This window comes from Primulina eburnea, chromosome 10 (assembly GCF_022965805.1).
Source record: "Primulina eburnea isolate SZY01 chromosome 10, ASM2296580v1, whole genome shotgun sequence".
Taxonomy (NCBI): Eukaryota; Viridiplantae; Streptophyta; class Magnoliopsida; order Lamiales; family Gesneriaceae; genus Primulina; species Primulina eburnea.
Genome location: NC_133110.1, coordinates 9,643,657 through 9,715,745, shown reverse-complemented (window position 1 = coordinate 9,715,745; position 72,089 = coordinate 9,643,657). Strand labels below are relative to the sequence as shown.

General features: G+C 35.8%; 2 protein-coding genes across 2 annotated transcripts; one reads left to right on the top strand and one right to left on the bottom strand.

Moving 5' to 3' along the window:
- Positions 1–13,695: 13,695 nt before the first annotated feature.
- Positions 13,696–15,817, top strand: LOC140803069 (uncharacterized). Its single transcript, XM_073158763.1, has 5 exons — positions 13,696–13,899; positions 13,996–14,231; positions 14,854–15,148; positions 15,235–15,312; positions 15,422–15,817. The coding sequence occupies exons 2-5, from the start codon at positions 13,999–14,001 to the stop codon at positions 15,470–15,472; spliced, it is 657 nt and encodes a 218-aa protein (XP_073014864.1). The 5' UTR covers positions 13,696–13,899; positions 13,996–13,998; the 3' UTR covers positions 15,473–15,817.
- Positions 15,818–16,032: 215 nt separating this feature from the next.
- LOC140803068 (calpain-type cysteine protease DEK1) lies at positions 16,033–31,364 on the bottom strand. Its single transcript, XM_073158762.1, has 32 exons — positions 31,052–31,364; positions 30,766–30,897; positions 28,740–28,990; positions 27,997–28,179; positions 27,756–27,891; positions 27,400–27,530; positions 27,180–27,294; positions 26,115–27,093; positions 25,886–25,996; positions 25,117–25,175; positions 24,877–25,039; positions 24,219–24,492; positions 23,950–24,100; positions 23,722–23,833; positions 23,468–23,633; positions 23,249–23,319; positions 23,031–23,122; positions 22,727–22,889; positions 22,566–22,637; positions 21,329–21,706; positions 21,126–21,241; positions 20,744–21,041; positions 20,143–20,462; positions 19,687–20,038; positions 19,239–19,559; positions 18,703–18,807; positions 18,415–18,543; positions 17,660–18,040; positions 17,442–17,579; positions 17,034–17,270; positions 16,512–16,934; positions 16,033–16,440 (listed from the first exon to the last, which is right to left on the bottom strand). Exons 2-31 carry the CDS (start codon positions 30,885–30,887, stop codon positions 16,629–16,631), a joined length of 6,432 nt encoding a protein of 2,143 aa, XP_073014863.1. The 5' UTR covers positions 30,888–30,897; positions 31,052–31,364; the 3' UTR covers positions 16,033–16,440; positions 16,512–16,628.
- Positions 31,365–72,089: the final 40,725 nt, after the last annotated feature.

Here is a 72,089-nt window from a genome sequence, read left to right as displayed (position 1 = left end):
GACATCAGCTTTTCTCATCACAAAGTCTCCTACTTGGAAGGATCTTGGATTTACTCGGTCATTATAAACCTTATCCATGCGTTCCCTGTACCTTTTTGTGTGGACGGATGATTATTCTCGCAATTCGTCGATTTAATCCAAGGAGGCTCGAAGGGACTGATCGTTCTCAAGCTGCTTATACTGTTTCACCCTCAATGAAGTTTCTCCTATCTCATCGGGGGCTACAGCTTCAACACCATAAGCTAAATTGAAAGGTGATTCCTCTGTTGATGTGCGTGGTGTAGTTCGGTACGCCCACAATGCGCTCGGCAATTCGTCCACCCAGCTTTCTTTAGTGTTGCCGAGACGGGTCTTCAGATGCTGCAAGATAGTTCGGTTAGTTACCTCTGTTTGCCCATTGGCTTGTGGGTTGCCGACCGACGTAAATAGTTGTTTGATAAAGAGACCCTGACACCATTCCTTTAGTCTTGCTCCAGAGAACTGAGTGTCGTTATCCGAGATCAGAGCTCGGGGAATCCCAAACCTGCACACTATGTTTTTCTACAGAAAACATATGACGTCTTTCTCCGAAATTTTCGCCAATGGCTCTGCCTCGACCCACTTCGTGAAATAATATACGACAACTATGAGAAATTTTCTCTGCCCCGTAGCTGGGGGAAAGGGTCCTACCAAGTCTATTCCCCACTGGACAAAGGGTATGGGGCTTCCAAGTGGTTGTAACACCGTCGTGGGTTGGTGATGGATATTGGCGTGCTCTTGGCAAGATCGACACCGCTTAACCAACTCCATGGCATATTTCCTTATGGTTGGCCAAAAGTAACCTTGTCGTAAGGTTTTGGCAGCCAATGCTTTCCCTCCCAAGTGGTTTCCACTTATTCCTTCGTGGATCTCACGAAGAACGTAGTTTGCCTTGCTAGGAGTGAGACACTTCAGGAATGGCTGAGAGTAACCTCGTTTATAAAGCTCACCATCTATAATTGTTAATCGCGCAACTCTTATCCTTAGCTTACGTGCAGCGACGGGATCTCAAGGGAGATCGTCACGCATTAAATAGTTAACAATCTATTTTTTCCAGCTTGGTTCTTCTCCTTCAACGCAAAAGATGTTGCAGCTGGCCTTCTCCGCCTCCTCTTTACTGATTGTCAAGAAAGTTATCGTTCTGTTGTCTATGTTAGTCCAGGAACTGTCTATCTTGGCCAGACGGTCTGCCACTTCATGATTCTCCCTGGGCACCTGTTTTATCTCATAGCTCTCCAGTAGAGCGAGTAATTCGTTAACTCGGGTCACATATTGGTTCATTTTTTCCTCTTTGGATTCGTAAGTTTCATTGAGTTGGTTAACGACTAGCTAGGAATCACTGTGCACCGCCAGACTTCTTGCTCCTGCCGACAGAGCCAACTTAATTCCTGCTACGAATGCTTCATATTCGGCCTCATTATTTGATGTGGGGAATTTAAATTTGATGGAATACATCAATTTATCACCTTGAGGGCTTTCTAGCAACACGCTGGCTCCGCTCCCGTGCGAATTTGGGGATCCATCGACATGGACCACCCAAGTCTGGACGGAGCATTCTGCCTCATTAGTGGTCATTTCAACAAGAAAATCTGCAATAACTTGTGCTTTAATGGCTGGGCTAGGTTTAAACTCAAGTCCGAATTTGCTCAGCTCAACGGCCCACTTAACCATTCGACCCGACGCCTCTGGACTAGATAGCACTTGCTCTAGAGGGTGATTGGTGAGCACCACCATTTGGTGACATAGCAAATATGGGCGTAATTTTCTTCCGGCAACTACTAAGGCAAGCGCTAATTTCTCGATGTTGGTATATCGGAGCTCGGCTCCATGTAAGGTCCGAATTATATAATACACATGTTTATGCTCTCTTTCTTCATTCACCACGAGCACAGCGCTAACTGCTTCAGGTGAGACTGCCAAATAAAGAATCAATGCGTCCCCAAATCGAGGTTTTGATAAGAGTGGCGGTGTGGACAAATACTTCTTTAACTTTTCGAATGCTTGCTGACATTCTTTCGTCCACTTGAATCCCTTTCCTTGCCTTAGAACTTTGAAGAATGGCAGGGCTTTGTCTGCAGATCTAGAGATGAAACGGTTCAAAGCAAGAATGAAAAGTCAAAAAATACAAAAGTAATAAAGAGATAGAGAAGATAATGCGTACTCAAACTTTGATATCCAATTGATGTTTTAATTGGCCAAAACTTCTAGTAGGATTCTACCTCATCCATGATATCTGTAAATACACTTTCACATGTCAAACTTTGATGCTAGAAAATTTCTCTCTCATCTACATCGAATTTCGTCCACCTCTTTTTCTTGTAAATAATTTTTCAGCTACCACCCTCTCACAACCACCGCATCGCCATCGTGACACTTGTGGTGGGCTTTAATGACTCTAACGCAAAAACGATCTTTATTTTAATAATATTTTACGGTTTTATCTAATTTTGGTATTTACTTTATCTATATATCCATGCAAACTGTATAAATAAAATCATTGAATATATAATAGGTACCATGAGTTCTGCCTCTCAATGAGATCATGAAACTCATTAGAAAGTTTACCATATATCTAAACAGGTTCCTTGTTGAATCAGCCACTTAAAATAAGGATAAAAAGTCGCTTGAACTTGAGACTAGCATATGTAATGTAAACGTCATGTTTCATTGGTAAGGACATTAAAATATCCATTCATATAAATGGATGATCATTGATGATTCACTAAACAACCCTCCCTCAGACTTTCCAAGTGGTTATCATTTATCGAGTGAATAGTTTGTGTTTATGGTTGTACACCATTAGTCATTTGACTTGGGACAATGTAAAGGCTCTACGTACTAGCATGCACTTTGATTTTTTTTTACCGACTCCATTGAGGTCATCAAGTAGCGAGGTTGGGTGTAGTTTCAAAATACATAGGAGCAATGTATTGTAGTCGGGGATTCACCGCTTGCCTATGAGTAAAGATATCTTATTTGATCTGGTGAGCTAATAGTGCGATGAATCTTTGGCCAGAGTAAGATATGTGAATTTTGGAAATGTTTCCTTAATTGCACATACCATATTGGTATATCGAGAGTTGCATATGATTCAATAACGATGTGATTTATCAAAGATTGATAACAAAATATGTTATCAAAGGTTGATAACAAAATATAACAGAACGCAAGACAAAATTCCTCTCTCCTCCCACTCAATATTTCGGCCATCACATATTTTTCAAGGAAAAATTTTGACCTACAGTGTTTCCTCCGCCACCGCTCGTTTTCGCCGCATTGACTCCGGATTTCTAAAATTTAGGTGTCCTAGTATCAACGTAGAAATTTTTTGAGATCTCTACTGCGTTCCCAACAAAGAACATAGTTTATGATCGTTGACTTAATTTGACGATCAAAATGAGAAAGATCTATTCGAAGAGATTTACAAGAACGACTATCTCTGCTTAAAAACTATAATAGGTTGGAGCTTGCATTATATACACAAAAATTTTAAACTTTCTCTGCGCCTTGGCTGTGAAAAACCGATACTCCAACATCGTGAAATTGATTCGGAGATTAAAGAAAGACAATTCAAATAAATTGTTCGTATAGACTCACAAAAAAAAACTATCTTCACTAATCTCGTAATAGTTAAAACCAAGTTTTTAGACACTGAAGGTATATAAATCGATAAATACATTATTTTTGGATTGAGAACTATATGACAGGCAAACAATTTTTAGTTTTCAAAAATTAAATTTTAGACTTTTGTTGCATCTTGGGTGCGAGAGAATAATACATTATCAGCTCATTCATCGACCTCTCGGCCGATAACTCTCACATGACCGCACCAACGTAGCGCAGCCACCGTAATGCCCTTTTGATCTCAATGTTTAAATCTTCTAGTTTCTCTAGTGAGGTCTAGAAGAGGAACAAAATAATCAATTGCATACTAGACTTGACGATTGAAGAAAGAAGATTACCTCAATTGATTGCTTGTAGGGATTGACAACAAGAGATATCTCCGTCAATTTCGAAATAGTTGGTGTCAATGTATCTATTGACTAAAGGTAAACAAACAATAAGCCCCTTATTATTGGTTTAAAATCATATAAGTACTCAAACATTATTTTGCATGTTGAAATAAAATTTTAAATTTTCATTGTACATTGAGTACGAAAACATGATACTCCAACAATATATGTAAGAAATATGACACTAAATAATAGATAATCAAACATATCATAAGTCAGATCCCATTTATTCCTTCTATAATTTCATTATCTTGGTATAATATTAGTTCGATTCTTTCTAAATTGCTAATGTGTATTTAATTAATTTATAGTGTGTGTAGTAATATATTTAAAATTTGTTAATAAATAAATTTATAAGCGTAGCCTATATATTCTTTCTATAATTTCGGGTGGGTTTAAATATAAAATTGTAGCTTAAGAAAAGTACTTGGATAAGTCTGTTGAAAAATAATATTTAAAATGTGTGTATTGAATATTTGAATGTTGAAAATAAGAGTTGTAAATATTGAAAATTAGTGTGTGATGATGTAGGTAATGATGTATTTTATTTTTGGATTATTTGTAAAGATTTCCTATAAATAGATCTCTCATTTGTGAAGAAAATCACAATTGAGTAGAGAGAAAAATATTATAAAGTGTGTAGTTTGGTAAATTTTGAGAGTTTGAGATTTTTATTTTTTACCATAAATTTTTACTTTTTCACAACATGTTATCAGCACGAAGCTCTAAAAGTCCTCCATACTTTTCCAAGCTCCAAACAGAAGAAAAAGGTAACAAAAGTAATAATATTTATTTTACTGTTATTTATTTATTGTGTATATATTTAATATATAATATAATGTTATTATTAGAAATAATAAAAATAAAATTTTCAAAAACTTGTTATAAATCCTGGGAGGATGTTAAGACGACATCCCACACTCCCGGTAAGGGATACGACAAGTATAAAAGCCTATAAGGTATTTAAACAAAATAAATTATGACACCTCGTTATAATAATATGATATGATATACATAATTATTTAAACATGTCCAATATTATATACATCATATTATTACCATAAAATTATACAAATACATACATTTATTTTTTGTATACCAACGGTCATAAACGGTAACAAAACGGCTAGTTTTTGCCCTATAAATATGACCTCACAAACACATTCAATCACTACAACTTTTTCTTCTTCTCTAAAAGTTATTCATCAAATTTTTCGAAGAAAAAAAAGAAGATGACTTTCTCAAGGTTATTTTTAATTATTTTGGTTATCATACTCACGAGTCTTTTATTTATCAGAGAATATCCTCCTCGTGTGTTTTCTTTATTTTTACAAATGCTTGTACTTGTTGTTTATCCATTACTTTGTATTGCAATATTCATTAACTAATAAAATGCATCGTAATTTTTTTAGTACCACCATGTCAAACTTGGCAAAGCTCGAATTTATTGCTCTTGATATCACGGGAAAAAATTATATGCCATGGACTCTCGACGTAGAAATGCATCTTGAGTCATTGGGTCTAAATGAGACCATAAAAGAAAATGGCATATCGACATCCGAAGAAAAGGCAAAAACCATGATATTTTTGCGTCGACATCTCGATGAGGGATTGAAATGTGAATATCTAATTGAAAAAGATCTCATGGCTTTGTGGAAGGGATTAAAAGAAAGATTTGAACATATAAGAGAAGTTATACTTCCGACCGCCCGGGATGAATGGAATACGTTGAGATTCCAAGACTTTTAAAAAGTCAGTGATTACAACTCGGCGCTGTATAGAATAATCTTGCAATTGAAATTCTGTGGGCACGAGATTACTGAATTGGAAATGCTTGAAAAAACATTTTCCACTTTTCACGCATCGAATATAACTCTACAACAATAATATAGAGTACGTGCATTTGCGAGATATTCTGAACTCATCGTCTGTCTTCTTGTGGCGGAAAAGAACAACGATCTATTAATGAGAAATCATCAGTCCCGACCCACTGGATCAACAGCATTTTCAGAAGTAAATGTTGTAAGTAAAAATGAATCTAAACCTCGAAACCAAAATCAAATTCAAAGACAAGATTTTGGTCGAGGTCGAGGTCGTGGACGTGGACGTGGAATTGGCCGTGGCCGTGGTCGAGGCCGTGGTTTTGAAAAAAAATAGAGATAGTTATTTTTATAACTCATCTCAAAAGAGCGTCCCAAACCATCCACTGAAAAGGCATCATGAGAATGCAAGTATTAAAGAGAATCACTCAAAAAGATATGTAAGTTCTTGTTTCAGATGTGGTACTCCAGGACATTGGTCCCGTATTTGTCGAGCCCCTGAGCATTTTTGAAAACTTTATAAAGAATCATTAAAGGGGAAAGAAAAGGAGACCAACTTCAGTGAACGCAGTGACCGTTTGAGTGATTCAACTCATTTTGATGCTTGTGATTTTATGAATGATTTCTCTGGAAATGATCAATATGTTGGTGGGATAGAAATGAACAATATTGATGCTGCAGATTTTCTCAATGATTTCTCTGAAAATGAATAATATAGTGGTAAAATATAAATGTACAATAATTTATTTTTCATGTATTCATATAATAAAGTTTTATTGTATAATTATGATATGTGTTATATTTAAATATATATAGCCAGTGATTTTATTTCATTGCATATTTTTTTGAAGTTCAAAAAATGGAAAATGCTATGAGCAAAGCTGAAGTTTTCATACCCGATAGTGTACAACGCACACTATCCTCCGAGATAAAAGATATTTCTTGGAACTAAAACCAACAAAAACAACGGTGAATACAATATCAGGTCCTGTAGACTTGATTAAAGGATGTGGTAAAACACAATTTTTGTTACCTAATGGTACAAATTTTTTTATAAATGATGCTTTATATTCACCACAATCGAAAAGAAATTTGTTGAGTTTTAATGATATATATTCCCATGGGTATGATACTCAAACAATGAATGAAGGGAATGAGAAATATATGTGTCTTATCACATATAAATCAAGAAAGAAATATGTTATTGAAAAACTATCAATGCTCCCTACTGGATTGCATTATACACATATAAGTCTCATTGAATCAAACATAACAGTTGATAATTCTTCAATATTAGCAAATTGGCATGACCGATTGGGACATCCTGGTTCAACAATGATGCGAAGAATCATAGAAAATAGACATGGTCATCCACTGAAAGCCAGAAGATCTTTCAGAATAATAAGTCTCAATGTAAAGCATGTTCTCTTGGAAAACTTATTATAAGACCATCACCAGTTAAATCCCAAAATGAATCACCAATGTTTCTTGAACGTATTCAGGGTGATATTTGTGGACCAATTCATCCACCATGTGGACCATTCAGATACTTTATGGTATTGATTGATGCTTCCAGCAGATGGTCACATGTATGTTTATTGTCAACTCGAAATGTTGCATTTGCAAGATTACTTACTCAAATAATAAAATTGAGGAATCAATTTCCCGATTATACAATCAAGAAAATTAGACTTGATAATGCTGCTGAATTTACTTCCCAGACTTTCAATGATTATTGTATGTCTATGGGAATCATTGTTGAGCATCATGTTGCTCATGTACATACACAGAATGGATTGGCTGAATCATTGATTAAACGTCTGTAAATGATTGCTAGACCAATGATTATGAAAACAAAGCTCCCTATTTCTATATGGGGACATGCAATTTTACATGCTGCTTCATTAATTCGCATCAGACCAAGTGCATATCATAAATACTTCCCATTGCAGCTTGCATTTGGTAAAGAACCAGACATTTCTCATCTGAGAATTTTTGGATGTATGGTGTATGTGCCTATTGCACCACAGCAACGAAAGAAAATGGGACCTCAAAGAAAGGTTGGAATTTATATCGGTTATGATAGTCCATCAATCATTCGATATCTTGAACCTCAGACAGGCGACGTGTTCACAACACGTTTTGCTGATTGTCATTTTAATGAGGAAATCTTCCCAATGTTAGGGGGAGAACAGAAACATACCGAAAAAGAAATTACATGGTATGTATCATCATTGTTACATCTGGATCCAAAAACAAAACAATGTGAAAAAGATGTACAACAAATTGTACACTTGCAAAGAATAGCAAATCAAATACCAGATGCATTTGCAGACACAAAAGGGGTAACTAAATCATATATACATGCTACAAATGCTCCTGCTCGAATTGAAATTCCAAAGAAACAAATTGAAGATACTCATGATGTCATTAAACGCCTGAAGCGTGGAAGGCCAGTAGGTTCCAAGGATAAAAATCTTCGAAAAAGAAAATTCATAGAGAAACGCGATGACCACAAAATAAAGAATGATGTTCCTGAAGAAACATATGATGATCACAAAATAGAGAATGATGTTCCTGAAGAAACACATGATGATGAAAATGTTCTGTCAGAACCACAAACTAACGAGAATCATGAAATCTCTATCAATTACATTAATACTGGAAAAATATGGAACCGAAAAGATATAGAAGAAATTGATGATATATTTTCTTATAATGTGGCAATCGACATCATAAATGATAATGAAGATCATGAACCAAAATCTTTTGGTGAATGTAAAAATCGGCAGGATTGGATAAAATGGAAAGAAGCTATCCAGGTTGAATTGGATTCGCTAAATAAACGTAATGTTTTTGGATCTATAGTCCTTACACCTGAAGGTGTAAAACCTGTTGGATACAAATGGGTTTTTATTCGAAAGCGAAATGAGAAAAATGAAATAGTAAGATATAAAGCTCGACTTGTTGCACAAGGTTTTTCTAAAAGCCCTGAAATTGATTATGAAGAAACGTATTCTCCCGTGATGGATGCAATTATGTTTCGGTATTTGATTAGCTTGGCATTATCTGAAAATTTAGAAATGCGTCTTATGGATGTTGTTACAGCTTACTTATATGGATCACTTGATACTAATATATATATATGAAAATCCCTGAAGGATTTAAGATTCCTGAAGCACAAAGTTCAAAACCCAGAGAATGTTATTCTGTGAAATTACAAAGATCATTATATGGGTTGAAGCAATCCGGTCGAATGTGGTATAATCGACTAAGTGATCACTTGATGAAAAAGGGATATGTAAATAATTCAATATGCCCTTGTGTTTTCATTAAGAAAACAACATCCGGATGCGTAATTATTGTTGTATATGTTGATGATTTAAACATCATTGGAACGAATAAAGAAATTCAAGAAGTTGTGTCATACTTGAAGGAAGAATTTGAAATGAAGGATCTTGGAAAAACCAAGTATTGTCTGGGTTTACAAATTGAACAAAAAGAATGCGAAATGTTTCTTCACCAGACAAATTATACAGAAAATATCCTTAAACGTTTTAATATGGATAAATCATATCCTTTAAGTACTCCAATGGTTTTTAGATCATTAAACATAGAAAAAGATCCATTCCGTCTATGTGAAGATGATGAAGATATTCTTGGTCCAGAAGTACCATATCTAATTGCTATCGGTGCCCTTATGTATCTTACAAATTGTACAAGGCCTGATATATCTTTTGCCATAAATTTGTTCGCAAGATTTAGCACATATCCAACTAAGAGACACTGGAACAGAATTAAACATATATTCCGTTATCTACGAGGAACGACAGACTTGGGACTTTTGTATTCAAAAGATGCTAATCCAAATATAATTGGTTATGCCGATGCTAGATACTTATCTGATCCACACAAGGCACGTTCCCAAACTGGATATGTATTTACTTGTGGAGGCACTGCAATTTCTTGGCGTTCACAGAAACAAACGCTCGTAACAACTTCATCAAATCATGCCGAGATTATTGCACTACATGAAGCAAGTCGTGAATGTGTGTGGTTAAAATCAATGACCCAACATATCCAAATCTCATGCAGATCATCATTCGACGAGAAGCATGTGATACTATATGAAGATAATGCTGCATGTGTTGCTCAAATGAAAGAAGGATATATAAAAAGTGACAGAACTAAACATATTCCTCCTAAGTTCTTCGCATTCACCAAGGAGCTTGAGAAGAATAAATGTATTGATGTTCGTCACATTCAATCAAGTGAAAACTCATCAGATTACTTCACAAAGGCACTTTCTATGACAATATTCAGAAAGCACATATATAATATTGGGATGCGCAATCTACGAAATTTGTGAAGAATTGTTCGTGTCAACATGAGGGGGAGTTTACGTGACTGCACTCTTTTTCCCTTACTATGGTTTTTATCCCAATGGGTTTTTCCTAATAAGATTTTTAACGAGGCAGTATAAAAACACGTAATGAAGACAATAATTATGATCATCATCACAAGGAGGAGTGTTGAAAAATAATATTTAAAATGTGTGTATTGAATATTTGATTGTTGAAAATAAGAGTTGTAAATATTGAAAATTAGTGTGTGATGATGTAGATAATGATGAATTTTATTTTTGGATTATTTGTAAAGATTTCCTATAAATAGATCTCTCATTTGTGAAGAAAATCACAATTGAGTAGAGATAAAAATATTATAAAGTGTGTAGTTTGGTAAATTTTGAGAGTTTGAGATTTTTACTTTTTACCATAAATTTTTACTTTTTCACAACAAAGTCCATATTTTTAAAAATAAAAATCGATTGTGTCATTTGGATAAATGTTGAAAATTGTCTTTGGTTAAACAACAGTAGAATCAGAAGACCTGAATTTGATTTGTATTCGAAATTATTGAATTCGAAGTGAACTCTAACATGTATGAATTTTTTTCCGAGCCGAATTCAAGTCCATTTTTTTCTCGGTGCTTTGCTAACTTTAATATTTTATTAAAATAATATAGTTATCTATTAAATAACTGTATTTTGAGCATTTATTTTTTAGTAACTAACAAATATGTTCGAATATTTCAAGTCGAACTCGAATCTTGATTCAAACAGAATTTAAGCCAATAATATTAAATTTTCGAGATTCTAATTGAAGTCGAATGTAACTAATTCAAGTCAAATTCAGTCTTTAAATTTCTTTTATATTCGGCTAGATTCAGTTCGTTTATGTTGAGTAATCACTTTTCTCGTGTCTAAATCGCAGCGGAAGTTTAAAAATTTTAGTTTTCAAAATAATATTTGGACACTTGTCTGGTTTAAATAAAAAGAACATACATAGGGCGTTTGTAATATACTTTTAGTGAATTATCAATTGGCACCAACTACTCTGATATTAGCGGATGTAGCTCATGATGCATTTCCCTACAAAATTTCTTCAAAATATCCTTTATTCGAATCTCTTAATCTGGTCTACGACTAGAATATTTGTTCATCTTCAAAATTGCACTAGAAATTTTGAAGAGCTTTTAACGTACGAGAACAAAAATCAAAAGAAGGCTCAAGAACTTGTTGTCTTGGAGTTGGCCGAATTTTTGAGAGAAAATTAGAGAGGATTTTCGAAAATTTGAGAAGCTATGGCCTCATTCCTTAATACAAAAACCCTTTACCTTGTTTCCATAATTTTGGATTTAGGTTCTTTAATTAAATTTAATGGGCTTTGTTAATTAATTAAACTAGTCCAACTAATTTAATTAATTATATTAAAGTCCATTAAGAACTTTAATTATTTAGTATGTCGGACTTGTACTCCTACAAATCCATTAAACATATTACGTACTACATTTATTTTAATATTTAATAAACTCAAACCTTTGAGTTTAATAATTTAAATTCTCTAATTTTATAAATTAAACTCCTTGAATTTATTCTCTCCAAATTTTAATTATCATAAATTCAAGGATTGAATTTATTATATCATACATTTATATAAATCCAACTTCTTGAATTTATTCTCTAATAATGTATATAAAGTCAACTCATTTAATTTAATATCTCAACGGAAACAAACGATTCAGTTCTTGTGTGACCCTCAATGGTTCAAGGATACTCCTAGCCGTGAGTTTGCAACTCATTGTGATCCATGATATTTTCCTTTATTCGAGCTTAGGATCCTAATTTGTCATATTCCATGCACCAACATTTTATCATGATAATTTTAGAAATCATTTTCTGATTAAACCCATCGAATCATGGTAAGAGCATATAGTAGCATCGCCCCATGATTCCTTAGGTATCACTGATAGTGCCTGCAAGAACCAGTCGTATGATTAACGTACAGTACGGTCCCTTCATCTCATATATCCCGATCGAATTTGCAAACATTGGTTTATCGAGGGTTGCATATCAAATTCGATAACTATGTGACACAATCATGAAATATTCATAGTGTCATGGCATGCACAAATAGAGAACTTTTTCCCTAATGTACATCTCACACTCTGGCCATATATTTCATAAAATATTATTTCATTAGATCACATATGATATTCACACCCGTAGGTGAGTGGTGAATTCTCGACTACAATGCACTGGCTCCTACACATTTCGCAGTTGCACCCGACCTCTCCACCTTGTGACCCTCTCGGAGTCGGTAAACAAGTCAAAGTACAATCCTTGTATGTAGAGCCTAAGTGTTGTCCCGAGTCGTGAGGAATAATCATGTACAATCACAACCATGAACTTTTCCTCTCGATGAATAAGAACCACTTAGAAAGTCCGAGGGTGGGTTGTTTGGTACAATCATCGTATGATCGCACATCTCTATGCCCTTACCATGAAACATGATACACAATATCACAGATGTTAGTCTCAAACTCAAGCTGTCTTTATCTTTATTTTAGGCGGCTGAATCGACTAGGAACGAATTTAGAATATACAATGTTTATAAATGAGTTTCAATATCGAATAACGATTCATTTGTATTAAAGCATAATCAAGTACTTTATTTATGTTGATTGCATGTGTATACAGATAAAGTAAAATGAAACCCCGAAAAGTTAAATTGTATTAAAATAAAGATTGTTTATTATATTTGATTCAATAAATTCTCTAGCCAACTGTTGGCTTACATGATATTTACTCTAACAGTTTACACCCTTTAGTCTTTTTTTTTGTCTCCGTTGGGTAGTGCAATATCTACACCCCTAGTTATTTGCGTGCATAAACTATTTCTAAAAAGACCAAAATCTTCATAGGAAATATCTGTAAAAAAAATATGTTACTAAATAATGGATAATCAAGTACATCATAAGTCGGATACCATATATTCCTTCTATAATTTGATTATTTTGGTATAATATTAGTCTGACTTTTTTTTAATACTAGTGTGTATTTAACTAAGTTATAGTATATATTAAAAAAAACTAAGTTATAGTATGTGAAGTAATATATTTAATTAAAAAATAAAATTTTTCGTGGGTGGCAGATCCCGGCGCATGTATAAATCTGGATCGGGTATTACAAACCTGAATTTTAAAATTAACCCGACTTATCAGGTATCGGATACCCATCCCTGCCCACTTGAATGAATTTTGGGCTTTAGTTAGGCCCAAGAAGTTTTCATAGGAAGAGCACGAGAGTCACGTGACTCATATCTCCTCCGGACGTCGGAGAGAAATCCATCTCATCTCATCTCCTTACATTCAAAGAGATTAACGGTCCAGATTCTCCGTTGTAATTATCGGCTAACGATCCCAAAAACTCACAAAAGAAATAACATTTTTAAAAAAATAAAAATAAAAATAAATTGTATATTCTATCTGTGTGGAATGAAATTACATAAAGTTGAATGACAGTTTACATTACATCCATTTTTTTTTTTCAAGCATAGCAACTGAGAAAATCTCATCTTGTGGTTTGCGCAGCAGATTTTTCTGCAGCAATTTCTCTGTGCATATTCTCTTCTTCTGTGCATTTTTCTTACGTTTTTTGGTTTGGGTTGACGGAGGGTACTCCATTATCATCTGCTACAGATCTTGAGGTGTGTTTGGTTTTTCTTCTTGTTTCTACTGAATTTTATATATTATGTGAGTGCGAGGATCTGAACTGGTTGCTTGGTATTTTACTGATGCTACAGATAATGGATAAGTTGCAGTGGGGGAATAGAAAGAGACTAAGGTGTGTAAAAGTGAAAGATCCGGATTTAAATGGGAAAACAGATGGAAGCGGCGGCGGCGGCGGCGGCGGCGGTGTTATGAAGAAGAAAATAACTTCAAGGGTTGTTGAAAACAACCACCATAATAATAATATCAACAACGGCAGTAAAGATGGGCTTGGTCTACCTCCAGTTCCATCTCCTCATCGTCCGAACAGGTAACAGAAGATTGAGAATTTCAAGGAAAGATCTCATCTTTCTTGGTTTTTTGAGTTTCCCACTTCCATACTGACTAGATTTGCTTTTTCTTCTTTCTTTTTTTCTTCTCTTTTCAATTATGTTTTTGGTGGTACTACAATTGGAAGAAAGGATCCTTCTGGGTTTTTTTTTAAAAAATATATATTTCTTTTTATTCCAAGTTTTTTGTTTGAAGAGGGTGCTTCTGGATTTCTTCGTTTTTCCTTCCTTTTTTTTTTTTCAATTGACGTGGCTCTGGAGTCTTAAGTTTTCGATTTGGTTTCTTTATCTTAAACTGAGCAGGGTTTTGTCTATCTTTAATCAGAAAGATTAAATAGGAGTTGAGCATCTGGTACAAGAAAATTTGTACGACGGGTGAAACTCGAACATTCTTGTGGAGGTTTTGGTAGCGGTTGTTGGATCCAAGTATATGCTATTAATTCGCATTATTGTGGTTGGTTAATGCTTACATATCCATTCAGATTCTCATCTACCTAAATTGTTTTCTACAACAAAACAGAGAATGGATTGTGTGTAAGAAAGAGATGTATGCAAATAGATGAGTTTTTCAAACTGGTAATGGGCGCATGATATTCACTACAGGGAATTGGGGATGAGTAGATCTGGTGCAAATGATAACCGTAAAGCATCAGCATCTTCATCTCCTGAGAAGGAAGACAGATATTACACGACGAGGGGATCCAGTGGTGGATTCGAAGATGGCAACAAGTTGCTATTTGCAAATCCTGCCAAGGAGGAAAATAAAAAAATGGTTTGGCCAAAGTTGCTAATTTCTTTATCTAATAAAGAAAAAGAGGAAGATTTTATGTTGATGAAAGGATGTAAACCACCCCAAAGGCCAAAGAAAAGAGCCAAGTTGGTTCAAAGAACCATATTGGTGAGTTAATTCGGTTTGACGAAAAAGTTGTGTAAATCTAAATGATGCATTGAGAGATATAATGACATTGTTTTATTTATTTGTAGTTGGTGAGTCCCGGTGCGTGGCTATCAGACTTGTGCCAAGAAAGGTATGAAGTGAGGGAGAAGAAGACCTCTAAGAAGGTACTCAAGATTTTTCTTTCGGCCTTCACTCTTCTGTTTGTTTTTACTTCAGATGCCTGATTCCGATCGCGGAGTTTTGATGTCATTTCTTATTTTTATTTTTTGGCAGAAACCAAGAGGATTGAAGGCTATGGGAACCATGGAAAGTGATTCGGAATGATCGACTTTGCTGCGAGAAATTTAGTGGCAGAGAATTATTTTTTCAACCTTATACATGCAGAGAGGATTTCAATTTGAGATGTTGCCCGCACTTTGATTTGAATTCTTGAAGTGGTATTCTTTAGCACAGCTTATTCTGAGTTCTGCCTGATATATCGTAGTGACATTTTGCTAACACGCAGATCACGAGTTATTTGTACCACTTCACAGATAATTTCAATGGGGCTTCCTCTTCATTTTTATACTGTATCTTATCCTAGGGATTTAGAAGACTGAGTCTGGGTTATAAATTATTATTCTTGCTTGGAGAAACACAGTAAAGAATATATGTTATTGTTCCCATGTATTCAGAAGTAGACAGTGAAGGGCAAGTTGTCCCCTACCTGACCATTTTTATGAACTATTCTGCTGGACATCACTTTTATTATAATACAAGGGTGCAACTCATTTGCTATAATTTAGTAGCTCATACAAAAAATTGGATGTAAACAAATGTAAAAAAGTCTTGAATTCGTCCTGTTTCCCTTCTACTAAATCATGAAGATTGACGCTAGTATCAAATAGATTAAAGAAGAGGTTGGATTACGGTTAAAAAAAATTAAATGTTTTTACAAAGAGCTTCGGTCACCTATCTAGAGCTTCAAAATTGTAGCTGATGGATGATTCAGCCACCCACGTTTGGTATTTTTTGTAAACCTATAAATAACTAACAGGAACAAGTGTTACCCTACTCTCCATGCTGCTCATTTACAATTATAATGCTACTACCTCCTATACTTTGCCTTTGTATGCACAATTTTACCCTTGGTGGTGAAGGCAGGTCAGATTAGATCGCCTAAAATAACCACGAACTGATGCCGCTGTTCACAGATCCCAACAGATGATAGCAATTCCACAACAAAATAATGTGATTGCATGTAGCTTGGCCGAAAGATCGAGGGTTCATTTGCCTGGTGTCAATTTTCAGTACTGGAATAACAGAAAGGATAATGACAAACCATGAAACTAGTATGATTAGTTCAACTTGAGAAAATTCTTACCATGAAACTCTGCTGCCCATTTTTGCTCGTGTCTGATTGGGGATGCATATGAATGGCCACGACATAGCCAAGCAAGGCAGACTCCTTCTGCAGATACTGAACCCAATGGACTGCAAGCTACAAGGCTTCGAGTGCTACCGAGGATTTAGTAAATACAGATAAAACAAAGGGTGCCTCTTCTCCAGGGTGTATTGTTGTGGGTACTATCGTGTACCCCTTTGGATCAGGATCCAGGACCATTTCACATGATATTTCCCGAGAATTAACATAATCAGTTCCTCCAACTGATTCATGCATATAAATATTGTAGGCAGCACGGCGGCCTCGTGTCTTAAGAATCCTCATGCCAATATAGAACATCATGGAATCATGGCTCGATTGGTAATTCCTGAAACCTGCTGTTGTTCTCGAGAAACTCACCCCCTAGCAATTTGGGTCAAGGCCATGTTAGTATGGCATTAAACAAATGGAATGAAAGATCTCAATGTCTAAAGTCCAAGTACTGTACATAGGAGGCTGCACCTGAGTCAAGGTAATGAAAACGTGTATAGGCAACGATACATCAGGTCCAGTTGCCCTCAACCGGAATTGTGGATTTTGATGCCACGTATCATAGTCTTGGCAGCCTCCAGCGCTGTAGCCACGCCACTGACTGTGGAGTGAATAAGTCATCTCAGATGGGTAGACGCGGCATACATATATTGACCTGAAATGAATTTGAAAATCTTGCCACGACATCCAAAATATACCATCTTGTGCCTGTTTCAAATTCACATCATCAGATGTAGCAAAATGAAATACATAAAAAGTTTTTGAATGTCAAGTTCATGCAAGTAAAGATAGCATAGGATCCTATTTTCAGAGGATGACATCCTTTGTAAAACCGCACAATAATTAAAGACCAATTAAAGAGAGCAGAAATTCAATAACCTGCTGTACATGCTTAAGCTTGTGCTTCATCCTATCAGTCCATTCAGGGGATGCATCAGACCAAGGGCCATTCCACTCAACCTCGTTTGCCCAAGGATTTCTGATCTGAACAAGTTTGTGGCCGTCCACTTCGCGTACCTGAACAATTAGGATACACAAGAAGTGATTTTAGTGTTCAAAGTTATGAGACATCACAGATACACTGTGGATCAACATACTTGCAATATTGAGTATGCATGTCCTTGCACGATTCCACAAGAAGAAACATGCACATCTGACCCTGAAGGGCTACCAGCACCAAGCAGAAATCCCTCTTGTTTAAAGCGCAAAAGTTGAGACCACAGTCTTCCACTTGCAAGATCAATCTGTGATTGAGAACATCTCATATCGATCTCCTCCCCAGCACCTCCAGTAAGGTCTACTAGAGCATCTTGGACAAGACCACCTTCTAACGCTTCATATGAACCATGGAGCTTAGCATATGCCTTTTCCAGTACAGAGACCCACAACTCATTCACCTTCCGGCTGGTTGCAAATGCTGGTTTGCCTGGTGATTCGCAAGGAATCCAGTCATCTACAACAACAGGAACCCATTCCCCCTGACATTAAGTAAAGTAAGCGTTATTTCCAAAATAAATCAGACAAACACAGTGACAATTTACCCTGGCCTTCAGTTAAAAAACAACAAAAAAACCCAAGAACTAGCAGAGTCTCAGTATCATTACTACTATGAACAATTGGCATAGCTTCCAATTCTGCAGCAGAACAAGCAGCAAAAGCACTGAAATGAAACTCCACATATGAAAACATAAAAAAATGTATCAAGAGAGGTCCTTTACTGCTTATATATAATTTAAAACACCTTTAAGTGTGGCTCCCAAATTCTTACGAGCAAAAATTAAACAATTTCAGGTTTCTAGCAAAAGAAAGATAACAATTTAACAAAACAAACGTGACTAAGAAACTAAACCACCTGAATACAAAAACGAACTGTATATATTCCTTCTTCATTGTAGTCTGGAGTGATAATGACTTCTGATATGCGTTTAACCTCAGCCAGAACAGCAACAGCACTCAAAAACCAACAATCGCCCAATCGACCCTATTCAAGGTAGATTTCAAGAAAAAAATTAAGAACTAAACAAGAATGAGATGGCACAGAGGCAATGCCCCCTCAACCTGTAAGAGGACCATACACATTAACATACACGACGGGGGAAATGGAAATAGGGGAGGAAGGGAGAACATGCAAGTGAAAGACCTGACAAACATCAGAAGGATTTGCTGTTCCCGAAAATAATCGTGGAATAGAATCCAGATGCTTCTCTTTGACTATTTCAGTAGGTCTCATCCATTGAGACACAACCTACGAGAAAGATCCAGCAATGTTAAGAAGCAAAGACAGTAGAGCGGAATAGCAGTGACAGGTTTAAATAAGCATCCGTTACAGGAAAAATCTAACTATTTAATTAAACTCGAGGTCCCTGTACTAACTTTAATTTGGTGAAATATCTTAGTAAAAATTACAATTATACTATTATTATATGACTTTATTAATGATTCCCCCCCTGAAATAGTCTTTCTTTTAAAATTTTCAATGTCTTCTTTATCTATATTTTAAACTTCAATCCTATCATAATCTATATTTTTAAATGTTTAGATAGTCTCTCTCTCTTAATAAAAAATATAAAAAAATCATTAATTTGAAAATACCAAAATTTATCATCTTAAATAAATATTTCTAAGTGTATAAGCACGTAATGCATGCAAAGAACACTAGCTGATGGAATAAGTTACCTGCAACTTCAACGGGGGATTTCCTGGATCCACAAACAATGATCGATCATTTGGGGGAAACTCTTGATCAGTAAACTGTGATTCTCCTCTTGCCAAGAGAGCTTCTTTAACAGCCAATTCGACAGAGTGCATACGTAGATTGATTTCCTCCTGAGTCTCTATCCTGGGTTTCCTCAACCTTCTGGCAAAAGAATCAACATCTACAACAATCCCTTCCCGATCCACCCTCCTCTTCCTCCCACTTGAATATTGCCCATCCCAGTCTACCTCATCTCTATCATAGAGATCAACCTCAGCAGGATCACTCTCCCAGTCCTCAACCTAATATAAAATGGCACGAAAGACCAATCAGAAAACAGGTTAAAAGCACCAAGGTGTATTACAAACTCATATGGAGTTCAAATCAAGTAAAAATTGTAAAAACAGAGAAGCAAACTTAAGCACAAACCCTAGGAGGCGAATCTGCCCACTGGCAGTTATCGTCTAGGTAATCAGTAAAGTTGTAATCTCCAGAACCCATGGCAGTTGGCAGAGCAGCAATCTCATCTTCATTCAAGCACCTTCCCCAAAGGAAAACATCCATCAAATGCATCTTGGATTCAGTTCCCTCGCTGTCAGACCTCCCAAATGCATCCATATCTATGGGTGGTCTAACACCAATCCAAACATCTGTTCCTTGTTCCCACACACCATTACCGATGTGGAGTGGCAGCCCAGTCTGATATCCATCATAACCACCATCAATGAAGCAAGTTGCCTCACCTAAATCAGCATCGATTGTCATTGTGACAATATGCCACCTGCAAGAGAGTGAATCTAAGACAACGCATGAAGACACATGAAACCCATTGAAGTGCTGACACTCGATGAGTCTATTGATGGTGGCAAGAAAATAGGTCATTACCTTCCATCTGCAATACTGGACGAACTTATACTCCATTCCTTGGAAACAAATGTCTGTCTATCACCTTTTGTAATCAAGCGAAGGCCAACTTGTCCAGCTTCAATTCCTTGTTCAGAACCAGCCACAAGAATTTCCCAACATATATTGCTCTGAAATTCAGTGCCCAACAGACAAACTGGCCCAGACTCAGGCTGAACCATCACCGCAATTGAGAAGCTAACTTTCTGGCTCTGACATAAACTAAGATCGATCTGACCATAGTGCCTGCCACTTGTTGTGGGCTCATCATCAAGCACACATACAGCTCCAGCAAGTCCAGTCTGCAATAAAAAATTAGACAAAGGAACACTGTCATCAGCAATTTATTCCTTCACTGCAAAGCTTCAAACCTAGTCAAATTGCCTAGATCAACCCAACCAATCAATCCAGACTCATGCCTCACTCCCCGTCCACCCAAAAAAATATAACAGAAAGATAATCATGCGTAGTCAAATATGACTGCAACAATAACTTACCTGATAGGCAAAATGCTAAAATCTCAAACATACAGAGTTTGGCATGCCAGTTACTGAAGCAAAGTAAATTATAACATAATAGTCACCTGAAGTGCACGTTGAGATAACTGAGTTGATCGTATCCTACGAGCAATGTTTGAGACCCGCTCTCGCGCAAAGGAATCATCAAGCACTGAATCACCACCTACAGCACGAACGGCAGCTGCCATGGCCACTGCTTCTCTACTGCCAGCATTTGGAATGCTTGATATGAGAGAAGCTTCTATCTCCTTCCATTTGCGTTCCTCTTTCTCAAGAAGAGCCTTTCTCCTTTCTTTACCTCTTCCTTCCTCTTCGCGCCTCTGCATCAAAACTTCCTCCTCTATCTCCTTCTCTCTTAAATAACTACAGGAACCAATAAAGAAAAATAAGGATGGCCAGGAAAAAGTAATGAAAGCCCACAGGATTTATACATAGGAACTTTTCAACCTCTCCTGTATAATCTCAAATTGTCTACGGTCTTCAGGCATCCACTCCTTAATTTTTTTAGCACTTAAATCCGAAAATCCTATGCTATCCAGAAACAGTCTCAGGCGAACCTCATCCTGGTAAGTACAAAAACAAAGAATAAAATCATCAGCAGACAAAACAAGAATATTCACCCATGGACAGCAGAATATAGCCATGATTACCTGCACCCTTTCTGCCTTGGCAGTCAAACCAAGCAGAAGAAGCAGATAACCACCAAACTTATCCCACATATAAACCCACTCAGTATCAATAGCTTCTTCAAGAGCGAGAATTCTAGCATGGGCACACATTTCTCTCCTGTGATCGAGGTCACTGGTGGCTTCATGACGTAAAATGTTGCAACATCTCAGTCTGGAGAAGAATGACCCTATAGCCAGTTCTTCATTTCTCAAACGATCTCTTAATTTCATGACATCAGCCCTGGGAAGCACGAAGTTTCCTGCCCTATCCCGTGCAATAGTAGGGTCTCCAACCAAAAGTGCAGCTGAACTAGCTGACCTCTGAGGAGCGGAGTAAGTTCCAGATAATGCATTTCTAGTCTGCAAGGAATAACTGAATTTAAAATCCAAGCAAGACTGCAGTCATTCAGAGTTCAGACAACCAAAAGTTCCAGATTTCAGCATGATTAGCAGAACAGCAACTTTTGGAATGGAATGGCCTTTAAGAAATCAAAATCACCTTCCATTGACAAAATCACCTCTTTGCTTTTATTTTCATAAGTTTTTAGTACTTGCTTCACCCACGTGTGGCACTGAATACTAATTTCAAGAGATATAACCACAACATCAAGAAATTCAAAAGCTACAGACACGTGTATCGACTTGTATACGACACCATGGACAAAAGAGATAGTAATTCTTGGAAGTTTGAAGAGATGGCAAGGAATCATCACAGGTATACGCATGCACGCAATCACACACACATTCAATGTAAAATACATCACAATTCAATCAATTATGCAAACACTAAACATAAAACATATAATTAGTTAATCACACTCAAATTAGAATACATGCAAACAACAAAGTACATAATCGTCCAAGGCTTCAAGCTTCCGGCATTCGAACTTGTAAAGGTTTTTTCGAACCTCAAAAGCCTTTGAAATACAAAAGTAAGCCTCATTATATCTAGAAACAACTTGGACAGGTTCCTGAGCATGTTAATGTGCCAGGTCCCACATTTCAATTTTGTGTTTTGCTTCATTAAGCACACCATATACAGAGTGGAATCCATGTACTTTTTAGCATGAATCTGAAAATGCTCGACCTTTTTACCCACATTTTAAATTGTTCTTATTGAGAAGACATATTTAAGATATGACAAACTTCTCTTCAGAGAATTGAGAATAGCAAATTTTACTTTCACTCATTTCTTCTTTTAAATTAAACAAGAACGCACCTTGGTGGCAGATCTCGCAATTGCCTGGATTAGAGTTTCCTTATTAAGGAAGTGAACCGCATCCTCCAACATCTACAAAATTATACAATAGAGCGAGTTGTGACTACTCCAGAGTTATAAATGCTAAATTGTGTAGATAAGTGCCAGGTAGACTGCAAAACCTCAAGTGTTAAGCATGATCTTGAGACAGCAAAGCCAAAAGCCACAACAAGTGTAATTGCTGATACAGCAGCACCCGCAAAAGGTGGGTAAATTTTCAAGCTGGCAACAACACCCCAACCTTCAGTAGCCAGTGCAATCCCGTAAAGCACAAGAAAAGCAGCACTGGAAACAGAAGAAAGATTGAACACAAATAAAATGTTATGCAGAAACTAGCTGAGTCATTCATATTAAAAAAATACCTAAGAAGTTACATATGATGGAAGAAAGAAACTAATATGATGTTAACGAAGGGATGTCACAAACCTGACATTTTTTCCACAATCTGCATGAGCATCATAAACATATACAGGTAACACTCTAGGAGAATAAACAACAACAGGAGGTGAAAGAAGAACCTGCAATTTAGCACAGTGATAAATGTAGATACACCAAAAATCAAGTTGAATACAATTGTCCCAAAGACTAGCTAAATTAAAGTGGCATATTGCTGTTGAACTGTTTTACGGCAAGATGTTACTCACAGTCAATGCCCTTCCAGCCAAAAGGAAAAGAAATGAGAAGTAACCAACGGACGCCCCAACAAAAGCCTTATCTGGGGAAAAAAATTAGAATGTTATTTAATACAAAAGAATTCTTTGAAGATACATATTTATGAAATTCAATAAAGTAGATGAGACAAGTAAACAATGCAGCTTATTCTATCAGTGGTTTCCACATAGGATTTTTTAAAAAGCTTTCACCTTGAAACCAGCCAACAAGGAATGCCGCCAAAGCCAAAAGAAATGCAAGAAAACACACGCATAACATTTGAAACCGTGTCAAGTAAAAGTTGTTTGAAGCCCAGTAATGAATAACACCGATGGCCAGAACCAAAAGGAGCACCACTAAAAGGAATGATACACCAATCTGTAGGCAATAGAGCAAAACATCATGTAAGGTGCAGCTGAAATGAAATTTAATTTAGCATACAAACTCAGTGAAAATGCTTGCTCACCGTCCATGGATGAATCGTAACAATAATTGCTGAAATGGCAGAAAGCAACAAAACAAGACCGATCATAATAAATATATAAGCACCACGAGAAAGTTTCCAGTTGTCATCTTTCCTGCAATAATATATTGAGGATGTTACGCCTTTGAATCACTCTTATACATACCGTTAACTGAAATCAATTCTGAAGGGGAAAAAAATCAAGGAAGACAGTACATCTGCTTCACATACCATTTGAGCAAACCGGAACATAGTGATAATATCGCAGGCATGCAAGTTAATGGAAGCAAAGCAGCGAGAAAGTCAGCCTTTGTTGGAACCTGGTCATTTCTTGAATTCACAACTTTCACATATGATGCACCACAAAACGACACAAGGATAGCTACAAAAAACAAGATTTTAGTATTGTAAAGCTATATAATGCCCATAAACGGAATCAAGTAAAAAGACGATGCTTCAGAGATTTGGGCACAAGATCTAAACAGTAAATCATACTTCACCTGCAAACAATCCAATGCAACAAGCAGATGACAGGGAAAATCGGTAAGTCGAAAACCACGACACAATCGGCAGCACACCAGTCACTATTAAGGCGATTATCGAAGCCATTGCCCAGCCAATATACACCGATGATGTATACGGGGAAGAAACATGATTCTGGTATCCAGTCCACCCCTTGTAGCTTAAATCATCTAAAGGCTTAGCAGATATGATTCCACCAAGAGCCAGTACAGATCCAGCAAACAAGGACATGCAAATGAAAAGAACGATTCTCTGCCATTAAATTACAGTAATGTCGTTAATACCAAATGAAAGAAAGTAGAAAGGAAGTCATTAATTCCGCAACCATAAAAAACAAAAATATGCACATATCGTTAACAATAATCAATTACACAACTGAAATCTTGTGCCAGAAAGCACCCATGGCCAAATAATGCAAAAACAAGCAACATAACACAAAAAGTTCACAACCTCCGGGTGGTTTCTACAAAATGCTAAAATGATTTATCTTTAATAACAGTGTCGTGAAATAAACATATGGAGGATTTTTTCCTTTCAGGAAAAACAAGTAAAGCAGTAGAATTTAATCGTGTTGCAACAAATCTCCAGAAGCCAGCTCGAGTTTTGACAAATTACAAGAAAAGTAAAATGTTATACCTCCATCTTCCCAATAATTGCACGATTCTGTATGTTGTCTTCACTACCACCTCCCGAAGCCCAAAACTGGTGACCATTGCGTATCCATATGGGAATGCCAACAGAAAGGCATGCCACCATAAGAGGAACCGTCAAAGATAATCCCAGAAGAACTGACGACTTGCTGCAAAAGATTGACAATCAGGATTGCATTCAAGTCAGCAACTAAAAAAACAAACACGTGGAATCAAAAGGTCATACCTCAAGAAGGAGAGCAGCAATCCTACTGAGGTGCTCACCAGCCAAGCCACAAAGCCATACTGCATAAGATGAAAGATAACAGAAAATACGTAAACATAAAGGCTAGCAGAGATCCTGATAGGTGGTGAGGAATTACATAACATGAAATTATGCTTGAGCATTAGAACATTTGAAATTCTAATAATAAAAAAAATGCAACACCTAAAAGTGGAATGTTTGCAGGAACAACAAGGAAATATATGAGGTGCTATTGACAAACAGATTGTATATAAACAACACATCCTGATGTTATTTACAGTTAGAACTTAGATTAACATTATCCTTTCAAAGCTTCATTCCACACAAGCCAAAAAGATAATTTGACAACCAAGAACATATACTCAACAATTTGTGGATTGAACTATTTAAGAGCAATTCTTAAGCAACATATGTAGAAAGGAGATGGGGGCCTATGATATGGTACTCAAACACCGTTTGGTGCACGGAATGAGGCATTAATTGATTATATACATCTTTGTACCACGAAAACATCTAACATTTGACTCAAGTTCTACAAACATAAAGTCATAAATTATTTCGTTATCCATATTATCATCCCTATAACACACATCATTCATCATCCAATCACATGAACCAAACAGTGCCTTATACAACCCTATCCAAATAAGTTGAGAATGTTTAAATTAATGCTGCAAACAATGGTCCATCGAATTAGACAATATCAAGCCATGAAAAGAAAAGAAAACTTTAACAACATAATCACCATTACCTTCCGAGGTTTTGAAGTCATGGACAATTCTTCATATTGCAGTGACCTAAGGAAAGCCATAATTGACCAGACAACAGGAGACAACAAGAGCACGGCAATGCCAAATTCAAACTGTAACAGAAGCATGTGAAGCTTGTAAATGAGAAAGTGGAGAATAAGCACATGCAAGTTTCTTAATGGCATTGTCATAAATACTTTAGGGCATACTTGGCATAGCCATGCCGGTTACCTGTTGATGTGTAGCATTTATCAATTTTATGGTGTTCGGGCGGTAAATAGCTACCATGGTTGTTTCCATGCTAAAGACAAAACTAAAGAGAAGCCATGCCCGTTCTGGGGTACCAGCTATGTAGTGCAGAACTAGTCTACAAAGCTGGAGCCACTTCTCCAATCCATGGAGCCTAAGTTCTTCTGAGAATGAAATTTGATTAGGTGCAATATTGTCAACAATGTTTGAGTCAAGCACAGTCGTGTTATTATTGTCAAGGTGATCTCTATCCGCATCCAAACTACTTCTTTGCAGTAATGCAAGTATCATCGGATCCAATCCATTCTCCTTCAGCATCACAGCGAAATTAGGGTCTAGACCTTTATCTTGTAATAAACTGGTAAGTTCAAGCTCTCCATGTGCTGCTCTTCTTTTCAAAATAGAAGTAATTCTCGGATCATTCAGCTTCTCTTGGAATGCAAGGGCTAAATTCAAATCTAACGCCTGATTAAGAGAATTAGATGCACTGGACTCACATCCCTGGCTTTCAAGGCCACTACTAGAACAAACTACCAAAGAGCTATTCTGATCAACATTTTTATCAATAGATGATGGCCCAACTTCAGTTTCTTGAAATACAGAACGACAAGAACTACTACGTATAGCAAAACTCGGCCTCCCACTATCCATGCTGTTTTCACTATGAATTCCATCAACATTATTCCAACAATTAATATCTCCAGTACAAGTTGTTGCATTATTACCAAGTTGGCCTGCTTCTGCACTACTATTACGTTTTACACTCGAACCACAGCCTTCCGATGAGCTGGATGAACAGTTTTGCTCTTTTCTTCGGAATCCTTCCCTAAGACGAGTTACGGTGCTCTCTAACGCATCTCTTCTCGCAGCTGACAGATTAGTAACTGATAGATGACGAGAAACCGCAGCACCTAGCAGCACAGATGCCACAACAGCATAACTAATACAGTGTCCAAGATACCTGTAATAAGATTGAGGTGGAAGTCATGATTAACTAGGTCAAGTAAATTGAAAGTTTCAATATCTAGTCACAAGGATGGAACAAACCAATAATGAACTCCAAAACATATCAAGAAGACACGAGATGCCCCAGCGACAAAAAGTGCAACAACACGACTTTTGAGAAGCTTGAACCCATACAGGCATGTTCCCACATTCCAATCTACCATAGAAAGAAAATTAGGATGATATAATCTGTCAAGAGAACAACAAAACTCCATAATTTAGAAATGAAAATAACAAACTCTATTGTTTCCAATGGATATACCAAGAATAATAACTGCTGCTGATGTAATTGCTCCAAGCCAATGTGATTCTTTGGATGTCAGGCCATACAAGATAGAATATACAAGCAGAACTACAAGAGAACCAAAATAGAGAAGCCCAAGGTGCAAAACCCTGTAGAAAATCAAATGAGAAAAAACAAACAATTGAAAACATAAAAGATTAACAATAAACATAAAACGAAATGGGTGTATAAACAAGATGATGGAATTCAATTGATATAAAGTTGAACCATACATAAAAGTAACCAACAAGCAGTTGCACGAGTAAATGTTTTTATAGCAAAGGCATAATGAAATAGAGTGTCTGAAGAAAAATCCAACGAGATATAGAACTTGCCTTCTAGACTGCCGAGGATATAATTCATTAGGATTTGGCGGTTCGTGTAAGCAAGCAACGGGGCCCACTTCAATACAATCTGAATAAGCAAACTTATATGCTCTTCTGACATATTCATCGATGTCTAAACCATTTCCTGAATAAGTCATGCAAGAGGATTGCCAAAAACACAAATATCAAATTAAAAGACAATACCGAATGAGAAGCAGTTTTGATGCCCATAACCAAAATGATGACTTACCATTGAAAACCATTCTGCAAATGAAAAGCATGTTGATTGCAAGGGCGATTGCAGACACACCAAAGAAAAAGCCTGAAGATGAATACTGGTCAGATGCTTTTGCACCTGCCGTAACATACACGGCACAAAGCTCATATGCACAAAGCAATCCAACAGCCAGAAGCAGAAGAGCAGCAACAGCCCCTGTTCAAGTTTTTCATGCAGGTTATTCATTTTTGGTTGAATATAAGTATAAAACCCATACGCGTCATGCAGAGGTCAGTTCCATGTGTATTAAGGGCATTGGAGAGGATGGTTGAGCAAAATCAGAGTAATCCTTTATAGCAAATCCATAAATGACAGAAATTTTAACCGAGTCAAAGCTTAAAGGGGAGGACAGAGGGTCACAAACTAAAAGAACCATGTTTAGTACAGATGCAATGGGTAAAGATGAAACATTTAGACCAATAGAACACATAGACTAATCGCAGCCAGACGAACAACAGGGCTTGCGGGCTTGCGGAAAGAGCAACAGAAGCGGAGGATGCCTAAACTTCTTCCTGATTCAATTATACACAGTCCCTCCATCTGTTAAGACTCATATTAAAGGGGTTTTCATATCAATTAGCTGCTAAAAATGGACTCGATGAAATTGTGTAAAATTTCATGGGTCCTCCAAAGGACAAATTAAAATTCTTACCCAGAAACTTTGTTTTCATGTCAAAAAGTTCCAAAACAATGAACCAAAAATAAGAGATACATACTTGAGCTTTGCCATTGGGTTCTCCACCATAGCATTACAGAATAGAATGCCAAAAGTAGAGCAACTCCAGCCATTATAACAGCAAGACCAATTAAGTCTCGCCCTAATATCACTATCAACCAGCAACCCCATACAATCACCACAACTACAGGTGAAATGACAATTATCCAAGCACCAAAGGAAAAAAGTCCACATAATACTCCCAGCTGCGGTCCTTGAACAAAATCTGGCCATTTTCGAGCAAAGATCCAACTGAAACACAACGACGAAGAAGATTCAGTTAAAGTTCTACATGCACCCAACGAGGTATGCCTTATCATCAAGTGGAATGATGGTAAACCAAGGATCTGATTTTTTGTGCACAAAGTAAATACCGGAAGAAAATATAAATAAGAATTTTTTTTTCCATCCTTAAAAGGCTTTTCTACATCAATTTGGGAAAAAACACATATATAATCAAGCATATAAAATGATACAAAGTAGTCAAGAAAAGTGAAACGAAAGGAAAACTAAATAATCACAAAACAAATCAAGGTAGACTATCATAGGTACCATTATCAAACAGTACAGTGTCTTCAGAAACCCTATCTCATATGTAGAACCCAATTGTTGATTTTTCTGTTTATGCTAATAATTACGTGAACAAATCCCAAAACACTACATTTAGCAACTAAAACAGCACTTAACATTCTTATCCCATAAGATTTTTTCAGTCAAGCAGTGTGAAGGTCAACACCAGAATAAGAAAACTGAAGAAGAAAAGGAAAACCTGAATATTAGTGTAGAAAAATAACTTACACATTATTTCAAATGAATAATTTTGAGGGGAAACAGGAAGCAAAATCAGAAATATATGGTGAACGAAAAATTATTCGTATCTCAATAAAACATCAGGTGCTTCTTTTGCACTTACCCTGTAAAACCAAAAATAAATAAAAAGGAGCCACGGAAAAGGCACAACAATTGACATATCCATTCTCCTAAGATCCTAGAAACTGTAAGAGCGTTTTCACTTTACAACAGTTATGAGACGAACTAAAATACAACAAAATATTGCACACCAGTTCAACTCCATTGACTCGCCAAGAGACATACTTGAACAATTAGTTACTAAAAGACAACTAGAACAGAATATTCCACGGAATTTCAAACCAGTTCAATTCCAATGGCTTGCCAAGCGACATACTTGACCAATTAGACAACTAGAATGTTTGGTTTTCGAAGTTATATTTCTCATTATCTATGATAAAATGGCAGGAACGTGACAATTAGATATACATGCCAAACATTTCAAAAACAGGCACCATAAATGGCAAGCAGTAACTATGAGGTGGATTCGGAATCCAGTGTTATAGATACTATTGTATTACTTCTGCTTGCTATAAATAGATTGGTCAATCTTAAAAAATAATGGTTCGAGGAAAGTCTAGTGAGATTTATTGAAGCATTACCCTCATGCAGATATCAAGAGAAAGAAGCGCCTTACAAGAATTTCAAATCCGAAAATGTTTTTCATAAGAACCTTCCTTATTTGAATAGACCAACTGCTTTATTTAATAAGAAACAAATTTGAATAATCGCTGTTCAAACAAATCCTAGATTCACAACCCACATTTAGAAACTAGGCAACATGGCATACTCTTGCATTTCTGAATCGAGTTTAAACTGGAGAAATCCTCCAGTCTAATGAATATTTTCAGATAAACAGTTACTGATCTGAAGAAAAAAGTAACTCGTTTTGAAAAATGATTCACCAAGCCCAATTTTACCAGCTTTATTTCAACCAATTCAACTATTGTAAAATGGGCATTTCAAAATCTAAATGAGACAAAAAACCATTTTCAATATACACAAGGATAACCATAATCTATCATTCTGTGTAATCATCCACTGACACTGATGGAGCTCTCTATCATAATAATCGACCAGATTAGTAAAATACAATTGTTTTTTGGTACCGGAGCAAGCTTTAGTTATCCAAAAACAGAAAAGGTAATAGGTATAAAAAGGAGCTAAAACCATGTTACCTATAGATGCGCCAAGGTCTCCAATTCACCAACCAGAGTATAACAAAAGAAGCTGCACCTAGAACAGAAAAGAGAGTCCCTGAAATTGCACATGCCAGGATAAACGCATGCTCATCTTCCATTTCTTTCACCTATAGTCGCCGCAAAACACCAATCACATACTAACAATTAAAAAAACTTGTGCGAAACATAACGGTCTAAGAACCGAAAAAAACCAGAAAATTGCAGAAACCCTCAACTTGGAGGAGCGCCGAAGCAGATTTTTCCAGAAAAATATACACCTTACCTATATCAGTGAAATCGGGGCATTTCCCCGAAACTTCAGCTCGGAAAGCTAGAATCTTCCAGCATAATGCACAGCCCCACCATAATCAACTGCCAGAAAGTTAAGGTTTTGCCCTAATTTAGTAGCATCAGCACATCCCAAAAATGAGTGAGATTTTATGTTTGATTGGGAGCGGCTAAGGTAAAGAGAGTCAACAATTCTTGCATTTGAAAAAGAAAATACACACTTTTTGACAAAAATTGAGAGAGATTGGAGGGCTTTAGGTTTTGTGAGAGAGAGAGAGAGAGAGAGAGAGAGAGCAAAGGGGTGCGGTTTTTCTGTTCTTTTTTTAAAAATAAAATAAAAATAATAAACACGAACTTTGTTTATATGTGGAGGTTGTGGTTGTAAATATAAAAGTAACAGCTGGGAATTTTGTCCGAGTGGGGATTTAAGGTGATGGAGCGTAGCTGACACGCACCAATGGGATCTCTTGTCACGTTGTAGGGTGTCGTTTTGTGTATGTGAAATATGCTGCTCACCTTCCTTTGTAATCATAATTATTATAGAGAAACATTCTTCATAATTAAAGTACTAACTGATTACATTTTTTTTTTTTGTCGAAAGCTCATAATATTATTGTAAATAATCGTCAATTACAAGCTTAAACAACCAGAAAAAAAATTCATCATTCATCCAAACAAAAAATGAAAGGGAGGAACAAAGGAAAACGAGCAATATGATGTGGTACTTTATTAGCTGATCTGCGTTCATGAATAATCTCAGAAACCATAGGTGCTTTCATGTTTTCTATTATTTCTGCCGTGCAGAATCCAATATAGCCAAGATACTCCTGTTTGTCGGTGACTACGTGCATCGGCAAAAGAGAATCTGATGCAACTTGACCATCTTGAAAACATTTCTCATAAAGAGTTCAATGTCTTCTAGGATTGCCAGGAGTTTACCATGAGCTACAAAAATCGGTTGATTAATTTGTTTCCTGAATGCCAAAATTAGCCAGCCTTGAGTGTCTCGAACTACTCCACCAACGCTATATTGATTCCGATCCTCATTCACGGCTGCATCTACATTAAGTTTGAGAGTGGATGACCTTGGTGGCTTCCTCGCTCAAATGGGCAGGCAATTTTCTCCATCATTCATACCTTTTGAAATTCAGATAGCATTCAAGAGCTCCATGAGATATTTTCGATCATCGGTTTACTCTTATCTCCATGAAGAAATTTTTATTTTCTCTCCAAAATGCCCATGTATGTAATGCTAGATATTAGAACTCATCTTTGGGCATTTGGTCTTTGAGCCATAGACATATCTCGCTAGTTGTGGTTCGGGAAGCTTCTCTTTAGACATGCTGGAACAGTGTATTCTTCCATGGGACTTTAAGAGCGGGGAAGAAGAATAGAGCATGACATGAAGAATCAATGGGAAAATTACACATCGCACAAGATTCACTGACTGGAACATGTCGACGATTTAGATTAAGATTATTGGGGATACGAACATGAGAAATACTCCATCAGAATAACCGAACCTTAGGTGGAACAGAGAGGCTCTAGATAAAGGACCACCAATCTTCAAATGGGTGAGTTGACTTATGTGATGGCGGATCAAACAGACCAAGTTGCAGACGGCATCCATCTCGCACCAAATATTTTCCCTTCACATCAAAGCGCCAATACAGAGCATCATACTTTCCTGATGTAGATAGTGGTATCTTGAGGATTTCTCCAGCTACATATGGGTTGAAGCCGGAGTAGAGTAGATCGGCATCCCAAGCTCCATATTTTATTAAATTATGTACAGTGACGTCGTTCTCCCAAGGAACCATCGTCTCGCTGATTTTGGATTGCATGGTTGGGATCCAGTGCTCCTCAAATATGTTTGTTGCCTTGCCATCACCAACCCTCCATAATAATCCACGCATTAGAATTTCTTTACTCTAGAGGGTCGATCTCCATATGTAGGAAGGATTACTCTCCAATCTCACTTTTAACACCGACTCATGTCGAAAGTATCTTTCCTTTAGCACTTTAGCAAATAAAGAGTCAAGGAAACGAATGAGGCGCCATAGCTGTTTTGCAAGTAAGGCTCGATTAAATTCAGACACTTTTTTGAACCCCAGACCACCCCGGATCTTCAGTTGACACAGAAAGTCCCAGGATTTCCAGTGCATTTTTCGCTTGCCATTATCTAAACCACACCAGAAGTTCGCACATTCCTTTTCAATATCCTCACATACCATAGAAGGTAATTTAAAGGAATACATAGTGTATGTAGGAATTGCTTGTAAAACTGACCTGATCATCACTTATTTTCCTCCTGCTGAGAAGCACTTATTACTCCACCCATGTATTTGTTTCACCACTCTTTCGTCGGGTATTGAAATTGAAGTCTATTACTTTTCAGAGACACTGTAGGAAAGCCCGTGTATAACTCATGTTGATGGACAATAGGAATAGTCAATATGTTCTTAATCGTGTCCACCAGCAATGGATTAGTATTGGTACTAAAGGAGATGGCTGACTTATCATAGTTAATGAGTTGCCCATATGCTCTCTCATAAAGAGACAAAAATTCTTTGACACGTGCTCCTTCTTCCATAGTTGCTCTGAAGAAGACCAGACTATCATCTGCAAAGAACAAGTGAGACACTGATGGACTGGCAGACGCAACTTTGACCCCTTTAAATAACCCCTTAACTTCAAATGCATCAACGAGAGTAGATAAGCCGTGTTCACATAAGACAAACAAGTAAGGTAAGAGAGGATCCCCCTGCCGCAAACCTCGACCTAGCTTAATAAGTCCAGCTATTTCCTGATTTACTCGAAAGAAATATGAGAAAGATGTAACACAATTGTAATGCCCGAGAATTTGATTACTGTAATCTGAAATGATTTGAGTATAATTACTGTAATCAGACGTTGATTAATTGCCAGAATTGTGATTAGCAAATATCACAGGAACCAAATAAGACATGAGAGGTGAAGCCGGGCGTCGGTACATTATAAGCTAAGATGTTGGACAGAACATCTGGCGCTCGGGCGGTAGAAAAGAATCGCCCGAGCGCCAATGCACCATAATTATAGAATTTGGGCAGAATGTATGGCGCCCGAGCGGTAAAGAATTACCGCCCGAGCGCCAATGAATAACAAGCGTGGTCTCAGAACAGAAGGCTCCGCGCTCGAGCGGTATATTTTAACCGCCCGAGCGCGAGTCATGCAAAATGTAAAGAAGCCACGTTTGTATACATGCGTGAGATGTATATATATATATATATATATATATATATATATATATATATATATACACACACACAAACGTTGATAGAGTCATTCGGAAGAAATTGAGAAAAGCTTCTGTATATGTGTTGAAAATCCTTACGCCTTTTGTGAGAAATCCAACCGTCTGATTTTGAATCCGACTTCAGTACTGTGTTCCTATCAACGTAGGCTACAACTGAACGTAAGTTTTGCTACGTTTTGACATGTTCTAGAATTATGATATTGTCAGAATTGACTATGATTCATATATGATGTTCTTGTCATGTTAGACATCATAGAATCGAAGTCAGGTTGAAGAACAGATTGATTATGTAATTGTTATGATTTTGGAGTCGATTTGACTGAGAATTCATATCAGATATGTATGGTTATTGAGATTATGACTAGTATCGATATTGATTATGAGTTCTGGTATTATATCTGTGATGTTTGGACTGACGGGGTTATCGAGACTGTATGGTTATACCGTCGAAACATCAGTTAATTGATATTGATCAGATTCAATAGTGATTTCGATTATATCGTGATATCGTCGATATGGATTAGATTGTATCTCAATTGACATTGATCAGAGTATGTGTTTTGATTTGAGTATTAATCAGAACGGGTATTGAATTGAGTTGTGTATTGATATTATACCTATTCAATTGTCATTATCAGATTGAGAATGGACCGAGATAGAGTCGGGACTTCTTCTTCTTCGGAGCGAGAAGATAAAGGTATAAATTAATGTTGAGTTGGGATTGCACAACTCGAGTGAGGTTTGACTCGAGTTTCCCTAAATCACATACTGTACTTATTGCATTGATATTTGCATTGAGTTGATTGATATACTTGTTCTCTTGAATTATAGATAACAGGTGTTAGACGAGTAATCTTGTGACAGAAGTGCCTGATAGTGGTAGGATTACCACGGGCACATTGCACGATGTCATGAGATATTGTATTGGCGGAAGTGCCATAGTCTGTCAATGGATAATTGGCTATCGATGTGGATAGAATTATAGCTCATTCTATTACTGGTGATCAGTATTGTATCGATGTGGATATAATTATAACTTCTTCTATTACTGTTGATCGATGTTATATCGATGTGGATAGAATTGGAGTTTCTTCTATTACTGGTGATCGATACTATACTGATGTGGATAGAAACAGAGCTTCTTCTATTACTGGTGATCGATGCTATATCGACGTGGATAGAACTGGAGTCTTTTCTATTACTGTTGGTCGATATGGAATGCCAATGTCTGGAAACCGGGATCCCTAGGCTAGGATTGAGTCTAGTCTAAAACGTGGAGTCACGAGTTCGAGTGACAGTTGTATTGATTTGTATTGATGGATGTTGAATGATGTTCCTGATATTGGTACATGCTTAGAATAAAATTTATTCTTGATATTGAATTATGTTCCTGATTAGGGTACATGTTTAGAATATGATTTAATCTTGTTATTGATTCATATCATGATTTTGATATATGATAGGATTTTCTGTTATATGCTTTTATATTGTTTATATGAGTGCATGTATACATGATTTATACTGGGATATTTATATCTCACCGGAGTTATCCGGCTGTTGTCTTGTTTGTATGTGTGCATGACAACAGGTGGGACAGGATAAGGGTCAGGAAGAGAACGAGGCTGGACTAGATAGCGTGGAGATCCGGGCTTCAGAAGCAACTTAGGATTCAGTACTGATATGTAATTGAACCTAGTTGAAGTATTGTAGATAACATCAGATTTGTATGTTTATGTTTAATATGTAATTTGAACTTAATTACATTATGTTTCCGCTACGTAATTTAAAAAAAAAAAATTTAGACCCTGTTTATTATAATTGTTTGACTTATTCCTAAAGACGATGAAGGAATGAATTAGCGTCCGGATCCCCACAACAGGTGGTATCAGAGCTGTAGGTCCTTGAATTATAGGTTCCTTAGCACTGAGATAGAGAAGAGTGAGCGGGGTAGAATGAGTTTTCTTTCCTTGCATGTGAGTGCTAGCATGTGATTGATTATAATGTGGAATTACATTGTGTATGTTAGCATGATATTATGTTTTACTGCCTGGACTTATATGGCATATGATTGAATATAATGTTGAAATTACATTGTATATGTTAAGATTTCAGTATGTTTTTACTGGATATTAAGCTACATGTTACCTGAATATCGGAGTTGATTTGGTAATATGTATTATTTGAAACTGGATCAGAACCAATTCTTGATCAGAGGTAAGCTGATCAGGATTGGGATTGAGACGGATTTGTCTCCTGTTATTACTAACATCTGTGATTATCAGATATTCCTCCTAGAAGGGTTCCAGAAAAAGGCAGTACTTCGTCTGATCAGATAGATGTATTAGAGACTCAGATGGAAATAAAGCCGAGAGAGTTTCAGTTACTGCAACCGCCGATTCTGAGTGGTATCGAGACGTCTGAAGATTGTGGAAACTGGTTTGATGACATAGAAATCTTGTTTGATTTAGTTGATTGTACAGATGAACATAGAGTTAAACTGGTATTCCATCAGTTACAAGAGGCCGCCAGGAGTTGGTGGATTACAACCAAAGGAATATTAGAACTACGTGGTACTGTGATCACATGGGAAGTCTTTAACGCTGAATTTTATCGAAGATTCTTCTCAGGATCGTACCGAGAGGACAAGAAAGTAGAATTTGAGAATTTGAGCCAAGGTCAGCTGAATATTGAAGGGTATGTTGATAAATTCTCTACTCTACTGCGTTTTGCTCCTCATGTAGCTGGGAATGATGAAGCTGTAACGGCTCAGTTCATTAGAGGATTGAACTCGGAAATAGTTGCATTGATGAATATGCAGCGGCCTTACCATTTTGCTGATGTCCTGAGTAGAGCGAAGAGAGCGGAGACGAGTCTGATTAGACAACTAAAAAGGTTGTGTGCGGTGCAACCTCAGACACAGCAACCTTCTCTCCGATTTGATCGCAGTAGCACGAGTGGAAAGCAGGATTTGCTGAAAGCTCGAAAGAAGCCGTTCAAGAGGTTAGGGAGTGGTTCCTCTAGCTCTAGTAGTTCCAGTCCGAGTTATACTGGAACCTATTGCAGAGTTTGTGGCGGGAGACATTCCACGGAGCAATGCCGGGGAATAACTGGTAAGTGCAATATCTGTAAACAACAAGGAAATTTTGCTAAAGTTTGTCCACAGAAGGGTCCCCGAAGATTCCAGGGAGCAGAGTCCTCTGGTGGGAGGGATTGAGAAACAGACCCAGGACACACTTGATGATACAGTGACAGGTACTGATCTTTTATGATTATGTTGCATATGTATTGATATATACTAATGCATTCTTTATGATTATACTTGATTGAGTTGCATTTATATATGTTTTACCTGTTGGGTCTGTAGTTACTGTAGTATTGATTCTTTACCTTTTGGGGAAAGAATTTGATATCAGTGATATTCTGTGATATATTATATACTGCAGTGAGTTGAGAATAAGATTGAATTAGACTAGCTTGTACTTGTATTGTCTGATGATGACTGCGTGATTGATATTGATATATCGAACAAGTACAGAGCTATTATAGAGTCTTGCCAGGAAATGGTAAGATTTGGACCTGAAATGGCCAAAGAATGAATGATATACGGTAAGGATTCTTGATTTTGAATTCCTTGATATCCGTATTATATAAGATTCGATGATTATCGAAAGGAATGGAGTAATTCCTCATATATTCAGTTGATTACTGAAGATGAGCCTGTCAGGATTGATTTACTAGTAGCAGGAAGTTTGCTATAGTCTTGCAGATGAAATTTCAGGTTTGTCCTGTATCAGGGAGAATGATTTCAGCCTTGATTTGATTCCAGGTATTGGTTTCATTTTAGAATTTCTTATAGACTGATACTGATTGAATTGAGATATCAGTTGAAAGATTTACTGACTGAAAAGTTAGAGTTACATCTGATTATATGTTTCTCGGTAAAATACTTCAGTCCTGTTTATGGGTTGATAAATCATGTACTCGGAAGTGTTCTGATGATTTTATGCTCAGTCTATCTATGATATTTTGATATAATCGCAGCATATGATTGATTGAATCGAACAGTTGACATTTATATTGAATATTCTGGGTACTGATAGTGTTGTATACAGAATTGTTCGAATATGAATCGGGATTGTAACAGATTGTATTCAGACTCTATGGTATCTGAAGATAGTATACTGACTGATGATAGCACAGTGAGACCGTAATCAGTGGCTGAGAATGATATTGAATATGGCAGAATTTTCGAAATGTCAGAAATTGCTTTTTGTGCAGTTATTAGATCTGTATTGCGTATTGATATTCTGAATCTGATCCGATATTATTATCATTCTGAGTCCGTGCTTGATACCGATTGATATGAACCGTTAAGCGTATATACCGTTCAGTCGAGTCAGAACTGATTTTGAAAATTAAAGCAGTTCAGAAGGTTGATCAGACTGTTCAGAACTTGATTTTGATAGTCAGAACCTAATACCAGGTAAGTATTTTTCTTTAATTTATATTATTAACTGATTTGTTTGTGTAAGATGTTCGAATTAGAAATGACAGGTATTGTCAGATGCACACAATAGTAGATTCAATACTATTCTGGTAACAGGAAATGTGTGATAAGTCGAATAGACAGTTTTGAAGTAAACAGATGGAAATCAGTTATGTCAGAATTTGTATTGAAATGTCTAAATCGTTGACAGATAAAGACAGACAGATAGAAGCTTTTAGATTACTGATCTTGATTATTGATTTCTAAATAGAAATGAGAGTACATTTCTATGGATTGTGTGATGACCCTACTGCAATCTTGCCAAGATAGTAATTGTGATTGAACGATTGTTCAAATCTGTATAGGTTCTATTGTACAGGATGACGTACAAATATGACCAGACGACTGAGAGATATGTCAGAAAAAGGGTCAGATTGTATTGAATGCCAAAATTGATTATATCAGACCGTGATTTTTGTTTGATTTTATACTTTTGATTGAGTGTATAACATGATTTTTCATCTATGATTTATAGATTGACGGATAGTCGGAGTGAACTATCCTAATACTGGAGGATATCCAGGAAATGTAGTGCTGGATTATAGCACTAGTTGACATGATTCATTGTCACTTTTGAACTATGGTACGATAATAGCTATTAAACGAGTATCGAAATAGCTTTAGTCGAGGTATTGTACAATGAGAACTGCAGATTTCCTTCGTATGGGAATGATATTGTAGTGATGCCTGAGATTGGATTTGTTAAGATCAGAGATCTGATAAAGAAAATAAAACTGATTCAGAAGAAAGGAGGATAGCTCAGAATACATAGACTAATAAGCCAATGTCGGACGGTGACTGTTGGTATGGGAAACCGAAGATTGAGTATATCTCTGACTGAGATATTGATTGTTAGGAGTTGTTGATGGGTATATACAGATGTTGTATAGCCATTGTTCTGAAATTAATTTTTATCACGAATGATGTTGTTGATATGAGCTTATTGCAGTTTCTGTATATCTCCTTCCTGTATCTGATTTGAGATATGATCGGATTATCTGTATAACACGAGTTGAGTGTTTGTGATTTCGGGGACGAAATCATATCTTAGAGGGGGAGAAATGTAATGCCCGAGAATTTGATTACCGTAATCTGAAATGATTTGAGTATAATTACTGTAATCAGACGTTGATTAATTGCCAGAATTGTGATTAGCAAATATCACAGGAACCAAATAAGACATGAGAGGTGAAGCCGGGCGTCAGTACATTATAAGCTAAGATGTTGGACAAAACATCTGGCGCCCGAGCGGTAGAAAAGAACCGCCCGAGCGCCAATGCACCATAATTATAGAATTTGGGCAGAATGTATGGCGCCCGAGCGGTAAAGAATTACCGCCCGAGCGCCAATGAATAACAAGCGTGGTCTCGGAACAGAAGGCTTTTAACCGCCCGAGCGCGAGTCATGCAAAATGTAAAGAAGCCACGTTTGTATACATGCGTGAGATGTATATATATATATATATACACAAACGTTGATAGAGTCATTCGGAAGAAATTGAGAAAAGCTTCTGTATATGTGTTGAAAATCCTTACGCCTTTTGTGAGAAATCCAACCGTCTGATTTTGAATCCGACTTCAGTACTGTGTTCCTATCAACGTAGACTACAACTGGACGTAAGTTTTGCTACGTTTTGACATGTTCTGGAATTATGATATTATCAGAATTGAATAGGATTCATATGTGATGTTCTTGTCATGTTAGACATTATAGAATCGAAGTCAGGTTGAAGAACAGATTGATTATGTAATTGTTATGATTTTGGAGTCGATTTGACTGAGAATTCATATCAGATATGTATGGTTATTGAGATTATGACTAGTATCGATATTGATTATGAGTTCTGGTATTATATCTGTGATGTTTGGACTGACGGGGTTATCGAGACTGTATGGTTATACCGTCGAAACATCAGTTAATTGATATTGATCAGATTCAGTAGTGATTTCGATTATATCGTGATATCTTCGATATGGATTAGATTGTATCTCAATTGACATTGATCAGAGTATGTGTTTTGATTTGAGTATTAATCAGAACGGGTATTGAATTGAGTTGTGTATTGATATTATACCTATTCAATTGTCATTATCAGATTGAGAATGGCCCGAGATAGAGTCGGGACTTCTTCTTCTTCGGAGCGAGAAGATAAAGGTATAAATTAATGTTGAGTTGGGATTGCACAACTCGAGTGATGTTTGACTCGAGTTTCCCTAAATCACATACTTTACTTATTGCATTGATATTTGCATTGAGTTGATTGATATACTTGTTCTCTTGAATTATAGATAACAGGTGTTAGACGAGTAATCTTGTGACAGAAGTGCCTGATAGTGGTAGGATTACCACCGGCACATTGCACGATGTCATGAGATACTGTATTGGCGGAAGTGCCATAGTCTGTCAATGGATAATTGGCTATCGATGTGGATAGAATTATAGCTCCTTCTATTACTGGTGATCAGTATTGTATCGATGTGGATAGAATTATAACTTCTTCTATTACTGTTGATCGATGTTATATCGATGTGGATAGAATTGGAGTTTCTTCTATTACTGGTGATCGATACTATACTGATATGGATAGAAACAGAGCTTCTTCTATTACTGGTGATCGATGCTATATCGACGTGGATAGAACTGGAGTCTTTTCTATTACTGTTGGTCGATATGGAATGCCAATGTCTGGAAACCGGGATCCTTAGGCTAGGATTGAGTCTAGTCTAAAACGTGGAGTCACGAGTTCGAGTGACAGTTGTATTGATTTGTATTGATGGATGTTGAATGATGTTCCTGATATTGGTACATGCTTAGAATAGAATTTATTCTTGATATTGAATTATGTTCCTGATTAGGGTACATCTTTAGAATATGATTTAATCTTGTTATTGATTCATATCATGATTTTGATATATGATAGGATTTTCTGTTATATGCTTTTATATTGTTTATATGAGTGCATGTATACATGATTTATACTGGGATATTTATATATCACCGGAGTTATCCGGCTGTTGTCTTGTTTGTATGTGTGCATGACAACAGGTGGGACAGGATAAGGGTCAGGAAGAGAACGAGGCTGGACTAGATAGCGTGGAGATCCGGGCTTCAGAAGCAACTTAGGATTCAGTACTGATATGTAATTGAACCTAGTTGAAGTATTGTAGATAACATCAGATTTGTATGTTTATGTTTAATATGTAATTTGAACTTAATTACATTATGTTTCCGCTGCGTAATTTAAAAAAAAAAAATTAGACCATGTTTATTATAATTGTTTGACTTATTCCTAAAGACGATTAATGAATGAATTAGCGTCCGGGTTCCCACAACAATTCATCACCTTCGCTATCCAGTTATAGTCAAACCCCGAACGTGCCATTATCTTCTCCAGAAAATCCATTCAACCCTATCTTAAGCCTTACTCATATCTAGTTTGAGGGCTGCATAACCACTTCGACCAATCCTTCTGTTCCTCAGCCAGTGAAAGATCTCAAAACCCACGATGATAGTGTCAGTAATCAAACGTCCGGGGATGAAGGCACTCTGAGAATTCCCAATAATTTTTGAAAGAACAGGTCTGAATCAATTAGTGATGGCTCGAGAGACAATTTTGTAATAGATATTACAGAGGCTGATCGGTCTGAAATCTTTTACTAGTTGTGGCTTTTTTATCTTAGGAATGAGTGTAACAAGTGTCTCATTCCAAGGCTCTAATGAATCCCCCTCATTTAGTACTTGGAGTGATGTATCTGTAATATCCTGATCGACTACATCCCATAGTTTTTGAAAAATACTGTAGATAGTCCATCTGGGCCAGGGGCTTTATCTGGATGTATATCAAAGATAGTGCGTCTAACCTCCATTTCTGTAAAAGGGGCATACAAAAACTAGTTCATCTGAGCATTCACTTTAGGAACAATTGTTTCAAGAACACCTTCAATCTCATCCTCGGAATGGTTGGAAGCTTTGAATATTTTTTCAAACTAATCCATCACAATCTTTGACATTTCTCTATCCCCTGTACACCAATCACCATGGCTTGAGACCAATCCGAGAATGGAGTTCTGTCTTCGACGAGCAGAGCTTTGGAATGGAAGTACCGTGTATTGCGATCTCCATCTTAAGCCAAGATATTCTACTTCTTTGTCTCCAATACATTTCCTCGTTCGAGGAAAGTTCCTCGACTTCTGTTTCTAATATTTTGATCTGATCTGATCTGAGTGATAGCTCCATTGGGCACTTGTTCGGAGCCTATCCAATTTTTCTCTTTGTGATCGTAGTCGCCTAGGGATCTTTCGAAGTTTGTTGTTATCCCATTGGATTAGAGCCTTTTTACACGAATTCATGCGCTCCAGCAGAGAAGAACATTGATATCTTGGTCCCCATCCACCCTCAATCACCTCTTTACATTCATCCTCCATTAACCTACCTTTTTCAAACCTGAAAATCGACCTGCAAATCCCATTACCTGCTCGGATATGACTCAGTTCCCCAAGAAGTTTCATACATATTGGTCTGTGATCTGAGTGGAAATAGCTTAAAGAGGTCACGCTAGCCGCAGGAAAATGTAGGCGCTAATTCAAGTCACCCACAAAACGATCCAGACTCACAAATATAACATTGTTGGGATCTTTTCTATTTACCCATGTAAAAAACTCACCATTACAGTGAAGATCCTGAAGTTCACATACTTCGAGTGCATCCCAGAAAGCTTGCATTTGAGATCGAGCCCTTCTATTGCCCCTCATCTACTCACTCTCAAAACATATTCCGTTAAAATCTCCTCCTATTAACCAAGGTAGTTCGTGGAGTTCTGGAATACCTCTAAGCCGATGCAATAGTTCCCATGAGAATTGGTGAAGAGGAGTTTCTGGGTGGGCATAAAAGTAGGTGAAACGCCATTCATTCTCTGCTTCCTGAACAATACAATCAACCATGTGAATATGATTTTATCGACACGTGAGCTGGATCCTTCCAAAGTAATGGTAATCTACTACTCTTGCCCTAACAATCCACTATATAACATCCTGAGAATCCCAAATTATATTCCACCATCTGCATCGAGTCTCTCTCATTTTGGTTTCCCTCAAAAATAAGAGATCGGGTTTCTTTTTGGCGATAAGTCACCCTAATTCACGGAATGCCCGTGGGTATTTCAAATTATAATATTTCACAACCCCTCTGCTATATTGCTAAATTCTGAAATCCCCTCGCCACTCTCCACCTTTTTCTTTGTTGGGATTTTGTAAACCTACTCTTATACTCTCCAACAATCAGTAGAGCTCTCTTGGTCCCTGAGTTAGTAATGGACACCGAGACTTCCTTTACCTCCATGCTCTTTTCTCTAGCCTTACGATTCCATTGCTTCGATCCAGAGGTTTTATCTTGGCTCAGCTTCATTCCATCACTCCGTACCTCAAATGCCTTCAACCCCAAGGAAGTCATTGGAGGTCGAATTTGCTCCAAAGTAAGGATAGGGGTTAGAGATTTTGAATCAACTAGGGATGCCCGATCTTCTACATTATTCTAGACGTAACATAGATCATTTTTTTGCATTGTTGTGTGGCTGAGATCCTCACTAGACATAAAGGAAGTTCCACCCGTTACCATCTTGATCAAGTTCCGGTCCTCTAGTTGTTTCGAGAAATCATATGGTTTTGTTTCGTTGCTAGTATTTTCAGATCGAGCTTCACTGCCCCGAGAGTTCCTTCCTCACCTAAATGAGACGAGGCCCACATCCAATTACCAAATGCGAGATTCACCCTATCTGCTAGTATATCAACACGCTCCCGACAAGAATGTCCCTAGTCTCCCACATGCATAGAAAAAGTCTTGTAGTCGTTCATAAGCCAGTAAGATGTAACGACCTCAATTTTTTTTTAAAATCATAAACTCGAAAATACTATTAAAATAACTTAACATTTTTATAAATCATAATAATTTAACATTTAAATCTCAAGTGTATCATAATATCCCTAAATCATCGATTAACCAAAAATCCTACGTCGACCTTTAAAAAGATAGACTAACATAAAATTTAAAGCATAAAAATATCTCTACTAAAATCATTAACATAAATCTTTTAAATGTTATGTCTAACAATCTAGTACGGAAACATAAAGGATCCATCGGGAGTGTACTGCTGCATCGATCCACTCAATCATCAGCGTCTTCCATAAAATCATCAAATCATGCGTCATACAAACCTAGTGAGTCTAATGACTCACCATGTTCTAAACATGAGCAGCAAATAATATATGTACAATCACATGCATAAAAATTATACTTTTATTTAAAATAATATTTTGAATATAAATAACCTATTTAAAATCATTTAAAAATCATTTAAGCATAAATAAATCATTTAAAAAGTTTTTAAGCATAAATCATATCATAAATCATTTTAATCATAAATCTTTCAATCATTTTTCATTTTGATTGAAGTTTGATCCTTGAAAGTGACTAGCATTTATCTTTTGGTTGACTGATCAGTCTTCAGCTCCACATGGTCCATGGGGGTGGGCACTAGAATCTACCGTAAAAATACGATCGTCGGGCTCCCTCGTGGGCCTTCTCTCATAGACGGGCTTCCTCAGGGGCCTTTTACCAAACATGAGCTCCTCTAGGGCCTTTTCCTTCACGATATTCGCACAAAATCATATATCATTTGTCACAGTCAATTCACATCCCTCAAAACATTTTTATTTCTCTTTTAAAAGCATAAAATATTGTAACTTTTCCAAAATAACATTTTAAACAGTATAAATTGCACAGATTTACCATACATCATAAAATATCAATTTTTCATTAAAATCATCGTTTTAAAGTACGCTATGATGATCCAGAGAAACGTGTGTTTTCTGAACCCATTGAGCATAAATTATCATTTAAAATGAGTTATGATCCTTCGGGATGCTGCCAAACTTTTACGTATTTTCCAAGTGTAAAATTACTGTTTTGCACCTAGACGTAAAAATTCTCGATTTTATCTTTTTCATACTTTTAATGACATGAGTTTATTCCAAATAATTATTTATGATTAAATATAATTTTTCATTATTTTATTAAGCTTAATTTGAGGCTTTTCAGTTAATTATTCAAGAGACGATTAAATACCAAATAAATTCAAAACTCATTATTTTATTCCCAAACATTAAACATAACCTTTTTATTACCTAAAATACTCTTGTGAGCCATGAACCACACCCGTGGACCCATGGTTCCAATTTAAGTTCATTAATTCTCGAAATTGACCCTTATGTGAACAATCCAAGCCATCTTCCTATTTACTCGAGCCATGGTCAAGCCACCTCGAGCCAAACCCAAGCCAACCCATATAGGAACCCTACTGACCAAGCCCAGCCCATAGAACCAGAAACTAGCTCGATCAAACACTCCTGGAACATGACCCATAGCTGCGCATGGTTGGCTACTCACGCTCATAACTCCTAGTGACACTAGGACTCTTCCAGCCGAGGCACCATCGAGCCCACCTGACCCTAACCAACCCTGAATCATGCCCAGACCCAACCAAGCCCAACTCAGACCCCTGGACCCCTGCAGTGAGCCACTCGTTCGAGAAACCAGTAGTTGCGTGCACACCATGCTCTCTCACGTTCCAGTAGAGCCAGCAGCGAACCCAGCCGCACCACCACCTGGCCCAGGCCTTGACCCTCTTCCGTAGACCCTATAGGACCCACCTGGCTTGCCCAAGCCCTAGCAACGAGGCCCTATGGTCCGCTGCTGCACCAATACACACGTAGGGGAGAGTCCCTCTTCACGTGGACTCTTCCCCAACCCATGACTCGAGCCCTAGCCCTCCTAGGACTCTTCCTAGGACCTAAACATGACCCATAAAAACCCTCCTCAAGACCTGGTCGAGCCCCATCGCCCCATGCACCCTAGGCGAGTCCATGAATCAAGTGCAATCCAAACAAAACCTTGGCCTCTTCCTTAGCCTCCCCTATGGTTCCAGCTTGTGTTTCCCTTTAATTTTTTTTTATCATGTTTTGTTCAAAAATCAACCTTAGTTGACAGCGTGTCCATTGGGTTCATAAAATTTTTCATATAAACGTAAAATCGTTGTGTTTTTGAAAACATATGATCTATATTAAAAATAATCCAACAATCATATTTTTCATGCATAAACAATTAAATAATGTATAATATAATTTGTATGATGTTTAAAAGAGTTTAGAAAACATATTTCTTTGCGTTTAAAATGCTCGAATAATCGATTGTTGGTGAGGGTGCGACGTTGGACGACCGGACGACAAAGAATCCTAGCATTTCCTTCCTATTTTTCGAAAATTGTGGTGTGTGTTGAGAGTAAATTTTCGGCTAATTTCAAGTGAGTTGTGGTGTTTAAAAGTCCTAGGTAACTTACTTATAATTTAATCAACATGATAATGGGCTTTGGTTTTGGGCTTGCAAACTTAAGGGCAATTGGGTCTACTTTAAATAATTAAATTGGGCTCAATAACAATTATTTAATTAAAACATAAAAGTTTATAAAATTAATTTCCCAAAAATAATATTTTTGATCCTTTAAAACTACTTGTTTGCCCAAAACCGACTTCCCGAGAAAAATCGAGCTCGACTCGTAAAATAATTCGAACTCTAACATTTTTAGAAAAATTAAATCATTTTAATCATATTTGGAAGCCTTGCAATTATTTAATGAAAAATAAATATTCTTGTCTTGTTCGTCCCCGGTCTTCTTTCCCCTGCCTATTATCGAATATTCGGGGTAAAATCCTTCAATTTCATGCAATTATGTCATATAATCATTTAATGATGCAATCACATCTTTAATAATTTAATTCATAAATATCATGCAAGCATTTAAATCAATTAAATAAAACAATTGAGAAATTAAAATTATTTTGCATGCATGTGGTTTACGTGGATTTGGGTTTTTTTTTCCGGACGTTACATAAATACATCCTATTCGTCCCTCATAGTATTATTACGGATATACTTCTCAGCGGATGTGTAATATTGATACGCACCTGTATTCTGGCGAAGCGGCCAAGGAAAGTCACCGTTTTCGCCTTGTCCAGTTCCACAACCATGCGTATCTGTCGACCCAATTTCAATAGAAGATCCTCGTACATGTGCGCTAGAGGAATATTATAAAGTTGCACCCAGATAGTGGACTCGTCGAACGACATAGATCGTGGAGTATTCCATCCAGTAGGTTCCTTAAAAATTATAAGGTTTCTCGAGAAATTCTGTTGGGGATCGAATTAGAGTTCAGGGGGAGGGGGGGGGGGTGAATAAACTCGTTTCTTTCTTTGAAGTTTTTGCAAAGGTGCTAGAATCATGTTAGATATTATAGCTTATCTTGTTCGAATATATTTCCAGCAGATCACAATAACTTGTGCGGAAATGATCTGATAGTTTGAGGTAAAAACAATAAAACAGTAGGCAGTAGACAGTAGTTGCTAGAAGTTCGAAGATGAAACCTTCTGCGTCTCCCCTTCTACTGAAACTCTTAGTTTCACAACACAATATAATGACTACAACAAGATTCTGGAAAAGACTCTTTTCCAGATTACAAACTCTTCTCAATAAGATGTAATAAGGTGAATAGCTTGTGAAGAGATAAAGAAACATCATCACTAGACGATCTCAGAAGATCAGATATCTGTTATAAAGAGTGTGCTGCTTTTTTGTATATTGAGCTTGAAGATAAAGAGTATATTTGATTGCTCAAAACAACATTGGAATGATAGACAGATAATGTGTTCCTTGTTAATAATAATCGTTGTTTTCTATATTGGATTGATCTTTTAATATATGGAAACCTTGAATCCAACGCCTATAAACAAAACGACTTCTTTGACTCTGAGTGAATCAGCTTTATCACCGAAAAAGAGTCCTGCAGAAAACTTCAGAATAATCAGTCTTTGTTTTATACCAAACTAGTAAGGTGTGTTAAATGTCTTCATACAACATTAAATGGCGCAATTAATACTAGTACTATGCAAAGTAACGGTAACATTAAGACTTGTAACGATCAAACGAGAGACATTAAGTTCTGCTTCTGCTTAGTCTACACTCTGCTTCTGCTTTTGCTAACAAATACTCGATAAGTGATGCTTCTGTTTTAGTAATACGAGTGCTTCTGCTTTTTATATTTTCCTCTATTTTTACTATCACTACCTACTGGTTTTGACTCTCATCACCACAATTAAAGTAAATCTAGCCAAACCTAGATGTTAGTAAAGATAAAGATCAACAGTTATACCGAAAAGCAGATAGAGTTTATAACACGATAAAGCAAATAAACAATAAAAAAGTAGTCTAAGTAAAAGAGCTTAATCGGTGCCAATGTCTCTGAAATAATTTCCTCGTTCTGAGGATCTTTATTTCTGAAAGATGACTATGTAAGGGTATCACTAGAGTGTGAGGATCTTTAATTTCCTCGTTTTGAGGATCTTTATGTCCTCGTTCTGAGGATCTTTATTTCTGAAAGGTAGGTAAATAAATTTTCTTTCAATTGTTTCGATTGTGTTAATAATACTAAAATTATTTTCTTGTCAGTAGAGTTCTCAACAAGTCAATCAGCATAAAATGTGTTGAAGAAGACTTATTGAAACTATTTTGAACAAAAGCTATTCAGTTTGGTGGTTAAGAGTAAATAAACTAAATAATAAATGAATGCATGAATGTTTATGGATATTCGGATATTTTAATACTCCTATGTCACCTCTTCTTCCTCAAAGAAAGTTTGTACTAAAAGAATTTAGTAATTACAAGTGATTTGAAATTACCCATTCCAGTAGAACTTAACACTGTCTAACTGAAACTCTTTGCGAAACTGAAAAACATAGAGCAGTAGAGTTCCTTACTCACAGCTCATACGAACTAAACAAAAGAATTCTATGCACGAATATGGTCTTTGATATGATAAGATAAATAACAAATCAGTGTGTGATTCTTCTTTTAATCTGTTTGTAAATTTTTTACAAAGAGAATTTGCTTTCTTTTTAGTCGAAGATTAATTTTGCTGGCTTGTACAACTGATCCTATATATAGTTTCAGTCTTCAACAGTAACTTGTACAAAAGATATCTGTTCATGACTGCAAATATACTTGTTGCCAATTCATTGTCTTTTTTGGGCTACAACAACGGTTGTTAAAACCATTGTATATGAGCGTTTTTTTAGGCTACAACAACGGTTTTTAAAAACCGTTGTCTATGAGCATGTTTTTTTGAGCTACAACAATGGTTTTTCAAAACCGTTGTCTATATAAGTTTTTGTGTCTTTCAGATGGTTTTTCAACTACGACAACGGTTTTTTAAAACATTATCGTTTCTTAGTATTTTATTTGGTTAACGACAACGGTTTTTGAAAAAACGTTCTCGTAGTTTCTAATTTTTTTAAAAAAATCGGTTAATATTTAACGACGATTTAGGAATAGCAACGATATTATAAAACCGTCGCTAACTTAAAAACAGTGATGGTTTTAGCAAACACTGTCGCTATATGAAAACCGTCACAATTTTAAATTAGCGACGGTTTCAAAAAACCATCGCATTGTTAAATTAGCGACGTTTTAAAAAAACATGTCGCTTCATTTAGCAACAGTTTCAATAAAACTGTCGCAATTTTGAATTAGCGACGAAACAACTGTCACTAATTTAATATTTGCGACAGTTGTTTAATGAGCGAAACTGTCGCTATTATACAAAAATCGATGCAAATTGTCTATAAATATCTCAATCCTTTATCATTTTTTTCCCACAACGAATTTTTCTATCTTCCACAATTTTCATTTCACTTCAATTCTAAGTGTTAAAGATTATAAATATTGTAATTTAGTAAATTGTAAGGTTTTTTGTTAGGTTTATTAATTATAACAGTAATTTTTTTAATTTTACGAAAAACAATAGCAACGGAAATCATATAACCAACTGTCGCTAATTTTTCTTTTGAAAAACTGTCGCAATATTTAGTTTAACAGCGATTTTTCAATGGTACGACAACGGGTTTTTACCGTCGTCTTTAGACGTCTACGACAACAGTTTTTCACTGTTGTCTTTGAGCGAACCCTTTAACCACATGGCTTTTAACAATGGTTTTAGATGACCTATGACAACGGTTTTTCACCGTCATCTTTAGACATCTACGACAATGATTTTTCACCTTTGTCTTTGAGCGTACCCTTTAACCACAGTGCCTTTAACAACGGTTTTACAAGACCTACGACAATGGTTTTTCACCGTTGTCTTTGGCCATTTTTTTTGTAGTGACTGTCACTCTGATCCTCATTACTGATCGGCAGGAACAAAAAATCTGTATTACTTTAAGTTCCGATCCTTAATCACAGATCGGTTAGGTACTTGTAACGATCTTGTTTAAAGTGATAGTCTGTCGGTTGAGTAAATCAGTAAATTCTTAATCAGTTTGGTAAGTTTATTTTTACGATGGATATCAATTTGAGCTTGCGATCAGTTAGGTTACTTATTTCAGTTTCTTGCTTGAATTCAGTTGGGATCTTTTTACCAATTACCAAAACTAAATGTTACAATAGAGACTTTGCGAAGAATAATTTGTATCAGATGAAGATGGGGAAATTTGTATCGAATGAAGAGGGGGAGGAAGACCCCATAGATTTTGAGTTTGAATCATGATACTGATGAAGTATTGGAAAAATATATAAATGAAATAGAAGAACTAGATTTTTAGGCTTAATATCTATTTATTAAGTTGGTAAAATGTTGAACAATTTTAAGTTTCATTGTATGAAGATTGTCTAAATATGTGATGTGGATGATTGATTTATAAAAAAATATTAATATATTTATATTATTAATTTATTTTGACAATTTTAAATTTTATAAGAATATATATTCACAAAAAAACATATAATTATGTCCACCACTGCAGTTTTCTCATCCTGAAGTCTCTTGAGAAGTTCGATAATCTAGGCATCGATTTATCCTTGAAGCTTAAAAAAATTACACATGTGAATCGGGAAAAATCATCAATTACCACTAAGGTATATTTCTTTTCCCCCTAAGCTCATTACTAGTATGAGTCCAAATAAATCCATGTGAAGTAGTTCCAGAAATCGAGCTGATGCGTTCCTTCCTTTGTTCTTGAAGGTTGATCAAACTTGTTTACCTAGCTGACAGAAATTGCAAATTCTATCTTTTGCAAAATCAATATTAGGAAGATTAGATATAGGGTGTCAAGCGGGTCGGGTGGATCGGGTTTTGGGTCAACCCGCAATTTTTTTTATTTTTTTTCAACACTGAAAATTCCCAACTTGAACACGAACCCGTCTAACCCGCCTACCCGAATTTTATTTATTTTTTAAAAAATTAATGGAAAAATTTCGAAACATTGAAAGTAATAATAATATTTTAATTTAAACACATAGTAACAAAATTTCTGATTTAATTTGAAAGTTTAATTGTAGAAAATTAAAGTATATTTACTAAATCAAATAAACAATTGTTAAAAAATAAAATATATACAAAATAAATATTAAATGATGAAAATTTATCATATAAATATACAATAAATTTTGTTCAAACATACAATATATAAAAATATAGGTAATAGTTTCAAAAAAAAAAGTTTTCGGGTCAACCCGCGACCCAACCCGACCCAACTCGAAACCCATACTAACCCGAACCCCACTCGAACCCGAAAAACCCCAACCCGAACTTGATTTTTTTCGTGTTGGGTTGACGGGTCATGTTGCATTTTGACACCCCTAATCAGATACGAGTTTAAGCTTGCTAATAATGGCAATATACTTGGAGTTTAAGTGATTAAGTCGTTTATGGCATATCCAATTTTTATTTCCATTTAAGACGATAAAACATGTAGGTGTATTTAAGTTGTCATCATTCCATATCAACTTATATGTGTTCTATTCTCTTATACCAGCCAACATAATAATGCCTGCTGAGGATTTGACCGTGCAGGTGTTCTTGTGAAACTCAACGGTTAACCGTTGTCACATAGTTGGCTAATACTAATGAAGTTGTCACACAAATTTTCAACTAAGAGAACATAATTGATAACTATTTTGCCATGGGCAATCTTACCTTTACTCACTGTTTTACTTTTAGAGTTATCACCAAAAGTGATTCTTGGTCCTTGTAATCAATGACTTCTTGTAGAAGTTGTCTATTTTCTGTCATGTGTCTGGAGCAACCACTGTCTAAGAACCAAGTGGATTCTTCTACATTCTTCTTCTTTCGTACCTGGAATTATTGAAATATGATCATAGTACCCATATCTATTTGGGTCTTGAACTGATTAGACCCTTTGGAATCCATACTTGGATTATCCTGAGAGACTTTCCATTGTTTGATTCAAAATGGATGCGGTTAGATGCATAATCAGGTGGTTTGTGAAATGTTTTACCCATATGTTGTCTTGACCCTTTGTCTTTGTCACTCAGTCTGTATCTTTTTTGAACAGATCGGCCATTGTAGTAGCGGTTAGGTCTTATTTCTTTTGAGTGATATCCGTTTGAACTTGTTTTTCGGCGAGAACAATCTAAACCGTTGTGAGCGGTTGGATTCGGTTGGATTTCAAACTCTCAGATTCGACATAACCTAGATCACGACTCCTTCCAATGTGCTCAAAATTTACATTTTGATTGACTTGGACTTCAGGCTCAGGCTCGTCATGTTTATACACTGTACTATATCTGAAAAATTTAATTGATATTGAACTGCCTTATTCTAGTAACGGTTGAGTTTGTGTTTCAGAAATACTGCACTCATTGATTCTATAACCAAGCCAGTTCTACCCCGACTGGTTTTTGCATCTCATTCATCTTTTCAAGGGAAGTAGAGGACTTATTCCATGAGTTGACTACATTTATCTACCATTTGTTTTCTTTCAAAGTAGCATGAATTAACCTTTGCAGGCCATCATTCTCGTCTGCTAACAGACTTAACTTGACTTTCAAACTTTCAACCTCTTTTTTCTGTGAACAATTTGAGAGAGTTGACTTGTTTTTTCAAGTTTTGATTTTCTGCTTTGGCTTGATCGAACCGTTGCAAGATTTCTTTAAATTCATTCACCATTTCATGCAGTGCTATGACAAGATCATCTCATGTAAATTCCAAGGAATTAAAATCAAATACCATATCCTCGGTAGTTTCTGATTTTTCATCATCCATGAGATATTTGATTGTCTCATCATCACTTTCGCTTGAGGATTCCTCAGAGATAGACTGCTCTGAGTCTGAGTCATCCCATGGGCTCTTTTCTTCCTCTGCAATTAATACTCGTTGATCTTTATTTTTGAAAAATTTATTATCGTCTTTGGAATGTATCCTCTCGCCGTTTTTTTCATCCTTCTTGGGCATGTTGCATTCTGAAATAAAATGCCCTTTTTTGCCACAATTAAAACATGCTTGACCATAGTCTGTATGGTTCTTTTTATAATATGGTTTAGCAAACTGAGATTGATTTTTGCACACAAATTTACCAAATCTATTAACAAACAGAGACATAGCTTCATTGCTTAATTTCTCAACTGATTTCTTACTTGGAGACACTTCGACCGGAAGAGTCACTGTAGTTGCAGCCAGAGCCTTGGTTGGTTGAGAAGTAGATGGTTCTTCCTCAGTTTGAATTCAAAGCTCGAACTCGTATGCTTTAAGAACAACAAAAAGATCATGAAGCTCTAGCTTGTTCAAATCTTTGATTCTCGCATCACCACTGTATTTACATCCCATTCTCTAGGAAGAGCTCTCGTTACCTTCAAGGAAATTTCACGGTTAGAATATTCTTTACCAAGATATGTAAGTTCGATAATATTACTGCTAAACCATTCATAAAATTCAGAAAGTGTTTTTCCAGGTTTCATTTTGGTATTATCGAACTTCTGGATAGCAACTGTTAGTTTATTCTCCTTTGTTTGATCGTTTTATTCACAGTTGTGTGAGCTTTTCCCATATCTCTTTTGCTGTAGAGCAGATTTTAATTTTGACAAACATATTCTTATCTAGAGTTTTGTAAATGATATAATTGGCTACATTGTCAAGGTTTGCCTTCTTCTTGTCTTCAACCGTCCATTCAAATCAATGCTTTTCCACCATCTGGGGAGTACCTTCAGTTAGAGCAACAGCTGGATAAACTTTCAAAATTTTCATAGGACCGTTTGTGATGACATACCACATGTCATCATCATGAGCCGCTAAGTGTGCCTGCATACAAATTTTTCAATCATCATAGTCTTCTTTTGAAAACATAGGAATCTTGTTAAAAGGTGCCACATATAGATTGTAGATATCAAAGTTCAAGAAAACCCGCTCTGATACCACTTGTTAGGATCGAGAGAGAGTTTAGAGGAGGGGAGTGAATAAAATCTTTGAGAAATGTTCATTTTTAAAATTTGTTTTCAATCATTTTTATGTGGTTGAAACTTTTCTCGAACGATTAGAAATGAGAACAACTTAAAAAGTGTGGAAGGCGGTTCAAAGTTTCTAATGATAGCTACAACCGATTGGCAATCCTGTTTAATAAGAAATAGTTAAAATGTAAGTGCTTGTAGAAAGTAAATACACAAGATTTTATGGATGTTCGGAGATAAAAATCCTACATCACCCTTTTTTCTTCTTTAGGAAGGATTCCACTAAAAGACTTTGGCTTTACAAACTATCGCAACAGCCCACTCCAATCAGGACTTATCATACTGCCTGTTTTGTAACTCTTATTAATCACTTTACACTTCTAGATATCTAAGAACCATTGTTTCACCAGAGCCGATACTAAATCAAATAACCAAAGGTTACTGATGTAAAGAAACTATATGGTCCAGGAATTTAGTTAACGTAACATGAATACATGCAATCTAGGGATTTATTTAATTTTGTGTTTAAATTATTTTTGTGCATTTTATGCATAATTATTGCATGATAGGGTTTATTTCATGAAATTTTAAAGGTTCATGCATTAGGGTTTCTAGATACATTTTACGATCAAACGAGGTACGAAGACCGGAGAATTAGCAGGAAAATTATTTTTATTACATGATTAATTTTTATTAATTAATATAAAATGTTTTAAATGTATTTTTCAAGAAATGAGCTTTTTTAGGTATTTTTACCCGCCAGAGCATATTTTTCAGCGGTACGTAAATTTTATCGAATCAGAGGACTTTTTGAGGGTTCGGCTAATATTTTCAAGAACTTACCAAAACAAAATATTTTTCGGAATTGTGTTTGTACTTAATGAGCCCACTTATAAGCTTTTGGGCTTAAAACTCTTTTTAAACTTTTAATTGGCAATTTAGGGCCCATTATCTTCTAAAATTACTATTTAATCATTACCTAAACCTCATTTAACCTAAACCTAAACCATCTAGTAGCTGACACCTCCCCCTCCACTCAGAATCCTCTCTTTTTCAGCAGCCTTTCTTCAGCAAAGCATCGGCCATCCTATTTTCTTGCAGAAAAAATTACTTCGGTGCTCCCCCCGACTCTCGTTCTTCGACGTTCTTGCGTAGAATCCTTCAAGGCACGCTATGTATCTCCATTGTCGCATCATTTACATCTTATATGTGCTGTGTTATGTGTGTTGAGTATTAAAACTTTCGGCCCTTGCACGATCCTAAATATTGGTTTCGATTTTTTTTGGCTTAAACTCACGATTTCGATTTGCTTCTCATGTTGTTCTGTTTCGGTGCAAGGAGCTGCCGATCTAGATGTTTAAAGGGGCTGTTATGTCAAGGGTTAATATGTCTATAGGCTAGAGTGGTGACTTGGTGGAGTAAGTCTCGAATGTTTCTAAGACCGAGAGGTGTTCATGGAGGTGTGCTGCGCGTGAGTGGTGAATCGATTGAGGAGTGGTGCCGGCGGTGCAAGAGCTGAATCGGGGCATGGACCAGACGCTGGTGGGTCTTAGTCATGGCCCAGGGAGGCTCAACCACCATTGGAACTTTCCTTGTAGTCGGCGGTTGTGCGAGAAGGGGTGAAGCACTGGGTAGTGATATCGGGTTCTAGCAATTGTATCCATCGTGTAAGCTGCATGGGGTTGGGGCCGTGGGTCTAGTGGGGCTGGAGGAGTCCTAGGGTGGTCTAGGGAAGGCTGAATCATAGCTGGTCCCATCAGTAGAAGGCTAGGGTCGCAAATACGGAAGGTGGCACACTAGGGTATGTAGGATTGGATAGTGGCGCAATTCCAGCAGCGGGTGACTTACTGTTCGAAGGTTTATGGGGTTGGTTGGGATGGTTTTAAGGCTGTAAATGAGTGTTTTAGGTGCGGTAAAAGTTGGGAGAAAATTTGGTTAAGTTTCGAGTCGATTCGGGTTAAAACCGGGACTCCTGTCCAAATTTTAAAACAAATCGGTTAAGTTGTAAAGTGAGCTCGAGTTTACGTCTAAGAATGCTTAAAAAATATGATTTTGGGATGTTTCAAGGGGTTCGGTAAGCTTCGGATCAATTTTAGATGTCAAGAGGTAAAACGTTAATTTTTGGGTTTCCAGAGGAAACATTTTCATTTTGCACCCAGTTGAGATTTTTGGTCCTGTCAGCGTCCTAAGCACAAATGTATCATGTTTTAAATGTTTATGCATCATGTTTATTATTTTTATGAAATTATGATAAATACAGTGCATGCTTGGTTTTAAGGTAAAAGTTACGTATATGCATATTTTTCTTAAGTGGTGAATATGATGATGTTTTTGAATGATGAGAATTGGTTGTAACTGACGATGTATATGTATATGATGACATGAGATATGATGAGCTGAGGCCAAGTCTAAGTGGACGGGTAATACTATCGCTGATGTCCCTGCCGCCCGGTACCATGGTTATACGTAGATGGATCCATCGAATAGATCTGACACGATAGAGCTAATACGAAAATCACAAGTAATGAACTGAATTCAATTGAAAGAAAATGTATATGTATATGATGGCATGAGATGACATATTTTGTCACGATATGATTTTACACGACACGTTTATGTTCATGCTTTTAAGTTCATGAAATATATGTTGAGTATGATATTTTTCATTGTTGTGTGTCATGTATATGTACTTGTTATTTCTGGTATAGGTGTGTTGAGACTTTAGACTCACTAGGCGTGTGTGATGCAGGTGAGCTTGATGGTGAGGGGACTAGAGGTGCCAAACTCTGAGTAGGAAGATCTGGTGCGGTGACATGACCCGAGGACAACATGTTTTTCGCATTACGATTTATGAGATTTGAGAGGAGATGAACATTTTTATACATCGATGATTTTTAAGATTTTTAGTCGTTTATGTTTATGTATGATTTTGGATGAGTTTGGTTAATTTAAACTCCACCATTTTACGGTCAAATAATTACGATTATTTTAAATGCTATTTCAAAAATATAAGTTTTAAAAAAAAAATATTTCCACACTTTTAGAATGTGTAGACGTTACAGAAACAATATGTTTTGAGTAGCACAAAATTTATCCTTGAATGATCAGATATATTTCTCATGAGTGCGTGCTTGATGAACGATGAAGTGTGGAACTTTAAGTGCACTCAAATCTTCAAGTATGCAAGCTTAGCGATGAGGTAATAACGTGGTTGAAAAGCTTGTATATCTTAATTGATCGATCTACTTCTGTATTTTTCAACTATTTTTTATAGGCTATCATTCCAATGGCCGAAAAAAGATTTGTAACGTAAACCTGTAGTGTTGAAATGATGTGTTACTATCAGCTACAAAAACATTTAATGTTCTCTTTGCTTGTACAATTTTGAATATCGTTCCTCTGAAGAGTTGCTGCTCGACACCATTTTTGTGGTAACTGTTAGCTCCATCAGAACTTGTAGGATATTTCAGCAATCTTTCTATTCTGGGATAGTGACATAAATGAAGATATTTATCGGAACTGGTGCAAGACATAGTTAACTTGTAGCGGTGAAAAATTATTGAATGCCCTGAGCCGGTCAGAGAATGTTCTTCATGAGGAGTTCATAAATAACTCCTTAAATGAAGCGGTTGAAGTTTTCGAACAGTCGATTGGAAAACTCTTAACGGTTGAAACTTTTCAAGTGATCAAAAAATAATGAATTGGAAATAACATAACAAATGACAAATTAATTAGGGATAAGCAATCAATAAATTTACTTTTTTTTTTTACACATCCAAAGTTTAACTCTCATCGTTCAAATTTTAATCACCTCTGTTTAATTTCAAAACTTTCCCTTTTTCCTTTTGCTCCTCGAAATTTAACACAATTCTTTAGGATTTTCAGGAATCGAGTAATGATTTTATACTCAAGTTGAATATGCCATAACATGGCCAAATGTGTGAAGCTTCGCTAGATCTTCACCATTATTCTAACTCGTGCAGTGGAGCATAAATACTCCATGCTAATACACATCTTCGTGCAACATTGTTTGATAAAATAAATTTAACAACACGCAATAATTGTGTTTTAAAATTTTTCACTTTCATAATATTTGAATTCATACTCGAAGCATTTGAATTCGATGGATGAAATAAAAACCTCACCCAAATATTTAGGAAAAAAATGAATCGTCGTATGTTATAAATTTAGTGAAGATATCACACTTAACGGTGATGATATTTCATATTTAGAATAACACAAAATAAACACCTTAATAAGTCTTTCTTTTCAAACCCACACATTGAATCTTGATAAGTTCGATGCGTTCAAATCAAACACAATAGAAAACTCCCAAATATATTGTATTGAAACTCAAATGGCATGGGTTCCTTTCTTTGACATTTCTTGCCTATAAGATACATTTATACAATAAAACTTATCTAAAATAACTACATGTATTTAAAATATAGTCAAATTGAGCTCATAGCTTATGCTAACTAACTAACTAAATAATAACTAGTAGAATTTCTTTTGATATCATGTTAAGCCCAAATCTTAAAAAGATTTCAGGGATGTAATTTTGTCATATTTGTGATTATTTAGAATTTTTATCCTTAATTAAGTGCTTATCTGAATTAATTTTATAATTGTTGTATATTTGAATAAAAGAGGAAAAAAGCTTAATTTGTTATTAAAGATGATTTTACAAGATTTCAAAGGAAATAAAAGACCAAAAAAAAGGAATAAAATATTTTATTCCTTGATAATATTGAAGTTTTGGAAGAAATCTGTGCAAATCTTAATAAAGATAAAGCCTCACATTTGAAAATAAAACATCTACAATTTTTTAACTTGGCATGAACTTAAAAGATTTGGAGGATTGGGCCCTTTAAGAAAATAATAAAAGGCAGCGTACAAAGAGAAGGAAAAGAGAGAGAACAAACATCGAGAAAAAGCAGAAAAAGGAGAGAACAGGAGGTAGGAAGCAGAGAAGGATAACAGAGAGAGGAAGCAGAGAACTACTGAAATGTTCATCGCCTTTAACTTTAAAATTCTACTACATTTTTTTATTTTCTTTTACATAGACTTCGAAAAACACCATTCAAAATAATTTAACATTTTATAAATCAAAATAACTTATCATTTTAAAATCTCAAGTGCATAAAAATCTCTAACTCATCAATTAACAAATCCAATTTCAACCTCTATCATGAAATGATTACCTCTAAAATATAGTATAAAAATCTCTACTCAAATCATTTAACAAAATCTTTAAATTGTTTAACAATCAAGCTAATGCGGAAGTAACTGTCCCTCGAGAGTCTACTGCTCGACTCGACCGACTTAAGCGTCGGCGCCTCCATCAATATAATCATCACATGCAACATTCAAACCTAGTGAGTCTAATGATACGACACGTTCTAAACATGAATAACAAGTAATACATATACATGCACATGCATTAAAATCATATTTTTATTTAAAATAATTTTTGATCATAAATAAATCATTTAAAATAATTTTCAGCATAAATAAATCATATAACATAAACTCGTAAAATCATAAAGATTTGCATCCTTTATCATTTTGGATGGAGTTTAATCCTTGAAAGTGAGTAGTCTTTTATCATTTGGTCGACTACAGTCTTAGCTCCACATATGCATGGGGACGGACACTAGGCATCGCCATGGAAATACGATCGTCGGGCTCCCTCTGGGGCATTGTCCCGTAAACGGGCTCCCTATGAGGTCTTTTTCCTCACGACATCCACACAAATAAAATAGTAAGTTCACCGTTCCTTCTTAAAACGGATCCCCCACACATCCTCTTTCTCACAGTCAATTCATATCCCTCAAAATGTTTTTTTTTTCTTTTCAAAAAATAATTATCATTTGCTTTCCAAATTTGAAAAATAAAATTTTTAATATTAAAAATCGTACCATATCATAGCTTTTCAAAAATATCATTTTGCAATAAAAATTGCACAGCTTTACCATAAATCATAAAATCTCATATTTTCATTTTAAACATCATAAAATATCATTTAACATGCATTATGATCCGCCGGGGCGTTGCCAATCATTTTTGTACTACCAAGGTGTAAAATGACCATTTTGCCCTTGGACTCTAAAATTCTCGATTTACATCCCAAATAATTATTTAAGACTAAATTTAACTTTTAATATTTTTATTTCATTTAAATTCGAGGCTTTCAATTTAATTCCTTATTTACTTGTTCGCTAATTGTTTTAATCCCGATTAAATTCAACTTGAATATTTTGATCTCAAATTTTAAACATAACATTTTTATTACCTAAACTACCCTTTTCAAATCATGATCCACCCCCGCGAACCCATGGTTCGAACCTTCCCCCTTAATTTTCCGAATATGACCCTTATTTGAAAACACCGAGCCATCTCACAATTTACTCGAGCCACATCCGAGCCACCTCGAGCCAAACCCAAGCCAACTCATCTAGCAAACCTACTGACCGAGCCCAGCCTTGGCCAGGTCGAAAAGTCTCTTTCCCCTAAGCCCGGTTGGTGCACAAGTCTCAGTAGGTTCACTAGGACTCCTAGTCAGCTTAGGACTCACCCAACCCCTTAACCCTCTACCAGCACTGCCCTTCACTGTCCCTGGACCATGCTCAGCCGTGTCCCAGACCAGCCCAAGCCCTGAACCAACGCCGCGAGCCACCTGCCCAGGAAAAGGAACAGCAGCCACGCGCATGATGCCTCCTCACGCTGTGGTCGAGCCATCAGCGAACCAAACCGCACCAGCCCCTGATTGGTCAACCTCCCTAGACCTTATTGGACCAGCCCTAGCCGTGAGCCCCCTTGGCTGCAGCCTCCTTGCGCGAGCATGGGGAGGAGTCCCTCTTCATGTGGACTCTTCCCCAGCCTAAGACTCGAGCCCTAGCCCTCCTAGGACTCTTCCCCACCCTTGACCATGACCAGACCAACCACCTACCTGAGCCCTGCCTAGCCATGCAAGCTAGCCGTCCCTTACGTTACAAGCCATGGTTCCATTTGAAAACCCTAGGTTCCTCTTCCCTTGATTATGCGTGATTCCAACATGTGTTTTCCCTTTAATTAATTCATGTTCTATTCATATTTCATCCTACGTTGGCAGCGAACTCGTTGGAAATCATAATATGATCATATACGTAAAAGCATTGAAAACTTTTGAAAATAATCGAAAAATGTTAAACCATCGAACGTAAATATTTTTCATGCAAAAACAATTAAAACATGCGTATTATGATTTGAATTTTGCGTAAAAGGGTTTATAAAACGTGCCTTTGCGTTTGAAACGCTCGAATATTAAATTGTCGGCGATGGTGCGATGATGGACGAATGGGCGACGAAGGACCCTAGCTTTCATTCTCCTCCTTATTTTTGAATCTAGTGTGTGTAAAGTGTGTTAAATTTTGGCTGGTGAATGATGTTTAGAAGCCTAGGTTTACTTATTTATAATTTTTAATTAACATATTAATGGGCTTAGGTTTTGGGTTTGAAGTGTAGGAGCAATTTGACCTACTTACAATAATTAAATTGAGCCCAATAATACTTATTTAATTGTAAAATAAAAGTTAATTTATAAAAATTACTTTTCAAAAATAATCCCATTTGATATTTTAGAATCTCTTGTTTGACCAAAACCGACTTCCCGGGTAAAATCGTGCTCATCTCGTAAAACAATTTAAATTCCTATTATTTAGAAAAATTTAACCATTGTTAATCATATTAAGAAGCCTTGCAATTATTTATTGAAAATATTCATTTTTATCTTCGTCGTCTCTGGTCTCCTTACCCCAACATATTATCGAATATTCGGATAAAATCTACAATTCTCATGTAAGCATGCCACATAATTATTTAACCATGTAACCATATCATATAATCATTTATTATGCATCATATAAGCATTTCAAATCAATTATGCAATTTTAAGCAATTTAATTAGTTTTCATGCATGTGGTTTACATAGATTGGTTTTTCGGACATTACAACTATGCATGAAGAACATTGAAAGTGAGGAGAGAGACAGAAGAGTTCACTTAGATAGCATCATAGAGGAAGAGAGATTTGGATGAAGACATAAGCTATTAGAGTTTGAGAGAAAGGAGGAAGACAACATCAAAGGGGGGATCACGGGCAACCATGCTGATATTTTCTTATTCATTCTTAAATTTTATTCTTATGAATTCAAAACTTTTGTCTTTGCATTGTTTTAATTTTTTGGAATAAATTTCTTTAGACTAAGACCACGATAGGACCAAACAATACTTTGTTTGATATTTGGTTTAATTTCAATATATTATTTTTCTTGATTTTAATTATTGATTGATGTTGGTTTAATATTTCTTGTTAATAACCTGATCAACTGTTTTCATGTTTCTTGATTAATCACGAATCAAAAGATGATTGGTTAAATATAGCAACAAAGACGTCATCAACACATGGTTAAATTGACTAGAAATAATATTCAATTTCGGTGTGCGTTTTAGGTGAAAATGAAATTGCACAAAGATTTATTGCATTTAGATCTAATTAAATTCAATTAGGAATAATTAAACTATAATATTTAAACAGGTTTATTGAAACGTCCTTTATTTTTAACTTTAAAATCCTACTAACTTTTTTTAAAAAAATTATTATTTCGAAAATTAACAATTAAAATCAAGCAACATTTTCATAAATCAAATAAATTAACATTTAAAATCTCAAGTGCATAAAAACCCCTAAATCGTCAATTAACAAAATTCAACTCCAACATTTAACATGATTATCCTACCTCAAAATAAAGCATAAAATCTCTAGTAAATCATTGACAAAAATCCTTTAAATCTTTTAACTATCAATCTAATATGGAAATTAAATGGCTCTTGGGAGTGTACTGCCGGACTGAATCAACTCAAGCGTCAACGCCTCCCTCAATAACATCATCACCTGCAGCATTCAAACCTAGTGAGTTTAATGACTCACCACGTTCTAAACATGAGTAGCAATTATTACATATACAAGCACATGAATTAAAATCATACTTTTATTCAAATTAATTTGTAAGCATAAATAAATCGTAAAATCATAAAATCGTAAATCTTTCTATAATTTATCATTTTGAGTGAAGTTTGATCCTTGAAAGTGACTAGCCTTTTATCCTTGGTCAACTGATCAGTCTTAGCTAACCATTACGAATGGATACGGGCACTAGACACCGATAAAATGGAAATACGATCTTTGGGATCCCTCTGGGACCTTGTCCCGTGAACAGGCTCCCTCTCGGGCCTTCTCTCTCACGATATTTTCAAAAAGCATATATTATATCCTTTTTGTCACAATCAATTCGCATCCTTCAAAATATTTTTCTTTTTCCTTTTTAAATAATAAAATATCATGACTTTCCAAAAATAGCATTTACAGTAAAAAATTGCACAGTTTTAGCAAAGAGGTCAACCTCTTTCAAATATACAACATGGATTCGAAGCACTTCTTTTAACACTATTTTGGAAACCCAAGGACTAAATCGTATGAATATGTAAAATACAGGATTTCCAATCCTAGCATGAAAGGGAGGGAAACATATACTCAATTTAAAGTGAGTAAATAGAATTCCATACTCGATCTCAGAGATACATATAGAATTCTGCGGAAAGCCGTATTCGATGAAAGTCGTATGTACGGCTTGGAGGGAGATCTTTCATATCTTTATATAATATTTTCTGCAAAATTTTCATAGTATATAATTTAACATGCGTTATGACCTTTCGGGACACTGGCAACCCTTTTTGTAGTATCCAGGTGTAAAATAACTGTTTTGCCTCTGGACGTAAAATTTCTCGATTTTTACTTTTTCTTACTTTCATTTACTCTATACCATTCCAAATAATTATTTAAGCTTAAAATTTAATTTTTAATATTTTTATTTAACATAAATTCGAGACTTTCGATTTAATTTCTTATTTACTAATTCATGAGGCATTTAATTCCCGAATTAATTCAAAATTTACTATTTTCTTCTCAAATTTTAAACATACATACCTAAAGGACCCTCGTGAACCATGACCAACCCCCATGGGCCATGGTTCGAACCCTTTTCTTTTTTCATAGCCATAATTCGAACCATAGCTAGTTCTTTCGAGCCAACTCTCATTTTTCTCGGACCATGGCCGAGCCACCTCGAGCCATTCCTTGACCAGACCCTCTTGGACCCTTCCAGACCTAGTCTAGCCCAACACACCATCCCCTAGCCCTAAAGCCAAGCCGCACACCTCTCCTTTTCTTTCCTACATCGCGGTCCTCAACGTACCGAGCCACCATCGACCACGGCTGCACCAGGCCCTGATCTTACCCCTATCCATCCTCTCTAGGCCTTACTGGACCAACCCTGAACCGTACTGATCGAGCCGAGAGCCAACCTAGTCGTCGCCTTCCTAATCGCACATGGGGAATAGTCCATGCGGTTGTGGACTCTTTCCCTACGGTAGCCTTTGAGTCCTAGCCATGCTAGGACTCTTCCTAGCCATTAGTCAGTTCCCTCACCGAGCCCTAGACCAACCCTGGACAAGCCGCACGTAGCCAAGCACCAAGCCGAGCCCTTGATCACCTAGTACACGTAGAAAATCCTAGGTTCTTATCCAACCTTAGCCAAGCTCGACTCCAGCATGTATTTTTATCCCTTAACGACTCTTTTCATGTCCCTTAAACACTTCTTATTGCCAGTGTGGTCCTTAGGAATCATAGAGTTAAAGAAACAAGCATAAAAACATTAGAACTTTGAAAATAATTGTTATATTGTTAAACCAATTGAACGTTAATATTTTTCATGCAAAATAAATCAAACATGCATAATATTGTTTGAATGATGCGTCAAAGGGATTTAGATTCGTGCCTTTCGTTTTACAACACTCGAATATGTGATCGTCAGCGTAGGGTGCAGGGAAGAGCGAACGGGCGACGATGACTCCTAGTTTTCTTCCCTTGAGATTTTCGAATTTGAGTGTGTTGTGTGTGTAAATTTCGGCTGAATGAGGTCTCCCAAGCCCCATTATTCTATTTTATAGGTTTTAATTTGCATGATAATGGGCATGAGTTTTTGGCTTTCACGTAGGGCAATTGAGCCTACTTATCCAAGGTAAATTAGACACAGTAACACCTATTTAATTGAAAAATAAAAATTTATAATTTTTATTTCAAAAATAATACATTTGATATTTTTAAAGACCCTTGTTTGCCAAAAACCGGCTTCCCGGATAAAATCGTGCTCGTCTCGTGAATTAATTTGAACTCTATAATTTTCAGAAAAAATTAATCATATTTAATCATAGTAAGAAGCCTTGAAAACATTTATTGAAAAATATTCATTTTGTCTTGGTCGTCCCCGGTCTCCTTTCCCCGTCCTATTATCGAATATTCAGACAAATTCTCATGAAATCATGTCATTTAGTCATGCAATCATACCTTTAATCATATAATATACATCTTGAAAGCATTTAAAATCAATTAAATAAAATAATTATGGAATTTAATTCATTTGCATGCATGTGATATACGTATATTGGCTTTTGGATGTTACATTTATTAACTCGAGGAATCATTTAATAAATAAATTGGGGATTTCATCGTGATTGTAAGGATCTAAATAATTAATTGAATTTAACACATGTCAACATAGTATAGTTTGGTACCGTTGTGTGTCTTAGTTCTTTATTTGAACTTGAATCCCTCCTTGATCTTTAAATCCATTCTGGATCAGGTTCCGACCCGACCCAAAGGCTGCAAGATGCAGTCAATGACTACTGAATCCCAATATTTAATTTTGCAATTGAGGCCCAAATTGCAAATACATATATTTTTACTCCAAAAATAACCTATAAATACAAGTAAGTTTTTTATATATATATTTTCACACATCAATTTTCTCTCTACTTTACATTTCATTCCAATCAATATCTTTCTTTGTTATTATTTCTCAAAACATATTCAATAATTGTGTTATAATTTGTACACTCAATATTCTCTTTATTATTATTTATTTACTATTTCACATTCTACTTATATAAATAATTCGAATTTCGATTGCATCATCTTCAAACAATAGTGGTGGTGGTGGTGGAAATGAATACGTTTATGACTTTGTGAACATTTTGGCTACATACCCAGCTTTGATAAAGTTCGAACATGGCTACAAAGAAGAAGAAGTCATGGAACTCCCCAACAAAGATGTAGGGACGCCATCATCTACCCGAGTAAGCAACACGATGTCAACGAGCACGACGACAACCCGAACAATGGATCACTTCGATTTTGAACAACAAGGAACAAACAAATATTTTGCCGTACGTAAAATTTTTAAAATGAGTGGTGGTTTCGTGGTACCGACACTTAAGGTACATAAACTTGACCCTGATATGCTACAAATATTCGGTAGGGAACAAACACTACAATAAATTAATCATTCAAATGGTAAAATTTTCACAATTATAAAATAAATTTCTCGAAAAACCATCGTAAAATTTGTTACCAAATGTTTTCAACTTTTTATAATAGTTGAACAAGAATGTTTTGTTGAATTTACTAGTACAATTCAAGTTAGTTTTCACAATATTTCTAGGCACACACTTAAGAAATATTGTTGTGATATTTATAAAGATATAAAGAAACACTAAATCGTATCTTTCAAATATTTCTTGTAGAGTTAGTTTGAATATTGATATTTGGACTAGTTTGAAATATGTATCTTATCTTGTTGTTACATGTCATTGGATTGATGAAACTTAGACTATGCAATAAATAATTTTAGCGCTAGATCATTTAGAATTGTCACACAGCACATACACTATAGCTATATATGTTGGAATTTATAAGTTTCAAAATTTGACAAACAAATCCGTAAAATAACTGAAGAACTAAACTGAACTGATGTAACTGATAGATCGTAACTTAAAGAAGACTTATTGGACTTAAATGGATTAAGAACTGAAGTTAATAGACTAAAGTCCTTATAAGAATAAATAAATCTTGAAGCTCAATAAACAGATTGAAAATTTGAACTGATGTAACTGATAGATCGTAATTTAAAGAAGATTTATTGGACTTAAATGTATTAATAACTGAAGTTAATAGACGAAAGTCCTTATAAGAATAAATAGTCTTGATGCTCAATAAACAGATTGAAGATCAAAACTGTAGACTTCACAAAACTGAACTGAAATGACCTATCTCAACTGAAGTATTCAAAGTGAGAAGACATCAGTTAGAACTGAGGTAGTCCAGCTGGACTTATCAGTCAACCAGTTTGACTCCTGATCAGTAAGCCACGTCATCGGCTGCATTTTGAAATACACATCAGACAAACACCAAAGCAGAACAGATAAAACAGAACAGTTTGATACATCGTACCTCTGTCAGAATAAAGTCATCTACATGGACTAGTGAAATCCTATATTTGAGATAGAAGAGATGACGTAGGAGCAATTGAAGACTCCGAACATCCATAAAATTCTTTGTGTTCATCATTCTATTCATTCTGTTTTCGTTACTTTATTTAATCTACCTTTCAGTTTATTTCCGTATTAAAATCATTAGTTAACTGATTGATATATACACACAAAGATTTCTGAATTAGTTCCTTAAAAAACTGATTTATATCCGAAATGTCGATCAAACGATTAAATATCTTAAAAATTTACTAAAATCGATTTTAGATGGTAATTTGCTTCACGTTAGAAGTGCATGCCATATTATCAATTTTATGTGTTAAATGTGCATGTGATGAGCATATGTCCACTGTAATAGAAAAATTCAAAGTACGTGGGAAAAAATTATTACGTGAAAGAAGAAATGGACATAATTGGAAAACACTAGTCAAATCAAACGGAATTGAATTTTAAAAAATGTCATTTATATCATTTGCTTCATACTTTTTTATGTTTTCAAGATTTAGTTAATTCATATTACAATAATATTGCGGCAGAGTTTTTAATACTGACTGACGAATGATTAGAATATTTTGAGTAAATGTATTTCTTTGTTAGAAATTTTTAAAGAAGCAATCGAGAAATTTTCTGGCATTAATTACCATACTTAAATCATATTTCTATATTTGCTTTTCAATATGTTTTATAAATGTATCGAATATCATGATTATTCTGTTATGTACGATTTTGTTTCAAATATGGAAAACAAAATTTTAAAATATGGGGAGAATATTTTAATTGTGCATGATTTAGCAATATTACTTTATCCAAGTCAAAATCAAGGAGGATTAGATGTATTTTTTTTGAATATTATGCTAAATTTCTTCAGAAAAATGTTGACGATCAAAAGAAGTCAATCGTACATTCTCTCCAAGAATTTTTTGATTTGTATGCTAGTGAACAATGTAAACCGAGTGCGTAGCCGGAGGAGGATCCGACATATAAAAGCAAAAGTGGAGCACTCAACTTCTTTCAAAGTTTGAAACGACAAAAGTTCAAAGGAAAATCGGTGAGAACAACAAATTACATTGAGATCCAAATTTATCTAAACCAATATATCGAGACTACAGAGAATTTCGATATTATTGATTGGTGAAAAGTAAGTTATCAACTTTATCCAGTGTTAGCGGCAAGTGCAAGAGATTTCCTACCCATTTAAAATTCAAGTGTTGATTCCGAATCAGAATTTTCAGTATGTGGAAGAATAATTGGTGAACAAATAACTAATTTAAAGCCATAAACATTTTGCATGCTGACATTCCTACGAGATTTGTTTGCAGCCGGAAAAAAGAATAGGACCGCTGAAGCAATCGATGAATTTCAAAACTCTCCGACGAAGATCCGGAATATTCAAAATATATTTTAATAAATCGTGATTAATTTTATATATTCAATTGTAAAATCAATGTTTAAATTAATTTATTTATGATTAATCAGTATTGTTTCAACTCAAAATACTAAATAAAAAATGTTTATTAATAAAAGTAATTTTATATTAAAAATAATAATAGTCAGACACAAACTCGGAAATGGTTCGATCTGGACCAGAATCGATCTAAAAATCATCGAACCGGTCCCAGATTCAGATTGTTTACAAGATTTCAACCTTGGAACTGGAACCAACCGGAATCGGTTCCGAACCGGTTCATCCGGAACTGATCGGAACCGACAAGCCGATAAGCATGCCTAGTATTACTTCACCATTTATTTTTAGCGTAGAAGTAATATACAATATTTAATTCAACATAATTTTAATTTTGCGAAGTAATTGTTGATTATTGTTGTACTAATTTAACAAATTTTTGAAGATTTAAATTACCTTTAACTTTATTTTTTAATAAAATAGTAGTGAAGTAAAAAATATTATTCAATACACCAAAATGAAACAAATATAAACATTACCACAATATCTACAATAAAAAATCGAATTCGCTCAATTCAATTCTTTCGCTCAATTCAATTCTTACTTCATCGTATTGAGATCGACTGTAATACTAGTTCTATCCTCCAAAATGATACACATCCCTGAATAAGAAATGAACAGAAAAGAATCCCCTAAATACAAGCTAAGCCTCGATTAATAGGCTAGTATTTGGATCAGAAAATGGTAGCATGTTCATTTAAGATTCATAGCCCTTCACATTTGAAACCTTCAAAAGATGGTGTTAAGAAGCAATAGATTACACACCTTCTCTGCATAATGCTCAGAGATATAGAGCTAGTGGATCCCCTCATAATGATAAAATTTGGTCTCACACTCCCAACTTCAAAGTTTTGATTCAGAACACAAAGTTTATCAAATATACAATCTTATGTAAAGTAGATATTCATTAAAAAAACTGCAGGAATCTAACCACATAAACTACACCTGAATACGAAGAAAAATCTACATAGAATATCGATTCACAAAACAACCATCATTTACAGCAGGAAAATAACCCGACGGTTCGTTCAAAGATCAATGCTGAATTCATAATGACAGATTTTATCCAAAACATGAAAAGTTCTTCTCATATTTGGTTGGAAGCAAGCACTTGTGATGTTCAACCACCATCCCAAATAATTCAGCAACATCTTGAACCATGGAACAACATATTGGAGTCTAAACAACTCTTGTTTTAATGTTCAAGTAAAAACGAAGAGAAACTTAAGAGACAACAACAAATTTTCAACACGATCAGATTTGGATACATCAATGTCTGCTAAAACCAATCAACATACGGACGATAACAGATCAGCGTTAATTTTCAAAATAAATTAATGCCAATTTTTTTTAAAAACAAAACAGCAAGTCTGCATTCTTTCCACCTTAGCTTTATATAGCAGCACATGACCACAATACCAGTTAAATTGAAAACTGCCCACGCATCATACTGTCCACAACAAATTCTTAGTAAGCACACTAATTATGGTTGGTTAATTGAGCAGAGCATCAAATCAATTTTAAGCTGTCTTATCGATCAAGTTACCACACCACAAATCTTACTGAAATATAAGCTTCCTAAATTGTCGAATGAAGCCATTAATTTTAAGCTGTCTTATTTTATCACAAACAGCCTCTCTTTAAGTTTTCCTTGTAAATCTAATTAGTGCACAGTACCTGAAAAATAAAGTGAAGACTTATACAAGACATGATACATGTCTTATGACCAAAGGCAAACAGTAAAGGATTTGAATTTGGGAAATGGTTTGTTCTCAATACCATTTGCAAAATAAACAGTATCACTTTAAAAGAGGTATTTATTTGTTAGACCAAATGTTTATACATACATGTACAACAGAAACCTGAGGTGCCAGCTTACTGAAGGAGTTGAAAGACCCTCCCCTGTTCTGTGTGACTGCTTCAATCCTCAAACATGCCGGAAAATTTAACCATTCTTCCAGCAAG

Excerpts from the sequence above, each read along its gene's own strand:
- LOC140803069 (XM_073158763.1), top strand. The coding sequence starts at position 13,999 with ATGGATAAGTTGCAGTGGGGGAATAGAAAGAGACTAAGGTGTGTAAAA. Across the intron at positions 15,149-15,234 it reads TGGTTCAAAGAACCATATTG|TTGGTGAGTCCCGGTGCGTG; the intron begins GTGAGTTAATTC and ends ATTTATTTGTAG. Across the intron at positions 15,313-15,421 it reads AGAAGAAGACCTCTAAGAAG|AAACCAAGAGGATTGAAGGC; the intron begins GTACTCAAGATT and ends ATTTTTTGGCAG.
- LOC140803068 (XM_073158762.1), bottom strand. The coding sequence starts at position 30,887 with ATGGAAGATGAGCATGCGTTTATCCTGGCATGTGCAATTTCAGGGACT. Across the intron at positions 28,180-28,739 it reads AACCCAATGGCAAAGCTCAA|GGGCTGTTGCTGCTCTTCTG; the intron begins GTATGTATCTCT and ends AAACTTGAACAG. Across the intron at positions 21,242-21,328 it reads CCAAGGCAGAAAGGGTGCAG|GATGAGGTTCGCCTGAGACT; the intron begins GTAATCATGGCT and ends TGTACTTACCAG.